Here is a 72,089-nt window from a genome sequence, read left to right on the forward strand (position 1 = left end):
CTAATTCAATAAACTATGAAAATTGAGTGATTGAAATTTATTCATATTCAGATATATTAAAGGAAAAACAATTAGTTACAAAACAAGACAAACCTGAGCTCTCAAGCTTACGTAACAGTCGAGAAAAGGACACTTGAATATGATGAACGATTATACATTCGCGTACTCCTTGACGCTGGGAAACCCTTGAAGGAAATTTCCAAGCAGTTGGGCGTCTTTAGGACGAGCGTCTACGACGTAAGCAAGTCCGAATCGTTGGAGAGAAAGAAGGGTTCTATCAAAAAGGTCAAACTGGATCCAATTGAGTTAAAGAAAACATACCAAGCCAATCCCTTCATGTCCATGAGGGTCCATGCAAGAGATCTCGGGGTTTCACACCATACTTTCCAGAGAGCTATCAAAAAAGTGGATGGAGGGTGAGGATGGAGAGGCCACTTTTGATATAAGGAATAAAAGAACACCATCGCCTCAATTGCAAGTCTTTTGAGTTCTTTGAATTCTTTTTTTGACACTATTGGGGAAGTCCTGCATCCAAACACCAAGGCCCTCAAAGCCATTTTCACCCAGAACTAAAGACGCCGTGATGAAGGACTACATTTGCAGCAGGTACTAGGCCTTCCACCACCTGGAAGGCATTATTGCCGCTAAGGGTGGCTACATTAATGATTTAGAAAGCTCAGACACGCATTTATTTGTAGTATCAATTTTGCTGAAATTCGATTGTTAATTAATAAATTATATCTTGTTTAAGTTTAAAATTCATAGTGTGTTCAGATTTTAATGAAACACCCAGTAATGTCTCATTATCTTACAACTTGTACTTTTTGAGAAACTTGATAAAGTTTGAGCTAGGGGAAATTAGTTCAAGATGATTCACGGTGACAAATTATATTGCATGTTTTTAAAAGGCCCTTTTTTAAAAAAATAACTACCAAAATAAAATCAAAAACTCCATGTGACATCCTATTTTTTTCTTTTTTTTCACTATTCTGATACTCTATATTGGGGCCTCTACCCCACCACCGGCACAACGGTCCTTCTTGCAGAACATAGGTAGATTAATTTGTTATTTTTGTTGAGTGGATTGCCCTTATAGATATTTTTCAAACATATAATTAAATATAAAATTTTATCATTGATACAACAGCATTAGATATAGATATTAGTTTATATATATATATATTTATTTTCAAACATAACATATGATCACAAAAAAAAAAAAATTAAGCTCATCTACAATATATTAACATAAATAAAGTTATAAATAAATCACACAAAGTTGTAACAATTTTTAATCCATTTTAAATCAGTCCAAGGGTGAATTATCCTCTGAAATTCTTCAAAAATTGTGTTAGAGGAGACTTCATGCAAATTATATTTGCTCTTGATAATTAGTTGATTGCATTGTTTTTTTTTGGATAAACAGTAATAACAAAAGGTTTCTTCTCAGGTTCATATTCGGTGGAAGGTTTAGAAAGGGTTATCTTGTTTTCATTAATTGAGACTCTAATTCTTCATTGATATGATTCTCATCGATTTCCTCTTGAAAGGACGGAGACTCGAACACAGAGTATGAATTCCTTTTCCACAAGTTGATCAATAAGTTATTAAACTTGTTATAAGTTTTCACAGAGTATTTCTTTAAGCTTTGGGTCTCCATTATATATTTAATAAGAGATTTTGTATTAACTTGCACAAATAACGCAGACAGACTGATTTGAAAAAGATGAAGAATTGGATTTATATATATTCATATCTCTTGAGCGCGCCCAAAATGAACCTGTCAGGATTTGAAATGGCGTCAATGACTATTGAGTACTTGATAAAGAGGGAGGGATGAGTAAAAAAAGACTCAGAAAATAACGATGGGGATTATATTTGAAAAGTTGAAATAATCTATTTATACTAAAATTTTTAGAACTAATGATGAAGATTTAAGTCATTATTTTCTATGGTTGTTTTATAAATAACCAAGAACGTCATGTTCAAACAGTGAATTATTATTATGTATGTTGAAGGATTTCCAAAAAATTAGATTTGTAAGATAAATTTAACTTTAATTGATGTAGTTTATTCCTTAGATTACAGTGATGCCAATACTTTTAATACCGGGTGGTCCTTTGATATCTGAATACATACTAATTCAGATATCAATTAAGGCGGAGTGATTGAAATTAATTCATATTTCGATATATTAAATAATAAACAATTACTTAGCAAACAAAACAATCCTGAGCTCTGTAGCTTACGTACAAGTCGAGAAAATGACATTTGAATGTGATCGACGAGTTTCTTTTCGAGCACTCTAAGAAATTCGGTGTCACCAGGATCACCGTCTACGCTGTCCAAAACGTTAGAAAGGATGAAGGGCTCTGTCAAAAAGTTAAAAAGAAACAGCCCAGGCCAATCCCCTCAAGTCCATGATGACCCATGCAAAAGATCTCGGGGTTTCACACGAAACTGTCCAGAGAGCAATAAAAAAGTGTGTGGAAAGAGCCATGTGAGGAATGAGAGGCCACTTTTGAGACCAGCAAGTAAAGAAACCAATCTCCTCCGTTGTAAGACTCTTTTTAATGATTTTTTTGACTTCTTTTTCAAGCCAGCAATGAAATAAGCCCATTTCCTCCGTTGCAAGAGTTCTTTTGAACTCTTTTTTGATACTTTTGCCCCCCCCCCTACAACTCTGATGCCAGTACCCTTTACTACACCCTTTGGGTGCATGTCGAAGGGAAGGCCTGCCGTGTCCGTCATCCAAATACCGAGGCCCTCTAAGCCACTGTCAGCCAGTACTGGAACACCATGACAGAGGACTACATCCGCAGCGGATCACAGGCCTTCCACCCCCGCCTGGAAGCCCTCATTGCGACTAAATAATGACTAAGGGCGGGTACATTAATGATTAAGAGAGCTCATACACACATGGTATTACTTTTCTTGAAATTCTATTGTTAATTAATAAATTATATCTTATGGAAGTTTAAATAAAGTGTTCAGACTTTAATGGACCACTCTGTATTGATGCGAGACAAATGGAGTTCTATGAATTTTTCGCTATAAAAATCCAACCCCCTTCTCTAAAAATTTATAAATTTATCTGAAGCAATTTCGTAAATATGGTTAATGTCATCTTCATTAAATTATCATGTCTTTTGAAAACAAAAAAGACTCCAAGTACTACTTCAAAAATTATTTGTAATGACAAAAGTGACTATTGCTATGACCCTAAAAATCTATGAATTTATGTGAAGCAATTGTGCAAATATGATTAATGCCAGACTTATGACATTCTGTCAGGTGTTCCATGAATTATAGTTTTAAGTATTATATAAACCCTTTTATAAATCTATTTTCTAGATACATTCTGTGATTCCACTTAGTATTTTATAATATCCCTTGATTTCGCCCTAAAAATCCTAAGAATCAACACCGAAATCCCAAGAAAAAATAATAATTAATGACAGAATATCAATAAAATTTGACACTCCTTGAGTCAATTATAAATCATATCATTCATCCCCTTCAATAATATCATCTGTAAAATGTATAGAATCATTTTCTATATACTTTTTTAAGCCTATTTTTGTATCATTGATGAACATTCCCCTGTTCAACTTTCGTTAATAAGACAATAGGAGTCTACAAGTTTGAACATGTTCCCCGATTCTTTCTAATATATTCTTTAGCTGTACTTAAAATCAGACAAAACGAGAGCGAGTTTTGAAAATAATTAAAAACGATTAAACGATTGATTAATAAACTCTTAACGCTTTAGATAATCAACGTTTAATCAAGATATACATATACTATTAATACATGGTTGATCTTATCTAGTGGGACAAATTTTTTTTTGTCAAGAGTAAAATTTAAAGAAGAGGTTTTGTGAGGGCATTTATTTAACAAAATCATCTCCCAAAACTGCTTGGCACAACTCTTATTAAATATGTGAGTCCTCATCTCTAATAATAGCTTCAATACGAGGCCTAAGTCCCTTGCAGACCTTGACTATGTAGTCAAACTCGAGATGGGTCCACTCTATCTTAATAGAAGCCTTCTAGAGACGGGACACTCCTTTGAGGAGTAGCACACACACTCTCCTCCAGACCCACCTAGACAGAGTAGTGCAAAGGGTTCGTGTCTGGAGAGGAGGGCTTCATGTTGAAGTCCGGAAAGTTGTACCTCAGGAAGGGTGGGTCTTAGTGGTGTGATGACACGGAGCTACGTCTTGAGTGAAAAAAAAGTTGTCCACGAACTTATCTCTTGCACAAGGTAGCACTTTCTTATCCAAAAGTTCGATGTAAGCATCTGCATGTAGCTGCTCATTCCTCTCCACAAAAATGGGAGTGTGGACTTCACCTGTTCCGGCCACCATGATCAAGAGCATGGTGGGGGTGGTGAATAAGTTATTTGCACGATAAACCTTCGTACGGGTGCACCCTAGCTCCTTCCATATGGCTAAAGGGGATAAGCCGCGTGAGAAAAGCTTTAAGATTTCACACCTGTATTGCTCCATTTTACTTGTTCTCCTTAGTTTTGTTTTTAATTGAGTAGAAACTTTAAATAAGGAATCTTGAGTCGCAAAAAGTCTATTGAAGAATAAACTTCCAATCTATTAAAATTTTAATTAAGTGTACCACTAGATAAAATCAACCCTGTATAATCCAAAAGTAATAAATTATTGTAGGATCTATAAAATCCCAAGATTTTAATTAAGAATCATCTCTAACGTAACGTCAATGTCCCGAGATCTTGGGTTAAATCCCAAGGAATGGTATTTGTATACAAATGGGTTCTTATTAAAGATATTTTGGAAAACAAAACAACCTCATCTGAACCATTCCATATTAAGGACCAATATAACTTCTTCTTTTAACATATTATGCCATATTTAATCCATTAAAGTATCAATAGATATTTTTGAGAAAAACTATCAAACGTTTAGTGTGACACATAAATTATAATACTCTCAAATAATAAATTTTTGACTCCAAACACTTTGTTCTATTTATTAATACACATATAATTCCATACGGCTCTAGAATAGGAAATAGCAAATCTTTCGTGTAAAAGGTTTTCTACTCTCACAGCAAAATATTATTATATTTATTAAGATTTGTATCCCATCATTTGAGATGAACCTACATATAATAAACATCCATTAAAAAACCCTCCTAAACTTGTAGAGTTACAATTATTTTCGCACATTTAACTATATGAGATTCATGTTTTAGAGGGTAGATGTTAACTTAATCATAAAAGAGATTAATTTGAACACAAACGAATCCTTGAAGATTTTTTTAACGTGGGATGGTCATTATTATTATTATGTTTTATGATTTCTGATCTTTTGTTGTAAATACATATATTCAGACAACTTTATTGATGGAGTTAGTGATATATTTTACTCCGAACTATTCATAGCTGATGAATGGCATCCTTGTGTGATAAGTTTCAAATATATATCAATTTCAATGTAACGGCAGGGAACAGGTTATAGCAAAATTATCAGGAATTAAACTTAGATATCAATAACTAGTTATGAAAATCGTTGTATTTTGGATATGTCAAAAAAATTAAAACGAAAATCCACATGACCACCCTAAAAATTAGAAGAATGTTTTGACGGACATTGGATCAACTTCAATCAGCTGTGACGAGGGAGGAGGGGAGAAGGAAACAAACAAGGACATTGGCAAGAATTATTCCGAAGTCGATCATCAATTATACTCTGAGTCCAACAAGGACTTACAATTATACTCCGCAAGAAATCCTCAACTAGTGTTGTGACAATCCTTATTTATTCGGTCTAGTCCAATCTTAAGACCAGTCCTTTCTGGTCTTAGGACTGTCGGTACATCGGACCAGTCCTTAACTGTGGGTCCCTTTCCCTAAAAATTGTTTATAAAAACAAATAAGACATATGAGATAAGATACACGGGTTGAAGTAGTTAGAAACGAGCAGTTGCTGTCGAATATAAATAAGGCCAAAAAATGGTTTGACATAATTTTTATTCAATTAAACAAATTCTAATTTAACTCTTGTGCGATTTATGAAAATTAGTTAATAACTTCAATTATGATAGAGAGATTAATTAAATTGGTACCATCAGATGCAATGTTTTATAAGAATTCTAAATTGGGACAATTTGTTCAAATCGGGTAATTGGAGTATGATTTATTTCTGGAAAACCTCAATACTTATAAGACCTTTACAATATCGCCAATAACTAATTATCTAATCAACTAAAACATAACAATATTTTTGATTAAATTTTGCATATTTTCAATAAAATAATTATCTCTCTAAAATATATAAGTGAAAATTTATTCAAAGAGAAAAAAAATAAAATGGATAAATCACTGGGTATCAAAATAACAAAGTTCGGCGTATGGACAATGGAGGACCTCACCTATCTGATGAGGTCCTTCAAAACTGTGTAAAACAAGACTTTCAATTGGTACTATCATTGCGAAATGAAAATAAAACTTGTCAAATAAATTAAACTTGTTTGATTACCTTTTAGAAAAGGTTTTTTGCTGCATCTTGGGTTGTATCGATCTTTATTTAGCAATGAAGACTGGAGTCCGGTCACTTTCCTGCATATCAATCCTAAAACTTATAAAGTTTGGTACTGAATTATATCAATCAACTTTATTTCTTAGTTTTTTAATCAGTTCTAGTACTGAGAGTCTGAAAGAACAACGGTCTTAAATATCGGCCCAAGAACTCATAAGAGGGCTTTAAGATTGGAATGGACTGGACCGAAAAAATAAAGACTGACACAACACTAGCCTTATTATATTTTGTGGTCCCCATTAAAATCTGCACACTTTGAATTATAAACTTCAACAAGATGTAATTTATTAATTAACGATATAACTTCAACCAAATTAATTATATTAATAGATGTGTGTCTGAGCTTCCTTAATCATTAATGTAACCACCCTTAGCAACAATGATGGGTTCCCAAGGGGTGGTTAAAGTCTTGGGATTCGCAATCCTGGCTGACAGTGGCTTTGAGGGTCTTTTTACTACTTTGCTCAAGGGTTATGTTGTAATGACCAATATTATAATAATTATATAAACTCTTCTTTAGTGGTCAAATAGGACTTTTTCTAATAAATAAACAAACGTGTTCATATTAAATGTACTATGATATTGTATCTAGTTCGTTATTGAAAAATAATAGAATTTGTTGATCAAGTTAGGCGCCGTTTAAATACTAGTTGTACAATTAGGATAAACTACCTGTTGTATTCATAGAACAATAACATTCCAAGAGTCACATAATATTGGTAAAAATAATTGGACAGTGTGTCCCTGGGAATAACTTTAACAAGATTTTCAAAAGTATAAGACAATGAGGCTTTATATATTGATTTTACTTTATATAAACAATTAAATTTCAATGTGAGGAAACACACTGTCTTTTAGCATAGCAATGTAGGTCTTCTTTAGGTATTCTTCCGACATGTCCGCAGGATTATATTTTGGAAGGGGCTTGGATTTTGGATTTTTTTAAAATCCAAAACTGAAAACTTTTTGAGAAAATATTTGAAAAATTACATTTCAAATATGAAATTTTTACCATTTTTTTTTCAAAAAACCACAGCTATTCACAAAAAAACAATCAATTAATTAGAAAAAGATTTCAAAATCCATTGCTAATGTCAAAAATCCGGAGCTGTTCACCACAAATCAATTTTTCGGAAAAAAATTTCCAAAAATTTAACTTCAAATATTTTGGAATTTTAATTAAAAAAACTCAATAATCCACAACTATTAAAAAAATTTAATATAAAATTTTTTTGAAAAAAAAATTCATAGCTACTCTCAAAAAATTTCAAAATTAAATTTCAAATATAATAAAACTACTTGGAGCTGCTGTAGGATATCTTGTCATAACTCATGAAGAAAAATTTCAAAAAACATGGCCATCAAAAAATTTGAATAATTTAATTTAATTTTTATGGAAAAAAAATTCAAAAATCAAATTACATTTCATATATTAAATTTTATGGAAAAAAAATCCAAATATTAAATTTTTTAGTAAAAAGACAAAATTCTTTAATTTGGGGAGCCTACAGCCCCTCCAACCCACCCATGCGTACGCTGTGTAATGTATTCTTAATTTGTGAAGGACTCCTACTTATTAAAAGTTGTTCCTAGGTATAAAAACAATATTTACTCCTCCGACCAACTACAAATGAGAGTTTGGCGACAAGTTACAACAAGTTAAGATGGTTTACCGTGCAAATAAAAACGTACCTACACATTGTATTGTTCATGACTCCCTAGTGAGTCCTGTCTATTCACGTTATTTTAAAATTATTTTAGAGGTAGATAATGAGAAAAAAATAGTATATTTCTTCAACACAAAAATAGATTTTTCATTCTTACAGGTAATATAAGATTAGATTTCTATTGATGACAATTAAGTAAACATAATGATTATAGTAATAAGTAATTTATATATGGAGGGATGTGGGCCAAATTGTCATGGCTCAAAAATTACAAATATTAGTGGTATTGCCTAAAGAAGGGATTCTCAACATTTTTTGGGTGATTTACAACTTGTAAAATATTTATTAAATCCAAGTACCCCTAACCATAACAAAGCATTTTTAGCTTCAATGACTGGGGGTCAACATGATTATATTTTGGATTAGATCTTCGTCTTTGGATTATTTTATAAGTAATCCAAGAATAAAATAAAATATTAGGAAAAAAATTTGAAAATCCATAGCTATGCTCAAAACGAAAATATCATTTTTGGATTTTTTTTTCAAAAATCCTTAGCTATTCACAAAAAGTTAAATTTTTTGAAAAAAAATTTAAAAATCCATATCTATTCCTAATAAAATTAAGTTTTTGTGGAAAAAAAAGTTCAAAATCCACAGCTATACTGTCTGTAGTTACAGCTCACCCAGGGAGTGATTTAGTCTCTAAACTAAATATGTTTCTAGTTTATCAGTAGAATTGACATGTTTTAATGAAAAAACTACCTTTAAAAATTAGGAAAGGAAAAATGATTGTTGAGTCAGCTCTTTTTTCTTATTTGTTTATTATTTAATAGGTCGTTGATATGTTAATTTTTCCCTCTGAAGTAAGTATTCTCATCTATTTTGGGTGGAAATTATTTTTAAATATACAATATTCTCCTCTTTATAGCAGTAAATAATTTTCTCCACCAAAATCATACTACAATCAGCTGATATTAACAGTCCCATCACATGTCTCGCACCCGTCTTTCCCTCGTACTCTTTTTTTTTTATTACATAAATGTCAACTCTACTCATCACATCATGTTCAAAAATATCTCAACTTTTATTATTATTGTGGAGAGAACATCTAGGGATTGAGTAACTATGTGTCCGCATAAAAAGGCGGAGAGCAATCCTGAGGATTTCTTATGGAGTTATTTTCCAAGTTATTTAAGCAAAGTGTGTCTGTTCGTCGACGCATTATTACTCTAGAGAATGCAGGGTACTCTAGTAGTTTGATAAATGATTGTGAATATATATTAAATTATATTATAATGATAGAATATTTATCATTGTGAAAAATCATCTATTTTTAAGGGAGTTAACAACAAGAATACGACGCCTTTTCTTTTGTTGACTAAGAATCTATTTTTAATTTTTGTGTTAATTAAAATATGGAATACTTTAAGACAGTAGTTGATTTTTGAAGGTGTGGAAAAAACAAATTTATTTTGCAAATAATTGTTCACAAGAAATCAAAACGAGGCATCAGTTCCATTATTGTGTTTAACATTTTGTTAGATACTCATTTCAGGAAATTTTGTATCCCATATCACTCTTTATGAGTTGTAGATATAGACTAGTGATGAAAAGAGTTTATATAATGGGCATGTTTAAAAAAAAAAGACGAAAATCAACATAGTAACTCTGGCAATTTGAAGAATGTTTTGGAAGAGAGCAGCTACAATCAGCTGATGGAAGGAGGAGGGGAAAAGGAAATAAAGAAGGACAATGGTAAAAATTACTCCGATGACGATCCTCGGTTCTACTCCCAGTCGAACAAAGTCTTACAATTATAACTCCACAACAAATCCTCAGGTTACTCTCTGTCTTCTATGAGCACACAAGAACGTTCAATCAGGTTTTGAATCTATTTAGGAAAGGATGTTCACTACTCAGAAATTATATAATAATGACAAATACTAAGGAAAAGAAAATTCATTCTTCAGAGTAGTACCTATTCCAAAAAACAACGAGCCAGCTAAAAAATACATACGATTAACATCATTAACATAGACTATATAATAGGTACAGGTATTATCTCTATAGGGGGTTGATGAGTTTAAAGATAACTCCTTAAAAATAGGTATTATGAACTATAAATAGTTAAAATCAATCCACCACATTTAATTTGTTTTCTTTTTATTTAAATTAATGTTTTAAATCCTATAACTAACCCACTGAGTTTCGTTAAGTGGATCCTAACGAGTATACTTCAGAGGAGATGCATATAATTAGTGCAAACACTTTTGATCTGTTTGCCTGTGATTTCCTAAAAAAAAAGTTAAATATATATATGAGTTAAAGAAAGGGTTTTGACTAGAATTGTTATTTTGAATCTTGGTGGATGACTTACCAAATTGTTGAAGGATAAGAAACTCGACTTGGGTGACGAAATCAATGACTTATAACCATATATTCAAGGAAGTCCCCCCAAAAATCAAAATTTCCAAAAAATTTAACTTTCTGTAAATAGCTATAGATTTTTTGTATTTTTTTCAAAAAACTTCAATATTCTTTTTTTTTTTTTTAAGAAATTTAATATTTATAATTTAATTTTTGAAATTTGTTTTCAAACTCCAACGTTGTCAAGCACTTCTCAATAGCTAGATAAGCGCAAAGGCTGGTTGCACCATCACCTTCTGGCCGCATTGTGAGGCCAAGATTTGCTGGACAAGGGCATCGAATCTCCAGGCACTCAAGGTATGTTGAGGAGTATTGGAACTCCATAAGCTCCAGAGCTTCCGACGGCGTATCGATGACATTATCAAAGTTGATTCTGGCTACATTGAAGATTAGATATGGTACCACATCTGTACAAAGTTTAGTAATGTAGTTGCCTAAATTTTCGCAATAAAACTTGTTAAAATTCCAGATCCAAAGTTAATTGTTAAGTCTAACACGGAAATAACACAGAAATAAAATTGTAAAACGATGTAATAACATATTTGGAATATATTTTAGAGTCATATATATATTAAAACGTGACATTAGAGGGATAAAAATTTTATAGGCTCTAAGTTTGAAATCCTTTAATTTGTGGGTCCCATTTTGACACTCAATAGTCTACCATTTTCTTTTATATGAATGATCAAAGGGTTTTCATTGCTATAAAACTGGGATGTTTAGGCCTTTAAAATATCCGACATCAATAATGATGACGTCACGTGAAAATGCTCAGTGCAAGATATGTTTACAAAATGACATCATCATAACATTTTCCGTATAATATAGACCACACATTATAATTTTTGCTTCTTCAAGAGTTACAAACATATCTTAATGTTTACTATAAAAAAAGTAATAATGTATCTAATTTTATTCAAAGAGTGTGGTCATTCAATGTACTCAAATACATTTTCCAAATTCTTTTTGGCGCCCATCACAAATTAAAGAAGCGAATAAAAAAATTCCTTAGAGCAGATGTTTTTATTAGTACAGTCATAAGTATGTATTTAAAGTTATTTAACATTCTTTGGTCAGATTTCTAAACAATCGTAAGAACAGTTTCTACATATTTTCACCATAAGTAATTTCTGATGTTTAGCTAATTATGATTGGAGAAATATTGTTTTCAAATAAAGAATGACTTTCTCTATTTTATGTAATAATTAATAGTAAGAAACATTTATTAATGTTGCTAATCGTAGGAAAGTATATAGCTTTAAAATTGAAACCTCTGAATCCCTTTACAAATAGAGAACGTCGTTAAAAAAGATAGGTATATGGGATATACAATGTTGTGCCCTTATCGGTCTAGTGGTTCAAACAGTTCCAGTTCTTGAACCACTAGAAAGTCGAACTAAGACCCGAACCAAGACCGTCATATATTGCTTATCCGTCTTGTGTTTTTGTTCCTATATAGACTATATAAAGAAAATATAATATATATTACAAAACATAAATTCGCTTTCATCAATAAGTTAATTTTCTGAGTTTTATTGTTCAAATACAGCATTTTTCAATGACTGTTTTACTTCACGAAGGTGATACATTTGTATCTGAGTTCCAAATAGCTTGTGGCTTCTTATGGATCTGGAAAAATGCATAAAAGAGGAAAGGGGCTGGGTAGATTATGCATTTAGGTTCTCTACTAAGCTTGTAGCCCTTTCAATATCATCACTTTAATATTTCTTACGTCAGGGTTTCCCAACTTTACTATGCCAGAGCCCCCTACACTATTACATTTTCAGTTGAGGGTCCCCTTATACGAAACATGTTTACTAGGTATGTGTAGAAAGAAAGCAATTATCCATCTTCCTTCAACACCACCCCTCCTGCTGGAACTTGGGCACTATGCAGTCTGTGTATAAGATAGCTGCAGCCCTGATTGTATATAAAAATCATTTCCTAAGCACAAATTTTCACGCAAAGCCCCTTGTTTTAAGTGTCTGTTACCAAACTGAGCAGTATAATAAAGAACCGAGACTTTTAAAGCTGAACCGAGACTATGACCAAAACCGAGACAGATAGAACCCCTGAACCTGAACCAGGCACAATCTTCTCAACGTTTCTATTTTAGAGTGATGAGCCTTTATGCTCAAATATTCAAAAGATTTTCACCTCTCATTTCTAAGATTATATATACGGTATTAATATTAGATTTATACAAGAGTATATCCTAATTAGTCAATGATATGTATCAGTTATTTATGATTCTTTTTGTACTGGTCATAAAGTGTTGAGCTAGTCTTACATGAGATACTATAACATATTCATTTCTCAGGGACTTTGTCTTAGTGATTTTAAGAATTTATTGCAGTGATTTATTGGGTTTCAAGAATTATTATCATGGTATAATAAGGATTATCTTAAACTATTTATTGATTGTAATCTCAAAGGGTACATACAGTGATTTTCAACCACTGCGTGGAGCTCCTACTCATAGGAGTATTTTATGGTGGTTGCTCGAATATTTCATATAAATTGTTTTGATTTTTTTTTAAATACAATTTTTATAAGAATGAAACCCCTGGATTGGAGGTCAAAATGGGACCAACAAATAAAAGTACTTAAACCTTGCTTTTTATCCAAAATAAATCCCTTTATTCCTTAATTTTATTATATATCTGACCTAATATCTATTAAAAATATGTTATTACCAAAGTTTTGCCATTATTGGTCTAGCGATTCTAGCGGTTTCGGTTCTTAAACCGCTGGAACTGGAACCGACAAAGTCGAACCAAGACCAGAAACAAGAAGAACACAATATATTGTTTATCGATCTCGGCCCCTGTGCTTATTTTCGTTCGTTGTATTTTTGGCATATTTATAACTTTTTAATATTATTTCTAGATAATTTTATGTAAATGAAACACGTCGTTGCTTTTATTGTATCGCGCAACCTTTCCTCCAAAAAGAAACAGAAAAAATTCAGGTCCGTTACTTAGTTTCTCGGGCCCTATAATATTGCCAAGGCTCCCTTACATTTTTAGCTGAGGGCCTCTTTATACGAAAGAAAGAAAATAATCCTCAATTATCTCTCTTCCTCCGATGCCCCCCCCCTCCTAAACATTCCCCCACGGCCCCACTTTGAAAATCATTTGTATTAGGCAAACTTAATTTCCAGCGCCTCTGTTGTAACTTGGTGCACTAGGAACTCTGAGTATCAGGTAGCTGCGGCTCTGTTTGTATCTAATATCCTTTCCTGGGCCCGAATTTTCTAGCGAGGCCCCTTGTTTTAAGTGGCTGTTATCAAAATGAGCCTGTATAAAAAAGAACCGAGACCTAAGACCGGAACAGAGACTTAAACCGTTCTAATGAAAGAACCGAAAGCGGGACCAATACAACTGCTGAACCTGAACCATAAATCCATATCCATTCACATTTCAAAAATTTTAAAAATTTAATTTTTTAGAGACAAATTTCCAAAATAAAATTTCAAAAATTTAATTTAATGAATTTTTTCTTATAAAATCGACAGCTATACACAAAAATTTCAAAAATCCATTGCTATAGACAAAAAATTAATTTTCTTTAGAAAAAAAATTTAAAATATTACATTTTTGCTATGAATTACGAAAGAATTATTCCTTAATTTAGGGGCTACAGCCCGTCCATCCCATTCCTTGCGGACACCCCTGATATTTAGAGTGATAAAGAAAAAAAAAATTATCAAAATATTGTAATGAATATAATTTTTCTCACAGTGGAACAAAATCTATTTTTACGGAGAAAAACAACCACAATAGAATATATGTTCATGGATATCATCGCCCTTACTTTTCGTTGACGAAGAATCTATTTTTAACTTTTGTTTACCAAAAATAAAGAAAACATTTTATTTTAAGGACAGGAAAAAACAGATTTCTTAATAAACTAATTGTCCTTTGATCCAAAATATAAAAAATCAAAATGGCACATCAGTTATTTAGATATGGATGTAAGACAATTTTTGAATACTTCATATCCAAGAACTCCATAAAAAAGCTTATTCATCACTAGACTTAGGATTTTTGAGGAATTTTTTGGACCAAAATCAGCAAAAAAACACCCTTAAACTTTTGAAAAAATATTAAAATTGAGCAGTTCTTATTTTAAGAAAAATACAATTTAATAAGAATAATTTAGAGTAATAATTGTTTGTTTTTTTATATTTTCAAAAAATTACCGCTAGATTACAACCGATGTCTACCCCCCCCATTTTGTGGAAAGGAAGGAGCAGCTAAATGCAGATGCTTACATCAAACTTCTACATAAGAAAGTGCTACCTAGGGCCAGAAAAAATTTCGGGAACAACTTCTTTGTTTTCACTCAAGACGGAGCTTTGTGTCACCCAGCCCGGCCTGAGAGACAACTTTCCCGCCTTTTGAAAATCAAACATGTGTCTGCCCTCCTCTCCAGACGCAAATCCCTTGAACTACTCTATGTAGGTAGTCTGGAGGAGAGGGTGTGTGCTACTTCTTACAGGAGTACCCAGCCTCTAGAGGCTTCTATCAAGAAGGAGTGGACAAGCTCGTGTCTCACTACTTAGTAAAGGTCTGCAAGGGATTTAGGATTCGCATTGAGGCCTAACATATTGAATAAAAGTTGTGACAAACAGTATTTTCAGATGATTTTGTTTAATAAATGTCCCACCAAAATCTATTGTTTAATTTTAATCTTGAAAAATTATAAATAATAAAATGTGTAGAAGATCAATGTTGTATAATCCATCTATATCTAATCATTTCATAGTGGCAATGAATTTGGGATATTTGAATTTCAATTTGTTCATAGAAATATACGAAAATTTGTCGTGTGTACAGGATCAATGTTGTATAATCCATCTATATCTAATCATTTCATAGTGTTAATGTTTTTGTGATATTTGAAGTTCAATTTGTTCATAGAAATATACGAGAATTTGTCGCCGAATATTGTGAGTTAAGAGCCAAACTGCTCAATATTTCCACTCAAATATTTACTTTACAGAATTAAGCCTGGAAACTCCATTCTTTCATCATGAATAATGATGTTTTCCAATTTTTAGAATCAAAAGGATCTGAGAAAATCATTTCAATAATCTGAATGTATCTATTTTTAAGTATTAAAATTACATAATATACTTCTAGGATGACATATAGACATCCTAGATTAATACTTCTAATTTTTGAGTTACACATATTTGACTCTAAACTCGCTATTTGTTATATTGACTCCATTTTGAGAAAAAAATATTCTAGCTTGTTCTTGTGTTGACAGAACACATAGGTTAAACTGATTGTGTGACTAAACAATATGTATTCTCTGATAGGGTTAATGACGGCTCAACTCAGACAAAAAATATTTCTAATTTATTTTTAGAAACTATTTTAAGAAGAAATATAGAAACGAAAATAGATTAATCATTATGACTAGTTCGTCAATTTAATCAAAAGGGATAAAGAGTCAACAGCTTTCTGGTTTTGTCTACTTTTTTTTCCACAGAATACTAATGAATTGTCATAGTGCATATTTTAGGACCAATGATTGATCAAAGATAATATTTTATTAATAAAATCAAATTTAAAACTTTTTAGTTATCCTAATTCCATTTTTATTATTTCGATATTTTGTTTTTAGGCCCGAGGTATGATTTTGACATGGATATTTGACATTAGATAATGTGTACTCCCAAAAAAATCGTAATCATACTTAAAGCAAGTCCATTCAAAAGCTTTAAATACCTGAAAAATGGTAAGATAACTATGAAAATTAGATGAAGGTTTGGGGGCAAATCAGCTAGGCTATCATGACGTCATATTAGATTTGCTGGAAAAATTATCACCCTTACTCATAGACTATGAGATGAAGGAAATAAACAGACTGTTATACCGGGTGGTCCATTGAAATCTCACCATTTACGAATTCAATCATTAATTAAGGTTGAGTGATTGAAAATAATTCATACTTCGATATATTAATGTAGGAACAATTAGTTACAAAACAAAATAAACCTGAGCTCTCTTGCTTACACACTTGAACATGATGCACAAATTTCCATTCGCGGACTCCAAGCAGTTGGGCGTCTACAAGACCACAGTCTAGTTGAAACGTTGGAAAGGAAGAAGAGATCTATCAAAAAGGCCAAACTGGACCTGGAGGAGTTAAAGAAAACAGCACATGTTAATCCCCCAGTCCATGGGGGCCCATGATAGAGATCAAGGATTTTCACATCAGACTGTCGAGAGAGCTATCAAAAAAAGTGGATGAAAAGATCCTTGTGAGGGTGGAGAGGCCACTTTTGATACCAACAATGAAAGAAACCACTCTCCTCCTTTGCAAGACTCTTTTGAATGAGTCTTTTGAGCTCTTTTAAGACTTTTGCCCTTCCTACAGCCTTGATGCCAACACCCTTGACTATAATTTTTGAGTGAATGTTGAGGGAAAGACCTACAATCTCCTTCATCCAAGCAATGAGGCCCTCGAAGTCAACGTCAGCTAGCACTGTGACGCCATGACGGAAGACTATATCTACAGCAGGTTACAGGCCTTTCGGCGCCGCCTATAAGCCCTCGTTGCCACTAAAGGGGGCTACGTTAATGATCAAGAGAGCTCAGACACACATCTATTTATAGTATTAATGTTTTTGAAATTCGATTGTTAACTAATAAATTATATCTTGTTGAAGTTAAAAATTCAAACTGTTAAGATTTTAATGTACCACTCAGTCTAGACAATTTATTTCGAAAAACTTTTCATATTATAATCTTCAATTCTCAACAACTTTCCCTTTCAAAATGGAGAGTTGTTGTGCTTTAAAATCTGCCTCGTTTGTAAGAGTGAAACTCTCATGATAAATGAAATTTTGGAAAGACGAAAATAGCTAATGTGGCATTTTCTCTCCCCAAACAAGGAGCATCTTAAATCACCAAATCTCTTTATTTTGCCAGGAAAAGTTATTTATGTTTGAAGATTATATTACTCAGAGTTCTTAGAAAATCAATTGTGTGAACACGTATGACAGTTGCATGAACTCACTTTTAGTCTCCTTTTAAAAGTGTACACTAAATTTATCACAGTTTCCACGTAGAAGGAGTATCTTAGAACTATCCTCTTGGAACTCAGCCAAATTGGACATTCTGATAGAACTATCCTCTTGGAACTCAGCCAAACTGGACATTCTGATAGAACAATCCTCAAACTGAATGGGTTCAGCCAAGGCACAATCTATGACATAATAAAAAGGTACAAAATAACTGAAAGTATCCAAAGGGTAGAATATTATGTCTGATCAGATAAGAAATTACCACCAAGATTCTTAGCTAGACTTAATAAGTCTATCATCTCCAATATCAGCCTTCCTATGTCGTCCCTAGCCAAGAAGTGAGAGTCAGCTCCACTGCCATCTCCAGGACCGTCAATAAGAACTTGGTACTCTATAGATATGTCTGTCCCAACAGGGACTTTCTCAAAGCCAAGTAGATGGTTATTCAAGGTCCAAAGAAGTATTGAATTATTTGACTAAAGAATGTGTCAGTTTTGAATCCCTGTGATTTTTACTTGGTGGGCAAAGTTGAGAAGTTGGCCGGCCCTATGCCTCACAACAACATAAAAGATTTCTAGACCTCTATCCCCCAAACTATGAGGTACTTATTTTGAGGGGTGGCGACCTCCTCTAAGATTATTTGTACCAGGGCAGAGGCTATATTCGAGCATCCGGAGGCCGCATAAAGTAAAAATTGACCTTGATATTTTATTTAGTCATAAATTAATTAGTTGATTGTAAACAAAATATATTAACAAATCATTTATTAAAGATTGATATGTCCAGATATATCTTAAACTTGAACTGTTCTCAATTTCTAAATGCCAGAAGAGCTGGAGGTGGTATTGCAGGGTTCATAGGCTTATTTGGAGTCAACGTATGCGTCACTGTTTTGTTCATTCACCGATAAACTCCCCCACATTCGTGAAGTCTTCATACTCATCATAAATCTACCCTCAACACATGTTTTTCGGAGAAAAATTTAAAAAAACATTAATTAATCTCAAAAATTAAACTTTTTGCCTTTGGATTTCAAAAATCCAAAAAATGGAAGATTTTTCCATTCGAGTACACGATGAATGTGTTTCACAAAGGCGTTGAAAAACTTTGGCTTTTAGTTTAACAAATAACTCCAAGCATATCCCCCATTACCAATTTGTAGAAGAAGCATAAGTTTTTTGCAAATTTTTTTTTTTTTTTTTAGTTAAATCTTTGAAATTAGCAATTCGAAGTGGTGATCAAAGTAAAAAAGTTAAAATCTTGCCTAAAAAATGTTAGCCGTCAAAATTTTCTAAAAATATAAAACAATTATATAATTAACTAAAAATAAAATCTGTCCATATTATATTGCAATATAATGAAAAAATAACAGGTATAAGGAGGAGAGTAGCTTAGCTGTCAAGTCGTTTCATTATATCAGCTATAATCAGCTGTGACAAGGGAAGTAGGAGGAAATGATAAAACTAGGACATTAGTTAGAATTACTCCGATGTTGATCCCCAATTCTACTCTGAGTCCAACAAGGACTTACAATTATAACTCTGCAACAAATCCTCAGGGCTACACTCCACTCCGTCTTTTACAAGCACACACGAACGATCAATCAGGTTTTGAATATAATTGAATCTATTTTGGAAAGGATGTTCACTACTCAGAAATGAAATAATAATGACAACTACTAAGGAAAATAAAATGCATTCTTTATATTACCAATTCAAAAAAAAAAACGCCGCCCAGCTAAAAATACACACGATTTACATCACTAGTCATAAGTAGAGTAGACAACTATGTAATAAAAAACTACTTTGAGAAAGTAGAAAAGGAAAAACGGTTGATGCGTGTGCTCTTTCTTCTTGTTTGTTTATTATGTAATAAGTCGTTTGTGAGTTAACATCTCCCCCTCTAAAAAAAGAATTATTGTCTATCTTTGGTGTAAATTGATTTAAAAATGTATAATAAAATAAACATTTATAAATATAATTATTTTTATTTTTCTGCCAATAAGGTTATTTTAAATGTGGAAGGTTCTCCTCTTTATAGGAGTAATTCATTTTCTTCCATCAAAGCCATATAACCGGCAGCTGTTATTAACCCTGGTCTTAATTTAGTAATTACATATGTATCTCTTGTGCCTTCTCGTTGTTCTCTTACACGATTCCCATCTCTAGTCATACGACATAACGTTGATAGTTGACAGCTCTAATCTGGAGTCTTGATATTATTTGTCGTACATCAATATATTCATTTTTTTTACTTCATAAATACATACGGTCTCATATTTCATAGTCAACTATAGTCTTTGTATTCAAATTTGTGGGATGAGTTAATCCTTTAACGTCCTCACTAATAAAAAAATCATTGGAAAACATTTTTCTAATCATTTTTTATTTCACTCATGCAATAACAAGAACAACGAATGTAGAATGTAGGAAAACTCCATTAAAGTTCAAACTATTGTAGAAATAAACTTGCTAGACTTGCTCAAATGTCAGGTGGTGCAACTGCATAATTTTTTTTGGGTTACTAGATCCACTTCACTTCATGTGGTATGCTACAAAGCATTACTGGTTTGCATTCAAACATCGGAAAATCATGCATTTTTGACACTTTGGACAGAGGTTGCACCGTACCCGCTTGTCATAGTGAAGTTGCAAATTCCCACAGTTATCATGCCGAACATCCGATTGGAGTTGTGAGGGTCTTGGGGCATATATTTTCTTCTGAGGTACATTTGATGGGGAAGAGGTGTATGGTCGACCAACTTTGCATACTGGCTTGTTGGCTTTTCTCAAATTGTGGGTGACTGGCAGTTGGAACCTTTTGAGGGGCATTGGTTTCTCATCCAGTAGGCCATAATCCCTCTTATAAAGCAATCAGGAATTTGAGAACAACAGGTCAAGGATGTATCCGAAGAGGGAATGTACCAGCACCTTGAATTTACTGGAGTCTTTTACAAGTGAACTAGAATGTCAGCCAGATCAATGCCTTTCATATGCTCATTGTAAACAGGAATAAGTGATGGGTAAGATACATTTATCTTTGCGTGTGCCTCTTTGCTCCACCGTTTGACAGTTCAATGAGGTTTGATCGGACATGCATTGCTGAATGTGGATTCCCCTTGATACAGCAGAAGGTCATGGATGATGCAACATGAACTGGCCCGGCAGAAAAACATAAAGCTCCAATTGTCTGGCTTGTTGCCAATATACTGACGGTGAGTACCAGACCGTGTGCCTTTATATGCCACCATAACCTCATCCACACTTTGCTTGTAATTGGTTGGTAATATGATGCACTGCTCTAAAAGAATCTCTAAAAGATGGCAGATTGTGTAGAATCTGTCTGTGAACCGGCGTAACAACTGAAATCTCTTCCACTATAATATGTTGGACACACTTAGCTTACCTTCGAAAATTTGATCAAAAAGAGTGTTCATGTGAGTAGTGATTTCTTTGTACCTATCTTTAAAGGGTTATTATGCCCGAGTGTTTTAGCTATAGTTTACAACATTTATTTGATTTAAAATACTTATATTGTACCTAATATGGCTCCTTTTCAGGGGCGTCCGCATGGGGTGGACTGGAGGGCCTGTAGAACACCTAAAAATTAAAGAATTTTACTTTTACTAGAAAATTTTATATATGAAATATTCTCCGGAAAGTTTAACTTTCTGTGAACAGCTGTGGATTTCTTGATTTTTTTTCCAAAAAATGTAATATTCGAAACTTAATTTTTATTGTTTGGAGAATGGCTATGTATTTTGAAATTTTTAGTAAACAGCAGGGAATTTTTGATATTTAATTCCAAAAACTTAATTTTTTTTCCGAAAAATTCCAAAAAACCAAGCAATTACTCCTTTTTTTTTTTATTGTGTTGATGAATTTTGGATACTTAAAGTGCAATTTACCGCGTCTTCAATGTGTTAATAAGAATAATTATTTGTTGATATAAATTGACGATAATTCGCCAAAGAATAAAAATTTAATCAGCACTCTATTTAAAAAAAAAAATCATTTTAGCTTGTTTTCATGTTGACGTGTCACATATATAAAGAAAATTGGTTTTTTCGAGCGTACCTAACCTCATTCAATTGGTTCAAAAATAGGAATGAAAGAAAATTCAAAGAATAACTAAATTATATAAAATTTGAGATTCAGTGTCACATTGAATAATGAGTATCATTGATCGTGAATTCATCTCACCGACTCAAAATTTTGTCAGTATAAACATAATATAAAGTACAGGAGATCCCCGCATAACGTGATTTCAAACACAGCAAATTTTACATAACGCGGTATTTGAAATTTTTCTGACTCCCCGTATAATGCGGTTTTTCCCCTCATATTGTATTTTATATATATATATACAGGGTTGATCTTATCTAGAGGTACAGTTATTATTATTTTCAATTAATTAAAAATAAAATTTAAGCGAGAGGTTTTGTGGGAACATTTATTTAATTTATGTTTTTAATTGAGTCGAAGCTTTACATAAGGAATCTTAAGTCACAAAACCTATCTTTCACCGAGCTTGAAGACGGGGGGATAAGATCAACCCTGAATATATAATTGTTTTATCTTCAGTGAAACATGTTTTCAGAACAAAAAATCCAGCCGAAACCATTGTCTTGGACGTTGTTGCCAGCACAGGCGAAGTCTGCCTTCCCATTTTTGTGAAGAGGAAGGAATGGCTCAATACAGATGCTTACATTGAACTTCTAGATAAGAAAGTGCTACCTTGGGCCAGATAAAAGTTCGGGGACAACTTGTGGCTGCCCCCCTCCAGACGCGAAACCCTTGTACTACTGTATCTATGTGTGTCTCGAGAAGAGGGTGTGTGCTACTCCTCACAGGAGTGTCCAGTCTCTAGAAGATTCCATCAGGAAGGAGTGGACCAAGTTTGAGTCTGACTACTTTGTCCAGGCCTGAAAGAGATTTAGGCCTCGTATTAAGGTAAATATTAGACCTGAGGGCTCATATAGTGAATAAAAGTTGTACCAAGCACTATTGAAGCACTTGAAAAATTGAAAATGATAAAATGTGTACCACTAGATAAGATTAACCCTGTATATTATGATAAAAAACTATATATTGAGGTAAGCAATAATTTTTGTAGTTGTTGATGACATAGTTCTTATTATGCGTATGTATTCATACAATAGAATTGTATAATTTTTCATAGAGGGGAGTGTCCCATAAGTATGTAAATGATTTGATACCTAGCAAGGTTTTTAGTTAACTTATTATACAAACATGCCATTAAAAAAGTTGCTCAAGAAATATGGATTAAATTCCGATGATTTAAATTTTACAGTATTAAAATCACCGGATTAAAAATCAAGTAAATACCCGATCAATATTAAATTTTGCAATTATTTTACAAGTATCTTGTCCGACATACATTATTTTAAATAATTTATGATGAATATAATGTCTTTATTCCCCTAACCATACTAAAAAAATCAAAGGAGAAATAGTAAAAAATGAATTTTGAAAAATCATTTCTACCCTTTTACGGATTTTATTACTAAAAAAAGTCCCGGTAAAATGAGGATTTGTCTTGTTCCCAAAAACTGCGATAATTAGGGATTTCTTTTAGGCTGTATAGTGCCTTTTTTTAATATAGGAGTCTGACTGTTCAATGGAGGTCTATGTATAACAATTTTATAAACCTCCGGTAGTAATATATCAATTTTAATACAGGTGAAATTGTATACTTTAAAAAATAAACAAACTGTTAATTTAATATCATATACCAACAGATGATGTGCTATTTCTTAATGTGCTTATCAACATTTTTAGGTAATATATATTTCCCAAATACAGCAGTTAGAATAACATTTTCACTCTACTTTCTACAGTGTCTACTCATAGTTGTGCTATTTGGATTCAGGAGTACAAACCCTTCTTCGGTCAACTCCACTGCTATGAACTATTGAACTCTGAAGTCGTTCAGTCTCTCTGTAACTGTCCTTTGTCGTATGCTGAAACTTGCAATTTTCATTTTACGTGTGAAAAGACGATTACGAATTGTCAAAATAATTATACGCTTTGTAATTGCTGCACAAGAACAAAATGTATACATCATTAAAACTAATTAGATATAACTGTTGGAATCCTTTAATTGACAATATATTGTCCTACTAAAAATATGTTGAACTCATTGATTGGAAAATTCTATTATTTGTACAAATTAGAAGACGTAATACAAACGAATTAGATTCAAAGACAGTTTCTTTGTCTTTAGGATGACACCTTAATGAGCATTTGGAAGTAAAAAGTACATTTGGCAATCTCAAATGGGGGATATGATGTTTCAAATACGTATATTCTTAATATTATAAGTTTTTTGATTGAAGTAAACTTAATGAGACGAATGAAATTTAAATTCATTACCTATTTTATACTATTGAAATGATGTCTGTGTAAATTTAATTGTATAGCTTAGATGTTTAATTAAAATTGTGGTTTGCGATTATGCCTAGTACTAGATAATATTACCTCTGCGACTTTGAAATAAAATGTAACTGATACACCTTAAAATAGTCCACGCAACCTCACATAAAAATGTTACGAAATATTGTAATGAGTAGTGTTATGCTAATCCGTCTTTATTCGGTCCAGTCCAATCCAGTCTTAGGACGGGTCCTATCACATGGTGTTACCTCCCTAAATACAAAAATATACTGCGTATTTAGTTATCAACTGTCAATACATCTGTTTCTTTTCTCGTAATTATTGTTCTAAACGTAGATTCGTTGAATTACAATGGGTTATTTTTAAGCAATCAACAATTCTCAATAATGATTGAATAATATTTTCATAGTTGAGAAGAATAGCCTGATTACTAACTGATTTTGGGTCTTTTTCTATTTCTTTTTGGGGAAAGGTTACGTAATGTAATGCACGTAACGAGGGGATCAGTCCTTTGGACCAGTCTTTGGGACTGTCAGTGCCAGAACCGGTTAAGGCTTTCTTTAGAACCGATAAAAGAAGAAGAAATAAGGTTGAGTGACGTCATCAGAACTTTATTAGTTTTAGGACTGAAATGGAACGGTCTCAAAGGGAACTGAACGGGATTGCAATCTTCAGTCATAAATAAGGACCGATGTAACACTATTATGGACGGTTAATCAGATCATTTGTATTTCCCAAAGTGGGGGTCGCGGGACACAACGGAGGAATACACATTGAATTGACATTACTTTCAGTGTCATCAAAACTTTTATAATGATGAATGTACATATTAATTATAAGTATCTTTTGTATCATTTAAAAAAGTATTTCCCGGAACATAATTGGATACACCCTTTACCGCCACAGCTAATCATCTGTCCTCTGATATGAAAGATGCGCTTATTGAACTTTCATGAGACCGATCAAATAAATACAGATTTTAATTGTTACACACTAAAAGAATTCTGAATTTATGTGATGAATGGGTATCCACTGCTCGCTAAAGAAGCTTTAGATTTACCTATACTATTTGGCTTAACTTATTAATGTGAGAGAAATATTTCCATATTAACATATATTACAAATAAAAATAGATTGCGACTTAACGTGGAGGATGATCTTCTACTTTATGGATGCAAAATTAAAGCAAGAACTACTTTTCTCGATGCACATCCGTCAAATTAAGATCTTGATTCCTTTATAAACCTATTTACACATCCACATCCTGTAATGTTATTTATTTGTGAGTCTCAATTTTGACATTATTTAGCACAAAAAAAGAGAATTGATAGTGTATAAATGATTCCAAGTAGTACATGGTACATCGCTGATTTTATATTTACAATATATTGGGTTAATTTGGCATTGTATTTCATATGTTTCAAGATACGTAGAATTAAAATCTTTATTTTTGATCAATATATAATCCTTGATGACATAATTAATAACTTATATTATTTGCCTCTGGGTTGAACTTTATAGGGTTGATATAACCTTTAATTCATATATTTGTATAAAAAGCATTCCAAATTTTATATTCATATCTCAATGAGAGGTGTAGGGGTCGCAAATTGTCTAACAATATATTTTAAGGGTCAAACTCAAAAAAGTTTGGGAACCACTGAGTTAGAGGAACAAAATTCTCAATACTTTTGAAATTCTTTTATGAAGCTCATAAGTTGTAATGCTTATAAGTCTACATAGTGGCATTTGTTGATATAAAAGTAATGAATACATTTTTTCAAGATGGATGTAGCTGTATTTAGAAATTCATACCTGTATCTTGGACTATCCCTACATACAGGGGGGTCCAGTGAAATCTGAGCACTTACTAATTCAATAATTAATTAAGGTTCCGGGATTGCAATTAATTCATATTTCGATATATAAAAGCATAAACAAATAGTTACAAAACCCAAACAAACCTGAGCTCTCTATCTTAAGTACAACTCGAGAAAATTACACATGTGATGACGAATTTCCATAGGCGCGCTCTAAGCATATGGGCGTATCCATGACCGCCATCAGCAAGTCCGAAACGTTTGAGAGGAAGAAGGGCTTTATCAAAAAGGACAAACTAGATCCGGTTGAGTTAAAGAAAACAGCCCAGGCCAATCCCCTCAAGTCCATGAAGGGCCATCCAAGAGATCTTGGGGTTTCACACTAGAGAGCTATCAAAAAAGTGGTTGAAAGATCCATGTAAGAGTGGAAAGGCCACTTTTGACAGCACCAATGAAAAAAAAAACCATTTCCTTCGTTGCAAGACTTTTTAGAATAAGTCTTTTGAGTTCTTTTCGACTCTTTTTTTTACATTTCCCCCCTCTACAGCCCTGATGCCAACCCCCTTAACTACACTTTTTGGGTGTATGTCGAAAGGAACCCACTGTCAGGCAGCACTGGGACGCGACGACGGGAGACTACATCGGCAGCAGGTCCCAGGCCTTTTGGCGCCGCCTGGAAGCCATCATTGCCACTAAGGACGGCTATAGTAATGATTAAGAATGATAAATGAATCTATTTATAGTATATTAATGTTGTTGAAATTCTATTGTTAACTAACAAGTAATAAATTATACCTTGTAGAAGTTAAAGAAATTAAATTTAAAGGGAGCACTCTGTAGAAGAAATTACAGAATTTCAATATGTGAGGTTTTGTTGAGGGTTTTTTTAATGTTCTTTTATATTATTGCTGTTGCAGCTGAATGTGAAATCCTCGTTCCTCTTCTTCTCTAAGTGTCAGTCTTCTCAAAATACTTTCTGGTCTATTACATTTTTGAAATAGTTGTTAGATTGGAGAAGGAGTTTCGATGGATATTGAGAAGTTGGAAGAGGAGACGAAGAAGAAAGCTGCCAAGAAAGTGGCTAATATGCTCTATGCTCCTGACAAGTTGGAAAAGGTAATCTGAAACAAAGATCCTCATCTGTAGCTATTAAGTATGTCGCATCATCTCATCATGGAGACGATCAAGGAGGAGGATCCCATTCACCTCTCCCATCATTCTATTCCTCCGCCACATCCTCCCCCCAAACCCAAGAAATTTTGGCCCGAGAAGCCTTCAACCGAGAAAATAAAGGCCAACACAGTACTCACAAATCTGCAAAGAGGGAACATCCCAACCATGCAAACGATTGTAGAGCCAGAATCCATCCGAAATTTGCATCAAAGAGCGGGACAAGGAGAGCTCACAGCCACTGACATCCTTTCCAATGATCCAAATCTCCTTGATGCCTCTGGAAAAAGCCTTTTGATGTGGGCATCCTCCTATGGACAAACACCCACCGTCTCTCTCCTCCTTCGACACGGAGCAGACTCTCAATTAAGGGCTCGGGAAAACGAAACAGCTCTTCATCTAGCAGCATCCCATGGGCACCATGATACAGTCAAAGTCCTTCTTGCTCATGGAGCACAAGTAGATGCACTTGATGAAAATGCATGTACGCCCCTCATGTTTGCAGCTCTCATGAATCATCCGCATTCCGTCAATGAACTCATTCTCTATCATGCGGATATTACTCTCACAAATATCAACGGGGATACGGCCTATTCCCTTGCCTCTCTTCGTAAATCGGATCTTGCTCGGGCTGTCATTGAGAATAGTTTAATTTCACTTCTGAAAAGAAGTAAAAATTAATTCATTATATATACATAAAAAAATTAAAAATATGTTGTGTATGAGAAGATGGAAATTAAATTTGACTTTGATTTGTAATTTAAATTAAATGTACAGTTGGATTTTCATATATGTATGCAGTACATACTATATAAACACGGTTTTGCTAACTCATTCGGCCTTGTGTTTCATTTCTTATACAATTAAATAATTATCCACTACGTTCCAAAAGTAATACATACCACATATTCCATAGGTCTCTCAATACAAAGTAAATGTGTCTCGTAAGAAGGCCTCCGTGGAGGCCATGCTTAAAACAGCAATGCAGTCGCAACTTGATGGAGTCAAAACAGGACTTGAGCAATTACAGTCCGCCCTTGCTGACATGCAACAAGTAACGGAGAGGTATTGAGACACTAGTTGTACATGTAGTTATTGTTTTGTTTTTCTTAAATCCACATTTATCTTTGAAATTTTGTAGTGTTGCTGAGATTGAGGAGACCTTAAAGGAACTGCCACTTCTTCAAGATAAACTCTACGATATAAAAATTGAGACTCAGAAGCATTCTCAACTTTTAACGGCGAAGGAAAACTTGAAGCATCTTTTTACAGTACCTGAGACGGTTCAACAGACAGAGACCTGGATTATGGAGGGGAAACTATTAGAAGCCCATAAAGTAAATCCATCATTATCTAAATATTTGCATATTAGAATAATATATTGTTTGTTAGGCCATGGTGGATTTAGAGAACTCCAGAGATGATCTTTTATTTGAGTTACACAAGCTTCCTCATCAATCCTCCAATGATCGTGAGGTTCTAAAGGAGTACTTTGAGCCCCTCACTTCATTGTCGTATAAAATGGAGAAACAAATAAAATTTGCTCTACAACGCTCCTTGAATACTGTAAGGAAGGATCCGAAAGTTGTTGTTACTGCTCTAAGAATAATTGAGAGAGAAGAAAAGTCGGATGAAGAGTGTTTTCAAAGACAAAAAAGCACGGGCTTCATTCCACCAGGCCGACCTAAGAATTGGAGGGAAAAGGGTACTCTGACAAAATTAAAATCTTAATTTATCATTTCAATTCAAATAACTAGCAATGGATGCTCTCAAAACTCACGTTATGGAGAGACTAGAAGGGAATCAATTGGAGATTAGGAGTGAAAATAAAATGTGGCTGGTTAGACATCTGGAAGTTATTCGTATGATAGCCTGTGAAGATTTGAGAATTGTCAAATCTCTTTTTCAACCTATATTCCCTCCAAGATATAAGATAATGGATCATTTCATACAATTATATCAACAAGCCTTGTCTAATAGGGTACTATACCCCTCCCCCCCTCTAAATGTATATATTTAATATCGATATTTCCAGCTTTTAGAAATAATTGATGCTGGGCTTGAAGGCCAAGAATATGTTTCAATTTTATCTTGGATTCTTCAAACCTATCCAGGAAAGGAAATGATGAGAAACATTAATTTGCAAATCTCATCTGATAAAATCCTGCCCCTGTTGAATACTGCCACAATGGAAAAGCTTCAAAAGGAATATTTGAATGTAGGTCTTTGAGAGTCTTTTTTTTTTTTTTGTAATAACGTTTTCATTTAGAATATAGAAGATAATTATAAGAATTGGATGAGAAATAGTTTAGCCCAAGAGGTTCAAGATTGGAAACGAAGAGAGGATCCGGATCTTGATATTGATCAATGTTACCACACTTCTGCACCAATCATTATTTATCAGGTAATAGCTGCAATGATGAAAATTATTATTTATTTCTAATTCCAACTTGTTGAGTAGATGATAGATGAACATTTGCAAGTGGCTGCAACCATTTCTCCAGAGTTAATCAACAAAGTTATGGTTCTGAGTATGACGGAAATTACAAATTATGGAGATATGTATCAAGTAGAGATTCAAAACTACAAAAACACGTACTTCAATGACAGACGAACCGTAAGATGATTTCTTTTTTACATGTACTCATAAACGAATGAAATTATGTTTTTGGAACCCCTACAGATTCATCTATTTACAAGATACATGATGGCCATAGTAAATAACTGTGATCGTTTCGAAGAGTTGGCTCAGGATTTAAAAGAGCGTTGGTGGAAACCTGGATATCACGATAACGAAGCTGTATCCAAATTTGAAACTCTTATCCACACTTTTCAAATTCTGAGAGATGAAAGTATTGGCTATCTCCTTGATGAAGCATTTATGGATATCCTTGTTCACTTTCAAGATATTTTAACTCCCAAATGGTTGATGAGCTCAAATCAAATTGATACGATTTGTTTGACACTTGGAGACTTTTTTAATGACTACACTTTTTTGAAACAAAAAAACTTTGAGAGAGTTATGTCAAAGGCTCAAGATCGATTTGCTGTTGAATATATCACGTCCATGTTCCAGCCATCCCTCCTTGGATTTATCAAAGGAACTTTTAGTCAAGATGAAAGTTTTGATAGGCGAGGGTCTGCTGATAAAGTATAGAGATTTAAATTACGAATTCTTGGGTTTACTTTTAGAAAAACAAAACATTTTCCCCATTAGATAATTGATGAGGCTAAAAAAGCGAAGGATCTGTTTAATAATGTGGCTGAAGACATTGCAAATTATGACTCTCCGTTTGATGCGCTTGCATTACTAGCCGAAGTTTTCAAGTGCGACTCTGAGCTTTTGTCGCTTGAACTTGGAACGTTTGTTAAAAAGTATCCAGATATTACATTTGAGCAGGTCATTGTCAACTACGATTCATTACATATTTTAATATATACCTAATAAAAATGCCCCTCTTTTATTTAGTTATACTGTTTGTTGCATTTGAGAGGAGATTTGTCTAAAAGCGACGCACGGATCATGGCTCAAGAAGTACTTCCTGGTGGGCTCAATAACAAGACCTCTACCACTTTACATGCTCGTTCTATTTTTTTCACAAATCAATTTAAATAGCTCTGGTTCTTTAAAGGGACAATTGTACCAAAAAATCATGATGTCTGATTAGATTTTGTTAAATTATGTATTTTTCTATTTATAAATATTTTCAATTTGTTTTTAATCGATTACTCATCAAATGAATATTATAAAGTGCTATGCACATATCGTATTATATTATTTTGATACAAAGCTATTTAAGTGTGATAGTATAAACAAACTTCTCTAATTAGCTAGATGCAGGATGAGTGTGTAGCACATAGTAATGTGCAGCAGTGTTTAGTTCTACTTTTGAAATATGCGGCTAGACAATGTGTGACCCTTACTCCTTCATTTGAGAGATAAACATAAGATTTGGATTGTATTTTTTACAAATAGATGACTTAAAGGCCATATCAACACCATACAGCTAAACCCTGATGCAAATAATATAAGTTATTTGACTATATTGATCAAAAATAAGGATTTTAATTCTACATATATTGAAAAATAAAAGAAAAAAATAAGAATTACAAACACGAAATAATGGAATATATTTTAAATATAAAATCAGTAGTGATATAAGCAAGGTTGTGCCCTTGTCGGTATATTGGTTCGAGTGTGTCCGGTTCTTAAACTTATTTTCATTTGTTGCATTTTTTTGGTATATTTATAACCTTTTCATTTTCCATCTATATAATTTTATGTAAATAAAACACCTTCTTTTCATTCAAAAAGAAACAAAAAAGGCCCAAAATCATCTGGTAGCTAGCCAAATTAGTCAATCATACCAACTGATATTTTTCTTTAAAGTACTACGAGACTATTATTGTAATATTAATTCTTTACAATTTTTAAAAAGAATTAAGAATTACTCTATTCATAATATTAAAATCTTATATAGTATCTTAGCCGATATTCTATAATAATATTTTATTAAATGCATAGCTATAGTCCCCTTTATACGGAACGTTTGTACTATGTATGTGTAGAAAGAAAGTAATTCTCCATCTTCTTTCGCCACCCCGTGCCCCCCCACTGTGAAAATTATTGTATTAAACAACCTTAGTTATCGGATCTCCTGCTGGAACGTGGCCGCCCACTACGCACTCTGTGTATAAGAGAGCTGTGGTCCTATTTATATCAAATATTATTTCCTTGTTTAAGAGCTTGATACCAGAACTGAGGCTGTATAAAAAAGAACCGAGACCGATAAAGCTGAACGGAGACCAAAACCGTGGAAATGAAAGAACCAGGACTGATAAAGTCGCTGAACCTGACCCGTCACACCCATTTTATTAATTTGTGAGTTTTTGTAAGAATAAAAAAATGAATTCCTAATAATAACTTTAAAAAAACCAATTTTGAACGGGAAAAAACGTGTTTCTTTATTAAATCCGGACTTTTCAGCTTGAGTTATATTTATACGGTGAGTTATTATTTGTGTGAGGAAAAAAAGAGCGCGAGGTGAAAGCAAGAGCGAAACATATGGTACAGCTGAATTAAGATCTTTTTTACTATCAGCTGCCTGTTATATGATTTTGAAGGGAGAAAATGAATTACTGCTATTACGAGGAGAACCTTCTACATTTAAAATAGCTTTAGTGCAGGGAAAATATTGTAATTATACTTAAATTCATATGTATTTATTCGGTTATGCATTTTTAAAACAGTTTACACCAATTATAATCAGTGATGAAAATCGTCTATATTTTGGGCTGGTTAAAAGAAATATGGTACCCCTGACAATTAGAAGAATGTTTTAGGGGGAAAGCAGCGTAACTGTCTTGACGTTTCAATAGATAAACTCTAACAAGGGAGGAGGGGTGAAGGAAATAAACAAGGACATTGGGAAGAATAACTCAACGACGATCCTCAATTCTACTACAAATCCAGCAAGGACTCACAATGATAACTCTGCTACAAATCCTCAAGGTTACTCTTCATCTTTTTTTAGCACACTTTGTTCAATCAGGTTTTGAATATAGTTGAATGTAGCAGGAAAGGAGTTAAATAATAATCACGACAGCTGAGGAAAATTAAACTCATTCTTCAGATTACCAATTCTAAAAAAACGGGAGAACTAAGTAAATATACACGATTTACATCACTAGTAATCATGCTATCTTCTCTGACGGAGAAGTTAACACCACGACGACCTATTAAATAATGAACAAAAAGATGAGAGTGCTCACGCAACAATGGGGTTTTTTCCCCTTTTATTTTCACCAAACTAAAATTTTTCTTTACACAGATCCCTTCTCTAGGTTGGATGCTTCGTTCATAGTAAAAGGGCTTATAATATATCTTAATGGAAATACTAAAAATATTATTTAAAAAGAAGTACTTAACTATTCTGTATTTACAATTCTTTTAGGATTTTATATTAAATAGCTTTTGGATCTTCTTAAAAATTATTTCCATTTTTGAATAAATGTTTGAATTTAAAATCGGGCATAATTATTCATTGATTTAAAGTGATATTTTCAAATTGGTCATACAATGAATGTGGGTAAGAGAGGCGTAGAAACACTTTGTGTTATTGCACGTCGTAACTTATATTTACCAGGCAACCTTTCATCTGAAAAGAAAGATAAATAAAGCCGAAAATTAGATGGTTGTGAGCCAATTCTTCCAAACTATGGAATTATTATTCAATAATTGTTCACACCTTAACAAAATCTTATTTTAATTTAGCTAATCAACGTTCAGAACGCTGATTCAGAGAGAAAAGAAAAACAGAATCAATGACAGTTCACATCAAAATACAAGCTACATTTTTGTATTAGCGAGGTAAAACTGTGATTGCCATTCATGAAAATAATCAGAAGTTAAAGAAATATGAAATATTAAGATTGCACTCTTTTGTAATTTGTTACTAGGCGTTGACAAACATATAATTTTTGATTTAATAATATAAAACTCACAGAGACGTCTGCAGAATTATATATATATATTTTTGGATTTTTTGTAAAATTACATTTCTTGAATTTTTTTTTTAATCCACAGCTATTTATTTCAAATGAATAACTTTAAGACCTCACATGAAACTAAAATAAATCATTTAGAAGAGATAAAATATGTAGAAACCATTATTCTGCAACTATCAAAATATGGAATAGTAAATTGTAAGGCATTCGGCAAATTGTCCTAAAACCCTTAATTCAGTAGTACTATATGTCTCGTCCCTCCATTCTCATCGTGCTCTTTTTTTCCTCACAAAATGTCATATTAATTAATTTTTCTCCAGCTATTATGATTATTCTTAAGGAGGAAACATGTATCTATTAAGTAACTACGTGTCAAGGTTAATAGAAACCCAAGTTTATACCAATACGCTTCTCCGACTGATGTTTAATTTGAACAAGGATTTTTAATAGTGACGTCAAAGAGTATACATTTTTACTGTTAATCATATTATTTCTAGTATTATATGTAGTCATGAAAATCCTGTTTACAAAGGGCATGTACCGAAAATCAATATGGTAACCCTGACAATTTGAAGAATGTTTTGAAGGAGAGAAAGAATATACATGACGTTTCACTAGATTAGCTACAAGTGACATGTGACAAGGACGAAAGGATATAAATAAGGACATTTGCTATAATTACTCCGATGCCGATCCCCAATTCTACTCTGAGTCCAACAAGGACTATCAATTATAACTTCACAACAAATTCTCGGGGTTGTCTTTATTGAGCACACACGAATGTTGGATCAGATATTGAATATAATTGAATCCATTTAGGAAAGGATGTTCACTAGACAGGAGCTAAATAATAAGGACAACTGCTAAGGAAAATAAAATTCATTCTTCAGAGTACCAATTTCAAAATACGGATCACATAAAAAATCCACCGGATTTACATCACTGACTATATACTGTTAGTATACCGTAGTATAATTCTACGACCTTAAAATCCGTCTGTCTTGCCCAGCTGTCCGTAGAGTATACATCAAATTGAAAATTCTAGCAAGCCCAATTAAATGATGGTATAACCTTATATAAACCTTTCTACGTGTAGCACTGAGGATTTCTTGTTTAGTTATCTTCTATATTTTTAAGTAAAGTGTGTCTGTTTGATGACACCTAATAACCACGGCAATGCAGAGTACTACCGTTAGAAATTAATAAGAGCGCTGATACCTTGCTGCTTAACAACATTTACTTTTTTTTAAGTGTATCCTAACGGGGATTTTTACAATTATCACTACCATAGTTTTCAGTGTAAGTCTTTGTTGGACTTAGAGTAGAATTGAAAATCGATATTCGTGTCATTCCTGTCTATATTTCCCTTCTACCGGGTGTGGCGAAAAAATCTTTACACTTTCAATCTAGAACTTTATCAAGATGTATTTCTGCAACCATTTGTAATAGAATATGTCACTAAAATTAAAATAAATAATAGGATGTCTTGGCTACCCTAATCATCGATTTATCATCCCTTGGCAGCAATGATGGCTTCCAAGCGGCCACGGAAGGCCTTGCACCCATTGCGGATGTAGTCCACAGACATAGCAACCCAGTGCTCGTTGACGGTGTCCTTGAGGTTCTTGATATTTGGGTGACGGACGGATCAGGCCTTGGACTCCTCAATATGCACCCAAAAGTGAAGTCCAATGGTTTGGCATCCGGTAAGTTGGGGCCCACATTTTCTTTGGCCAAGTTGTACTCCAACCACTTCTGGGCTTTTTTGGACGTGTGTGCAGGAGCATCATCCTTCTGTAACACCCCTTTCATGTCCGGTTAGTTGGTTTGGACCCATGATAACAACCTCTCTTCCGTTGGTTTCTTGCCAGCGTCCAAAAGTGCGCGGACCGAAATTCGTTGGTCACGTTCAGATGGCATTTTCTTGCCTTCTAAGATACTGACGAAGATCTAGTTTCTTGTTTTTAAGTGTTTGATCAGAGCAATTTTACTGTATTCACAAAAAGCCTAAACGAAGTGTAAAGATGATTTCGCTACACACGGTATATATGGAGTGGGAACTTTTGTTTAAACTTCCTTTCACGGCTGCTTGTCTAATTTAACTAGATATGAGATGTGTGTAAGAGCGTGAGGCAGAGGCCGGAGCAAAGTATATGGTATTACTGAATTAAGATCATTGTTAATATCAGCTGCCTGCTATATGGTTTAGTAATTGTAATAACATTATTGCTATAAAAACATTATAATTATATTTATAAAATGTTTATTTTATTATGAATTTTTAAATCAATTTATACCAAAGATAGGCAATAATTCTTCTTTTAGAGGGAGATGTTAACACGCCCACGACTTATTAAATAATGAACAAAGAAAGAGCACATGCAACAACCGTTTTTCCTTTTCTGATCGCTATACTTAGTTTTTTCTTTACACAGACACTTCTATAAATATAATGATATGAGGTCAGAGTAGAATTGAGGATCGGCATTAGAGTAATTCTTGCCTATATCCTTGTTTACTACCTTTTCCCCTGGTCACATCTGCTTGTAGCTGACCAAGAGCGAGCGTCAGTAGGATTATATTGGGGGTGGGGAGCGAGGGCTTGGTTTTTTGGTTTTTGGTTTCAAACGAAACAATGTTCTAACTTCGAGAAATTAAATTTTTCTGAAAAAAAATTTGAAAAAGTAAATTTTTCTGGGGAAAAAAAATTCGAAAAAATTTTAAATATTAAATTTTGAATAAAAATATCAAATATATAAAGAAATATTTTTTTTTTTTTCTAATTTCAAAAATCCACAGCTATTCATAAAAAATTAAATTTTTTGGGGACAAAATTTTAAATATCAAACTTTTTTCAATTTTTTTTTTCAAATATTTAATTTTTGGAGAAAAAATCTAAAAATCCACAACTATTTGCAATAAATTATATTTTTTTCCTTCAAAAATTAAATTAAATTTTTTTTTTAATATTAAATTTTTCGGGGAAAAATTTCAAAAATCCACAGTTACTGACAAAAAATTAATTATATTGGTAAAAAATTAGAAAAATTGAATTAAATTTAATAATTAATTTTTATAAAAAAAAAATCAAATATTAAATTTTCTAGTAAAAAGCCAAAACTCCTTAGGGGGCTATCGCCCCTCCAGCCCCCCATGGACGTCCCAGTTGATCTAATAAAATCTCATGCCAGTTAAGCTGTTCTCCTCTAAAACATTCTTCAAATTGTCAGGAGCACTGCATAATTGGGAATTTATTATTCTCAATTAAGAGTTGGCTAACGATAATTTTATCACGTAATTATCTAGTTACCGGTGATTTAATTAATGAGTTAGATAATAATGAACCTTGGCTTTTAATCAAACTAATATATTTTATTTTATGAAACATTATTAAAGGAATTTTCCATATTTGATACCTTATGGCAGGGGTCGGCAACCTGTGGCATGTGTGCTCCTCACTGGCACGTGCAAATAAGAACCTATTCCCGTAGTTTGTGTGTTTTTAAACATTATTGTAAATAGGTGCACACCCATTGATTAGAAATGTTAAAGTTGACACTCCATGTCTCAAAAGTTGCCAATCCCTGTCTAATTGTATATTCATTTCCTTAGAGACCTGATGGAATTTCCTACATATTTTATTATTAAAAAAATTATGAAGCATTGAAGAGTGCACTTACTACTAAGAGCAGGATTACTGATAAGTGATATTGATTCCTGATAACCTTCTTCTTTAGGACTTTGTATTACGCAATAGATAGTTATATGATTATGTATGTAGTACATTCTGTTTGTTCGTTTTTTTCTAAAACAATGGACGGCTAGCTAGAGAGAAGATGTGAACGAACTTTTAGCAACGAACATGTCGTTTTAGAATTGTTATACAATTTACATCAAAAATACAATATGATATATTGTATCTATACATGATTAAGCTATTGATTCTTAACTTTAATTTTTTTTTTGTCAATGCAAGGGCGTTCGCAGACGTATATTTCTTGGGGGAAGGGGGATTCGTTTTGGAATTAATAAAACAATAGCTATTCACAAAAAATTAAATTTTTTGAAATGAATTTCAAAAACTTACAGCTATCCACACAAAAAAAAAATAAGGGAAAAAATTTGAAAAATTACATTTTAAATATTAATTTTCTTGGGGATATAAATTGAATCATTCAATTATTTGGTAAACAAATTCAAATATTCAATTATAAATAAAAAAATTTAATAATCCATGATATTACACAGAAAATAAAAATTTTGAGAAAAAAAGTTTTTAAAATTGAATTTCAACTATTAAATTTTTGGGAATTTTTTTTTTCAAAAATCTATAATTACTCATAAAAAATTAAGTCTTTCGAAAAAAAATTCAAAATCCATAACTGTTCACAAAAATAAAATATATTGTAAAAAAAATTTGATAAATTAAATTTTGAAAAATATTTTTTCTTCCAAAAATTTTCAAAAATCCATGATTTAAAAAACTAAAACTAAAATGGACATGTTAGCCCTAACCCTAACAATGTGAAGAATGTTTTGGAGTCGAGAAAGAAAAATGCCTATAACGTTTCACTAGATCAGCTACAATCAGCTGTGGCTATAAACGAAAGGAGAAAAGGATATAAACAAGGACATTTGTGGTAATTACTCCGATATGGATCTTCAATTCCCCTGTAAGTATAACCCGGACTTACAATTATAACTCCGCAATAAATCCTCAGGCCTAGGCTCCGTATTTTATGAGCACACACAAACGTTCAAACAGGTTTTGAATGTTATTGTAGGAAAGGATGTTCACTACTCAGGAATTAAATAATAATGACAACGGCTAAGGAAAAGAAAATTTCTTTTTTTATACTACAGATTACAAATTAACGGGCCAGCTAAAAAACAAACCAGATATACATGTATGTTTATATGTGTATTCAATCCTCAAGAATAAAAAATAATGTAAAAGTCGGTTCACTGATGGGTGCATCGATTTTTGGGCCTCTCCTCTTTTTATTGTGGTCAATTTTTCTCTGGTTGATTTTTGTGTATATTTAACGCAACCTTTCAATTTGTATGAATTAGGTCAAAGAATTGGGTTAAAAAAACTAACAGACAAACAGAAGCAAAAACATAACCCCGCTTCAACTTCGTTACGGAGGTAACAAGAATGGGCACTCGGAAGAGAGTAAATCTCCACCTATGGGGATTTTTCATAAATTGGATTTTCTCCTGTATGAAGCATAGGTATTAAATATACATAGGGACAGCAATTTGAGCTCTGCTCCTATATATGTTCCAGAGTTATAGTCGATTATGCCTTTTTCACGTTCTGTACTACTTTGACTTAGAACTTGAACTCTTTAAATTTAATAGCCTCTTACAGTGACCATATATAAGCTTTGTACTAAGTTTTGATCAAAATCGATCTGTACCTTTTGCCATAATCCTGTTGACTAACAAACAATCAGAGGACAAAAAAAAAAAAAACTTCGTTGGCCGAAGAAATAAACAGAAATCAAAATTTATTAATGTACATTACCCCTCATACTAGGATATATATTTTCCAATTAATTCATATTTCGATATATGAAAGCATAAACAATTAGCTACAAATCAAACAATCTATAAATTTCCATGCGCGTAGTCCAAGCTGTTGGGCTTCTTCAGGACCACCATTTACGCCGGGAGCAAGTCCGAAACACTCGAGAGGAAGAAGGGCTCTATTAAAAAGGCCAAACTGGATCCGGAGGAGTTAAAGAAAACAGCCCAGACTATTCCCCTCAAGTCCATATGGACCCATGAAAGAGATCTCGGGATTTCACACCAGACTGTCCAGAGTGCTATCAAAAAAGGGGATGGAAAGAGCCTTGTGAGGGTGAAGAGGCCACTTTTGATACCAGCAATGAAATAAGCCCATCTCCTCCGTTGCAATACTCTTTTGGATCCCTACAGTCCTGATGCTAACACCCTTGACTAAACCTTTTGGCTACATGCCGAGCGGAAGGCCTGTAGTACTAGCACTGGTACGCCCATGATAGAGGACTACAGCGGCACCAGGCCTTCTACTGACGCCTGGAAGTCCTCATGACCACTAACGGCGCTGCTATATTAATGATTAAGGGAGCTCATCTATTGATCGTATTTATTTTGTTGAAGTTCCATAATTAATTTATAAATTATGTCTTGTTGAAGTTTAAAATTCAAAATGGTCAAATTTTAGCGGAGCACTTGGTATATAATAAAGTCTACATTTCAAGTATATTTAAATAGTGAGGTCACGAGAGAGCGATTTTACATTCTGTAATGAACAACAAGGGGCACTGGACTGGACCGCAGTCCTAAATAAGAACAGACACGACACTAGTTGTTGTGTTGGTCTGTATTTAGGACTGATGACTGTAGTCCATCCAGTTCAATCTCATTCAAATCCAGTTCAGTCTCGTTCAAATCCAGTTCAGTCTCGTTCAAATCCAGTTCAGTACTGCATAACGGTCCTAAAAATTTATTAAGTTTAGTCGTTGATGACATCATTCAAGTTTATTTCTTCTTTTTCTAAATATATTTTCTATTACCAACAGTCTGAAAGATCAACGGTCCGGTCCTGAAGACTGATAGGACAGACCCTAAGACTAAACTGGACCGAATAAATAGGGACTGACTCAACACTAGTCTAATAGATCCGCCAATCCAAGTCTCTTAATTTATTTTTGACATGTTCTTACAACAACATGATATAAATTATGCACAAAAAATTAAATACACCGATGTACTCAATTAATTACATAAAGCATAATTAGAAATAAATGGATATTTGCAGAGTTAAACAGTTGTTTTCACTACGATGTTCTATTTCAATTTATAGGTAATTTTATACAAATAAAATGACGTAAAGTTATTTAATACGTGTTATGTAGCTCACATATCACAATTATTAATTCAGAGTCCTTTATTGCTATAATTAAGTCGTTTCATAAGGAGTTGTACTTATCCAGGATAAATACTTGATTTTCAAAACATTAATTCATATTATGCATCCTCCAGCAAAGTTTGATGTATTACAATCAAACGGGCTTAAGAGAACTTGGTCCTGATAGCGATAAACATCCATAGGAATAGGATTGATTTTTTTTTAGTTTTTGTAATTTTATTAAGAAAAAATTCTAAAATTAAAATTTTTTGAAAAAAAAATCAGAAATCCGTCGCTAATCACCAAAAATTTCAAATATTAAATTTTTTAAAAAAAAATCTAAAATCTACATCTATTCACTAAAAATTAATGTTTTTTTTTCCAAAAATCCATACCTATTTACAAAAAGTTTTAAAATTGTTGTTCACTAAAATAATACTTTCTTGGAAAGAAATTTCAAAAATCTATAGTTATTCCCAGAAAATTAAATTTTTTGAAAAAAATTTTAAATATTAAATTTTTTGGAAATTTTTTTCAAAAATCCATAGTTATACATAGAAAATTTAATGTTTTGGGAAAAAAAAATTCTAAAATTCACATTATTTTTACTACACATTAAATATTTTGGAAAATAAAATCAAAAATTCAAAGTTATTGGCAAAAAAATTTCAAATATTAAATTTTTTGAAGAAATTTTCAAAAATCTATGGCTGTTCACAGAAAATAAAATTTTTTGGAAAAAAATTTCAAATATTAAATTTTTTGGAATTTTTTTCAAAATCCATAGCTACCAAAATAATCTTTATTGAATAGCAAAAATTTCATAATTTAGGGGGGCTACGGTCCCTCCAGCCCACACCCTGTGGACGCTTCTGATATTGCACTTTGAATTATTGAAGTGCTTGGAATTCAAAAATTATTTCCTCTAACTGTATTTTAAACTCTTTGATAATCTTGTTGCTAACAAGGAATAAGCCATTTAGTACTTTTTATCATTATAACTTAATAGCAGCAAAGTTTGAAGTGGAGAAGGGGGGGGGATTTGAATCCTTTTACTAGCTAATTTATTATTATGACTGCTCTACTAAATGTAAACTAATTATGCAATGGAAAATATTACGCATCAAGCTTTTTTGTTATTATAAAAATAGTTGAAATCTTACAAAAACAAAACAAAAAAAGAAAGACTACTTTACATAACATTGATCACATCATCCCTCCCACACACTTTCATGGCCTTTTGGCACTAAAAAATTACGTCTACATTTGTACGTATAAGCGAAGGGGCTGTATGTGAAGGATCTGTCATCCCACCGTCTAGCAAGCTACAGAATAGGGCTGGAAATTTATATAGTATTTATACATATATATAACATTTAAGAGCAAATTCCAATATTTCATCCAGCTTTACTCTCTTACTCCTTTGATCAATGCTCACCTTCCCTTCCTCAAAAGAGACAAAAGAAGGAGTGAAATAGGAATGAGACTCAATTTGGGAATAAGGGAATGACGTCATCTCTAATGACGCCTCCCTTTCTTTTTCTTCTTTCCTCCTCTGCTTCACTTTCTTTCTCTATTTCTGTGTGATACTAGTACTCAAATATTATATTATATATAGTAAATATAAGGAAATCGTGTCAGTTCTCGCTATATTCACAAGTGGAAACGTTGTTAAGGTAGAATTGCTCTGGAATTTGAGGCCACTTTTTCCCTAATTCTTTTTAATATTATATTACTTTCTTATTACTTAATAGGTTATAGCCTTTCATTATTTTTATATGATGTCAGAGTCTTTGCAATCGTAGATAGGTGGACGCTTCTTCGCAGGCGGTAACCTTCATATTCATTCGTCTTAGGTTGTCACTTGTCTGCCCCTTCTTTGTTTGTCAATTCTCTGGCTTTCCTTCATCTTCCTTAGATTTTAGGCTTTCATCCTCAATCTAGATTCGCAATTAAGCTTCATTTTCATTCATTTCCCTCTTTTGACAAATTCATTTTCTATTTCTTAGTTAGAACATTTTCTCTTGCATTGATATACTACTAGTCTGTTCAAACTTCTTCATGGATCTTATTCATAATATATCCGAGCATTATCATCAAGGGTACTACTACCCATCAAATTAATTCCCCACGTCTCACTTGTTGTTTTAAATATGTAATATAATGTAACTAATCCTATTATTTTTTTACTCCTTTATTGCAGATTATTTTCCGGAAGGAATTGTCTATTTCGCTGTTCGACTCGTTTGAAAAGGATCAAAGCTGCTAAAAAAGTGATCAAAATGAATAAAAAGAATAAACAATCTATATTAATATCGGATTTAAATGATTCAATATCCGAGCTCATCTCGGGAGCAACTGCCTCCCCTGATAGCCCCACCAACTCTCCTCACTCCGCTCGCCAAGTGAACATCACGCTCGGTACCGGGCCTAGGCGGCACTCCTGATGTCGCCCACTCCAGTTGGGATATCCCAGAGGTACACATGTACTTAGTTGATGTGATAATAATTGCCTTTGTATAATATTATATATTGTGTAACTTCAAACTGGTATAAGCAGATTGATCAAGTTACAATTTGTAGCTCTCATAATGTTTTATTTCATGAAAACAGGGAGTCTGTTTAATTACCAACTATTATACATACATTGATGTTCTATTTTCTATTCCTTATATATTTAAAAGTATTATAAATGTGGGGGGAGGGGCTAATTAATTAGTAATATTCTTCAAAATAATTGGTAATCACATCATTTATGTATCAAACATAGTATTATCTTAGTCGAAAGTCTACTTAAAGTTCTTCATTTTATTATTTGGTTGCAACTTGTACAGTTTTCCTATTCAAGACATTTTCAAGTTCCCAGCGCTACATTTAATCATGTATCCATTAATACATGCATAAGTAGACACACGCAAAAAAAGAAACTGTTGCGTTCCTATGTGTTGAGCAATGATTGCGGGATTGACCGTTTAATTAATTATGTACTGAGAAGTACTGGGAGTATTTCTTTTTATATATTTAGTATGTACTTAGTGTGTTACATAGGATAATTTTTTTTTTTTTTTTACAAATTTAGGGCACTGGAGTGGGGGAATGTCGGAATCCCTCTGACCCCGTCAGCCAAGGATTGAGAGTCTTGGACGATGGTCAGGTTAAGAAAATCCAACATACTCTCCGATTGTCTTTTCGAATTTACACCAATAAACTAGGAGACGTCAATTATAATGATTCTGATGAACTTCCCGGATGGGAAGCCGTGCTCTGGAAAGGTAATTTGTACATTTCCGCCTCGGCTAAACAAATTCGCGAAGGATCCAAGGTATTTTTTCCCTTTTAGTTGCTATCTGCTTTCCCCTCACGCTTTGATTAACTTTTATTTATTTCGTTCGTTTAGGAAGCATTTGTTCGAATTATCGAATATGCCGAGGAGTCACTAGGTGCTTCTCATGTGGTCATCTGCATAGATCGTCATACAATTGGAGAGAAAGAAGAGTTAAGATCTATTCTTCGCTGCTTTTTGTTCATGGGTTTTCAACCTCTGGCTGCGGGGCATGAACTTCTTCCGCCAAACCCCAATTGGGTCTGTTTAGCTTCTGCAATTTAAACCTTTGCAGCAATTCTCGAGTCATTTTTATGATACTCTTTATGAAATTACTCCGTTCGAGTTGATGGATTTGCGTTTTGAAAATTTGACTTTGTTTTTTTCTGAGGCGTAAAGATTACTCGGGGATTGAAGATTTGCAACTATCATCAATAATTTTTATGCGAATACATCAGGCCCTTTTAATGTATATTCCAGTACATATTTAAATCCCAAGAATAATTAATTACTTACATATATATTATTATTTAAAAAAAATTACAAATAGATTTTAAAAAAAATACTTTTTAAAAATCACTAAAAAAAATACAAAAAAAAAGAAAATACAAAAAAAAAATATAAAAGAATACTGTAAATTATTTTTTTCCCCTTAAACATCGTGTATAAAAATTACACCCAAGACTCTATTTTTGAAGAAAAAAACAACACATTTAATTTTAACCACGAATCTAATTTTCATAAATTACCTATATGTTAACTTGAGTTTTGAATGAGCCTGATCATTTCTGTAAATTAATTATTATTATCGTTTTTTGAAATTTTTATTTATAAATACACTATATTTTATTATTCTTACTTTTATTCTGTATCACAACCACAAAATTAGTTTTTTTTTTAAATAATTAGTTTATTATCAATCTCTTTTAATTAATTAGGCCTAATTTGTAGCGTTACTCATGTATATTTTACGTTTTGATTTATCGAAAAAATAAATTAATTACACACTATCCGTCGTCCTTGATTGTTTTATATTAGAAATGATACATAAATTAATCATTGTTCAACTTTCGTTTTTTAGCTCTTGGACTCAATAGGACTGCCTCAATCATTCTGAATGAGGCTCTATACATGTCTTTATTTCGAGAAACACTACGAACAAAAGACACTGTGATTTCTTCCGTTCTAATTTCTTCTATAACACACTTGATTCGATGTCTCACATCCTCTGTCCGATCCTCTGCACTGGAGAAACAGTATACGTGAACGTTTAATTCCTCAGGAAAACTCTTTAATTCACCTTCTTCAGATAAGAGTGAGGCAAAGGCGTCCAGGAACTCAATAGCGATTGCAGGAAGATTCATGACTACATGTACTTTTCTCTGAGTGTCGAGGGCGTGAAGCTCCTTCTTGACGATTCTCTTGAGGAAATCGCGTCCATCAAGATTAAAAGTCTTAAAATTCCCTTTGATCTTGTTTAGTTCCTTGTTGATGTTAAGATATTTGAAAGAGGCTGGGTTCAAGTCATTGGCTAGTATGAGATGGGGTTTTTTCTTGACACCAATGGGAACAACAAAGGGTCCTACTCCAGCAAAGACATCAACAACAACATCCGAGGATTGTATCATTTCCGTTATCCTATCGTGTTCAGTAGAAAGTCGCGGATTCCAATATACATTAGAGAAGTCAAACTTGAATTTGACGCCAGACTCTTTGACTAGCACTTCAAAATTATCCTTCTCCCCTCCAATGACCTCCATGGAGAAATTACGGTACGTGTTTTCAATGGCATCGATTTTTCGTACAACTGTCCGAATGTGTTTGTGGCGTAGAATGACTTCCCCAATGAGTTCTTTGTAGGGTAAGAGATGATCCCTAAGGTTGACGTGAGCAATGTGCCCTATAGTCGAGAAGGAGGACAGCCCTTCTTCACCAGAGGGTAAAATGGCCCCAAGTATTTCATCAGGACGCCAGTTGTCCGCCTCTAATTTCACTTCCTCATCTTTCCATTCCACTTTGTCTAGTTTGAGAGAGACTAGAGCCTCTTTGGCCTTTAAGAGATGCTCTGGGTCGATGTAGATTGTTCGTAGGTCGTTTTGAGAGGTAATGGGTTTGAAATTGGGTCTTTTGAGTAGCATAGACTTGATGTCCTTGATGACTTCAGGTACTTGGGTGGCTGGAATGGTAAATGAAGGGATGTGGAATATAAAACTAAGAAGATCCGGATTCCATCGCTTCAGTCCTCTAATAGAAGAAGGTAATTTGACTGACATCTTTGACCAAGAGTAATCAATCCTTGAGTTTAATTAGTATCTCACTATTCTCATTTTAATATTATTATTTAGTATTTATTTACTCTACAACGTGAAAAAATAAAATAGGGGCATCCCTATAACATGGACTCTTAGCCCAAACATAGAATGTAATATACTAATATTTAGATTAATAGAGAATTTTCACAAACGTCATAAATTGCATCATAATTCAAGGAGACGCCATCTTGGGTGCTCAAAGCTCATATTTTGACTACGTAAAGTGAACAAATTTCCAAAAAATCTAGATGTTACTCCATCAAATGGCTTTAAAAATAAAAAAAGGACTCAATACTTCGATTAAAATCTACTTGATGCCAATGATAAAACACTGATAGTTGAATGTAATCAAAGTAATATGTACTAAAAATCCCTATGAACAACTATTATTCTTTTTTCATGGATTAGGGACGAGAAAAGTAGGATAATTAGTGGAAAATATCTTATTATTTCCATTAGTTAATTTGTATCTACAACATTCTTTACTATAAAACTTTATTATTTAGGCCCCCTAAAACGGCCGGCATCAAGAATACTCTATAGATTTCCCATTTAAGCCCAAAGCACTGAAAATAGAGCAAATTACATTTGAAACTACTAGGTTGCGAGGGAATATGTATCACTGGTCTTTGAAGCTCTAGTCCCTTGCCTTCTTTTTCAAATCTTATTATTTTAATTTTTATCATCCGGAGTTGTATCAGACAAAATTGAAAATATATCAATGTAAGGTTCGAAATGGACAATTTATGATCCAGGATTAGTTCCGACGACGTCGATAAAACATGTCTGACTCACGTACGGCCTTTGGAGAGAATCAATTTACAGAGCAAGAGCATGCAGCTATCGATAAAGCTCTTAAAAAGAGATTAGGCCCTGGCTACATTTCCTCTCGCGCTGCATTTGGAGGTCAAAGAGTGGCTTACATTGAGGGATACAAATTGGTACAGTTGGCAAATCAAATATTTGGCTTTAACGGATGGAGCCACTCTGTGACAAATTCTAGTATTGACTTTGTGGACCATATAAATGGGAAGTTCTATGTTGGTGTATCCGCCTTTGTTCGGGTGCAGTTGAAAGATGGATCTTTTCATGAGGATGTGGGCTACGGAGTTAGTGAGGGAATGTAGGGTGATTTAGTCTTTTTAAATAGTAAACACTACTCAATGGAATGATGACCACCTTTGTACTTTTCATTCATAGGCGATCCAAAGCACTCAGTCTAGAGAAAGCTCGAAAAGAATCAGTCACAGATGGGTTGAAGCGTGCTCTTAAAAGCTACGGAAATGCACTTGGGAATTGTCTCAGTGATAAAGACTATGTTCGTTTAGTAGATAAGAAACCTAAAGAGACACTAGACTATGACCTTGACGATTCTATGTATCTCAACGCCTCACATAAAAGACCCCTTCCCTCAGAGGTAAAGAAGGAACCCGAGTCCTCTCTTAAAGAAGATTCTGCAACTCCGAGCAATATAGCCGCAAATGGGGCGGAAAGTGATGCTCTTCGTGTGGAACGTATACGGAAAGCTAAATTAAAACAAAAAGAGTTTGAAGAGAGTGTAAAGAAAAAACAACGTGTGGAAGAGCCATCCGACAAACAAATATCTCCCTCTAAGGAACTACTCCTTATTCAGGACGACTTGGAATTTTGGAACGTGATGTCGCAAATAGAATCTCCTGCTGGAAAAGAGTCCAGTAATTGTAATGGACATAAAACGACTCTTAGTAATGGATTTTCTAAGAATTTGAGTAAGTGAGAAATGGGATGGTTATTGCAATTTATCATGATTCTTTTTTGGGGGGTTTCATTTCTCAATTTGAAAAATGTAACAACTTCTTTTCCCATATTTTATTTTATCTTTTATTATTTAACAACAAATAAGTCATGTAACGGATCATATATATAAATATATGACAAAAAAAAAAATTATAAAAAGACTTGAGACAAAAGGCTCCATTTATTTTAAGACTATGAAAATAATAGTAGTAATTAGAAAAATCGAATTGTATGTAATAAAAAAAATATCTTATACAATGGAATAATTATTATAATCAGAAAGTTCAACAAATTTATAAACATATAAAGATATTTAAAAACAAATAATACTAGGTAAAAACAGGCGAAAAATAATGTTTTATTTTTGTATTTTAAAAAAATGCTCCCAAGATGAAATTGGATGATAATTATGTACATCATTACTTGACTTTAGTATACAAGTAATAATAGTAAAGAAGAGGAAAAGATAGGACATCATTACCCAAATATTATATTAAAATTAATTACTCAGTAACATGAGATTCTCTAAGAAAACATTCCTTTAAAAAATAAGAAATATTGATTTTACTTTTTGATTTCATCAAAATGACTTGATCTCAATATTATGTAGGTATTTACTTTTTGTGTCAATTCAAGAGAAATGAACTGAATAATAAATATCAATTAGATATTTAAAAAAAAAAAGACAGAGATTCTGCAAATAAATATATATAAAAAAATTGTGCTAAAATAGTACTGATAAAAATAAATTTAGCTATTTTTTTTTCTCTACTATTTTTGATGAAAGTAGAGTTTGGTCCGGTATGTTTTAAATGATATAAAGGCTCAGCACGTCATTCTCTCGTGTATTGTACATCATGATTCCATAAAACGTGGCGTAGGAGCAAGGGGGAAGGCCAATACACACTATGAACTAAGAAGAAAGAATAGAATAATAGTTATCTATCTATGGACTAAATCTGAGAGTCTTGGCGTGATCCCTATGAAGAAAAGGGGCATCAAGAAGTATTTGACATCTATTGGATGGTTCATTCTTTGGTTTGTGGAGAGTTTATCTAGTCGATAGATGGATCGATACATAAAAGGAGGGGAATGGGGCGGGTAGGAATGAAGGAGTGGTAACTGAATTCCCTGCTTCATTTACTTCTTGATGGATGTTGTTGGACTTTTAACACAACTAGCTTCGTTATTAGCAGGTTGGAAGACGGAAGAGGCTGCCATGAGGTTCTCAATGTACTGCCCCAGGACTTGGTTCTCTGATCGGAGCCTAAGATTCTCTTCTTTGACATTATCAACGCGACAAGAAAGATCATCGAGTGTATTTTGAAGCTCAAGGACCTGTGCGATGAGACGAGCCTTTTCTTCTTGCTCCTCAGAATCATTTTCTTCATCCACGGCGACTTGAGGATCAGACATTAGACTTGTTACACCCTCGTCTGCCATTGGGATCTCGTCCAAATCGCTATTACTATTGTCCGATGACATTTTGTGGAATCAGATATTCTTGGGTTATATATAAATTTATATAAAATATTATTCTTCCAACCAAAGAGAGGTACAGAAAGACAGAGAAAAGATAAGAGAGAGAGAAAAGGAAAGGATTTTCACGCACTAGCTTGCATGGATCCTACACATCACCAATCAAAATTACACACACACCCCTCTTTCAGCATCTCATGCCTTCACACCCTCCCACCTGATACAACTTCATTCTCACACCAGCCACATATAGATTTTGTACAAAATCCACACTCTTTGTACAAATTGGAATTAGTGATAATATAATGATACTCTAATCTCATTAATACTATTAATCATTAAGTATAGAGATCCAGATTGCTATAATCCAAGTAATATACCCTAGGAAATAATTAATAAGACTTGAAGCGATTTTCCTCAGTATTAATCGAATTGCCATAAAAATATAAGTTATGAATAACTGTTCAAGGTTTTTCCTACAAATAAATAAAATGGGCATGACTTTATATTGAATCAGCGGGTTTTTTTACGTAAACCGGTAAGAATCTAAGGTGACAAACGAGCGTAGGTGTCATTATTATGACTCATTTCATTTGATGTCCGTCAACACAAAAACAATCTAGAATAATTTGCTCCAAATCGAGTTTAAATTATGTTTGGGATTCTCCTTTGGAAACGCCGCAAATTCCAAATTAAAGTAGCAAATATTCATCGTCACAGTAAAATAATTAGAAATTGAACTTTGTGTATTTGAAAGGGTCCATAATATCGGTGGTAAATTAAGTTTTCTAAAACTCAGCATAATAGTTAGCATTCGTGGGTATCTCAACTCATACCAGAAATTTGAATTACAAGTCTATAAGTAAGCGAAATATGTGGATGAAATATTGGAGTAAAGGTATTTATGAGGTAAAAAAATTAATTGGACATATTTTCTTGATTTTTCTTAAAGATTGTTATTGTTTGATTAAATTCACACCATAATATTATATAAGTACCTTGTTTTACTCTTTCAAAATTACAATCTGCACATTATTATATGATAAAAAGACATTTATTTATCGCTTCCATTAAATCAAGTAACTGAAAATGCAAATAAGCGAAAAAGTAGTCCATTTTTGTTAGCTTTCATCATTATTATTCATTAGAAAAGTCGATGGCATTTGAATGAAAGATGTATGAAGGAAATTTCCGGTAGTTAATAATCATATGCTTGTAAACAAGAGCCCAAAAGCATGGATTTGTCCATGGTATGTATTAATATTACTAAGTAAAAAATAATTATTCTATACTCTCATAGAATATGAAAGAAGGAAGGAAGGAGTAGGTCGTAGGCTGGGCGCAGGCGTGTACTAGTACTAGACGAAACAAGTAGGGGGAGGAGAGGGAGAGGTTTCGTGATACATTTTCTGCGTAGTGTGTGAAATTTGAAATCCCTCAACCTCGTCCCGGCTCCCTAAGTTTCTAGACCTTTCCACGCTATTCTCGACACATTCATAATATTCTCAGGATGCAGCCCATGATTTTGGTCCTCAAGGATGGCACGGAAACGGCCCAAGGAAAGTCACAAATCATCTCGAATATCAATGCCTGTGAGGCCGTCTCAAATGCGGTTCGATCCACTCTCGGACCTCGCGGAATGGACAAGCTCATCGTGAATGATCGTGGGATTGCCACCATTTCCAACGATGGAGCAACTGTTCTTCGACTTCTCAACGTGGTTCATCCCGCTGGAAAGACTCTTGTGGAAATCGCCAGGTCCCAAGGTAAGAATCCAGGTGAATCTTAGGGATTGCCCTTTGACCCGTGTCTTTGTTATTTGCAGACTCTGAAGTAGGAGACGGAACCACCTCCGTCGTGATCCTCGCAGGGGAGTTTATGAAGTGCTGCAAGTCCTTCATTGAGGAAGGCGTTCATCCCCGCCTCATTATCAAGAGCGTTCGCCAAGCAACCACGCTCTCCATTGAGAAAATCAAGGAGCTCTCCGTCTCTATCCCCGATGGAAAGCGGGATCTCTTAGAAAAATGCGCTGCCACTGCTCTTAGCTCCAAACTCATCCATCAACAAAAGGGATTCTTTGCGAAAATGGTCGTAGATGCCGTCGAAACCCTGGATCCTCTCATGCCCCTCAACATGATTGGCATTAAGAAAGTGCAAGGAGGATCCCTCGAAGATTCATCCCTAGGTAATGTCGCATACACTTAATTCAATTTATCAGACTCACATTCTCTTATCTACATAGTTCCTGGCGTCGCCTTTAAAAAGACCTTTTCCTATGCCGGATTCGAAATGCAGTCCAAACATTTTAAAAATCCAAAGATCGCTTTACTCAATGTTGAATTAGAATTAAAGGCTGAGAAGGATAACGCAGAGGTCAGAGTTGACAACGTGGAAGAGTATCAAAAGATTGTTGATGCCGAATGGGCAATCCTCTTTGATAAATTGGATGCATTGGTTAAATGTGGAGCTAACGTTGTTTTATCCAAATTACCCATTGGAGATGTCGCGACACAGTATTTTGCTGATCATAGTATGTTCTGTGCTGGACGTGTCACGGAAGAGGATCTTAATAGAACCATGAAGGCCTGTGGAGGAACCATTCAGACGACCGTCAATGGCTTGTGTGATGAAAACCTTGGTAGATGTGAATTGTTTGAGGAGAATCAGGTTGGTGGAGAGAGATTCAACTTCTTCACAGGTTGCACAAAGAGCCGGACTTGTACATTGTTGCTGAGAGGTGGCGTTGAGCAATTCATGGAAGAAACAGAAAGATCTCTTCACGATGCTATTATGATTGTCAGGCGTGCAATGAAGAACGATCGTGTCGTTGCTGGTGGCGGTGCCATTGAAATGGAATTGTCCAAATACCTCAGAGATTACTCAAAAACCATTAAAGGAAAAGAGCAACTCATCATCGGAGCTATTGCAAAGGCTTATGAAATCATTCCTCGTCAGCTTTGTGATAATGCTGGATTTGACGCCACAAATATTCTCACCAAACTCAGACAAAAACACTCTCAGGTGAGGCTAATTTAGTTTATATTTTTACATATTTGCATGATTTGTCATTTCCACAATTGTAATAGAGTTTAAATCGTCGTTCTGAAGGAGGAATTGTAAGTTAAAATGAGTTGTCTTTAACCTTCCTTTGTTGATGATTATTTGTCAAATCTTTTATTTATACATATGAGACGGACTGTCTCTTAGGATTATTTAGTTTCTGTTTGAACAATCAAATGATAATGGAATATCTGTTCCCTTTTTCTTTTCGTAATTAGATTTTTTTACAGTGCATTTGAAATGTATCCTTTATTTTATTTTTACTTTTTCACTTGAATTGATTAATTAATTTCTTTCTCTCTATATGCTATAGGGACACAATTGGTATGGTGTTGACATTTTAACAGAAGACATCGCAGACAACTTTGCTGCCTGTGTTTGGGAACCATCTATCGTCAAAATCAATGCCATCACTGCTGCATCAGAAGCAACTTGTCTAGTTCTGAGTGTCGACGAAACGGTTAAAAATCCCAGAGCAGCTCAAGGAGATCAAGGTATGGGAGGAGGAATGCCTGGAATGGGGCGTGGTCGTGGAAGACCCATGATGTAAATCTTATAAACAAAACGAACTCGCGTTATAATACTTCCATACTTTATATTAAAATAAGAATTGAGAATTCTCATTTATTGTGTAACCAAGCTCTACTTATTTAAGCACTTCTTTCAAGGATCTCGTTGCGAAGGCTTGTTTTATTAATAACACACTCTTAACGTTGAATTAATCAACTAACTTGATAATAAAAAATTCAATATCCAAATTCCCAGTCTTCTGTTTTCTTTTATGTGTTTTCAGTCTTTGAACGTTCTCAGCCCTTAGTTGCATTCAAAATATCAAATGTCTGAAGGATGACGTTAATTCCGTTATAGATGGCATTTGTTCAAACAAAAAAATAACCAAGATCTTGAATAAATCCAATGAAGAAAATGTTTAATGTATGGATTGTGGTTAATTTAACTTGAATCCTTCTACCTAGATTTGAGTTCTTATGTATTAGAAAAAATTGTTAAAAAAGCGTTTCAGTTAACGAAGCATCTATTTTCAATATCATTTTTTTTCTTCCTTGTTTCTTTAAAAATATTGATTCACCTCCAAGTAGCTTATTAATATATCAGCTAATTTTTAACTAGCGGTAGTACCCGACAAATCCCGGATTAAGTAGGTGTAGGCTAAAAGAAATTTTTTGCTTTAATAATACGGAAGATAACTTCCCATCCAATCCTCAATGTTACTCTCCATTTTTCATGAGCGCACTCACACGTAACTACTCAACACTTAAATCAACTCATATGAGTTCTTTCGTCAAAATATTTTTTCTTAGCCTTTGTTTGGATTTCATATATTTTCAAACTTTAAACAAAAAAAAAACCCGAATATGACAGAAATATGCAAATTCTATAATAAACAAATCCATCATCCCTATGGGATTATGATCTCAAGAAAAAGTACTAGGTATTAAAGATATTTTTAAACATTCGTGTACAGCTTTACAATGTTTAAAACTCCTCCAGTGTCTTTCCTTGACCTTCGGGCGTAGAAAATATGACGTGCCTTATTAAAGACAGCATTAATTTTTGACTGTCCGCCGAAAAAAGTTAAAAAGCCACTAGTTTGGAGCTTGCACCCGAATAGGTTATGTAAAACCGAAAGAACGTCTCTATATAGTATATTTAAAGAGGATATTCCCACAAGAAATGATAAGTGATCTCCATTATACAGAAAAAGAGACATTCTTCACGTTTGTCTTTATAAAATTGACTTCCAAGTTTCCTTGGTACCGGATAATTTACGATAAGTAAACCATTTTTTTGCCGAAGTTAGAAGTTTACTACTAAAAGCTCAGATAACTTCGTGTATGTTTCGTTGATTTTTCTTCGTTTAAGATGTTCTATAAAAGGGTTCAGTTTAGGGGGTTGAGTACACTTTCTCAAGAATGATACTGAAATCGTAGCTAACCTCAATCTGAATTGCACGATTAATCGCTGGACTTCAATGTTCTTAGAAAATATAGAAAAATAGTGTCGCAATGCTATTTCGTTTACCAAAGATGGGTATATAGGAGCGTCAGCAACGATATACATATCCTGGGTGCTAACCTCTATTGGATATAAACATTCCTTCACCGGCATCTCCCATTCTAAAGATAGTTTATAACACTCCATAATTTATTTTGAGCCTCGTCAGAATCCCTATAGTATCGAAGAGTAAGTGGAGACTGGAGATCGTTTTTGAAATTTTGGACACTCCATTGCAAGGATTACTGTTATAATTTTGGCCTTGTTTCATAAGAAACTTCTTGATATGAATACTCCATAAATGATCGTTATGCCAAAGTTGAACGGTCCAATAGAGGTTCAAGGACCTTCATAGAGTTCTCTCCTCAAGAATGGAAGAATAATAATATGAGTTTGAGAAAAAAAATATTAATATGATGTGATTACTGAGGAGCTAGGGAGTACTTTTGTCTCTAGAGCGCTCACTAAAAAAAATCTCTGTATATATACTCAGTGCTACATGCACACGCCTGCAATATTTCATTAATACGTCTACATTATTACTTTTTATTTCAAAAATACATGTATACCAGCTCGGTGCTATATGCTAAACGACTGCGAGAGCTACATTGCTATGTCTTAGATCATAAATGCCTTCGTTTGGTTCAAAAATTCATACATGCATACACATAAACTTTTCTTTATTAATATAGATGTTCATATTGGATTTTTTTTAAATTAATTCTAATCGAATGCAATTTATACAAACTAATGATAAATATTTTTTTTCATACGAAATGTAAGCCAATCTTTTGAAGAAATCTGCAAAATATCTATATATTTTATAAGTATTTGTTTTTTTAGATTGATCTTTGAAGATAGATTTAATATGAATAATAAAAAGCTTTAAAAAAAATCATAATAAAATAATAAGAGTCCTTGATAAGTTATGACTCTGTGATAACTATGTGGTAATCCACCTTTATAATTATCTGTATATACATTATACATATATAATAAATGTTTTGGGAGTTTTATGCCCACTCTCTTGTACCTAGGAGGCTCAAACATGACATTGGTGCCTCATTTGAACCTGATCAGGCTAAGACGAGGGTGGTGATTTTTTTTTTTTTTGGGGGTGTCATGTAAGGGGGCTTATTCTATACCCAAAAGTTATGGACAAAAAAATAAATCGGTGAAAATTGCAGTTTTTTTTTTCCAAGCCCCCCCCCCCCCTCCAAAAGAAAAGGATTTCATTGGAATATTGGATTCGTAGATGGAATAAAGTTTGTAGAAATCTGTTTGGAGATTCGTTTAGTTACAAATTTGATACATGAATATGATATTTAACGGAAATATCTGACATTTTCTGAATAATTTTTCCATTTTTTTCTCTTTTTTTCATCAAACGTCAATTGTCAATTTTTAAGAAGAGATGCCGCAAAACGATGGATTTTGGGCAAAGAAAAGTTAACTTCTAACAGATTCAAATAGTATTTTCAATTTACAAAACATTTTATTAGATAATTTTTGTAATATTTGCAAAAATGAACCAGTTATCAGGGATTATTTTTTCGACGACTTTATTCTCCATAACTTTTTTTTTTACAAATACGAAAAAAAAAAAAATATTGGTATATTTTTGTTCCTCATTAAAGTACCAATGAATGCTTTTAAAAAATTTTGTAAATAAAAATTAGAAAGAAATTTGCAATGAATAGTGTGGATTTAAAATCTCCTCTTCAGTGTCTTCACTTTTCTCCCTAGTATCGTCATCTTCGTCAACATGCACTTAATGAAAAAACACAAAAACAATAGAACTTCATTAAGGTCATTTTCTAAGCAATGCTATCCATTTACCAGTTTTTAAATGGAGATAAAATGTAATTTTGATATATATGGCATTAGAAGGGAATTTAGTAGGACAACATTCAGGCATGATAATTTCCAGTTTTTAAACTGAATTCACCCTTTTATACAATATATGAACAGTTTCGTTTATTTTAGCCATTTATTGGGTGGGGATTTTGCACACTTTTTCAGTTTCTAACACTTTTAGTTTTTCTGGAAATTTTTTGTACCTGCTATTTTTTTTGTCAGTCTTGGTATTTTATGATGTCCTGACATGTCCATACATTGGTGCAAGTTTTGCCGATGTAACTTATGGTTAAAAAAATGGCCCAGAGGGTATTTTCATAGGGGTCTGGAGGCTAGACCCAACTGAAAAAAAAAAAAAAATCAATGATCTATATGACATAAGTAATTTCAGGGGGGTCAAACCTTCTGTACCTTCCAGGGGGAAATTTCCGTGACTGGCTCTCGGACTATTAGAAGAGCCAATAGTAATAGTATTTGGGGGATGAGATTTTGTAAGTTTACCTTACTGAACGCGTTGATTTAGTGGGATTAGTAAAATAATTATAATTATCAGGATCTTTCTCGACAACAACGAAACATTTATATTATTATTAGTATGTATCATACATATAGAAGGATTTTCTCAATAATTTTGACCATTGTCAATGTGTTTTCTCTCTCCTCTCTACTTGGCCCAAGAAACACCAACACCTGGTAACCCTTTGTTAGTACATACATATATATTATACAGGCGGCGTATTATTTTACAAGTTTTGGTTTTAAATAAAGTCAAAGCATTATTGCCCGCCGCTCACAATTCTTTGGCGGGAGCGAGCTCATTGTTTTGTAAAACGAGCAAGAGCGATAAAATTGCTTGAATTTTTGTTCATTTATTACTTGTTCCGTTTCTTCATCTTATGAGATAGCATCAAAAAATTTGAGAGTTAAAGAATTTTACAATTTTACAGATTGCAAGAAAAGAAGGTTGAAGATATGTCGCATGATGAGTTAGTTCATTATACTAATATGTCTTCGGTTTACGAGTTTGCCTCACATGTAGCTGGTCACTCTTAGAAGACTCGGACATCAGTTCCCTCTGAGACAACGCCAGCTCCTTCATGTGTGGAGATTAGTTTGGAGGATAATTTTTCTTTCTTGTAATCGAATTTTCTCAGCTGAAATACGATTTTCGTATTTTTTTTTTTGTGGTAAATTGACATAAGATCTCAAAATCTCGAGGAAGCATATCTTCAAAAACTTGAGAACCCTGTGTTCAACCTCAAACTAACTGTCAAGATTAACTGCATGATAGCGCACGAAACCTTTTAATAATATGTCCCCTAAGACGGTGGTTCCCAAACTTTTTGTGCATAAGGCTCACCAAAAAATTAATAAAAATTTGTTTACATACCTATTTCAATTAAACAAATTATTTGAATTATTATAAACTACTGCAAATAATGTATGGTTTCACAAATCCTGCGGGACACTTGAACTTCCATCAAGACACATTGTAAGGGAACCACTTTCCATTAGCACTGAATATTATCTGATTTGCATGTGGCAATGTGAATTCTATCAATTTAATAATTGTTATTTAAAATATTTGGCAGAATTGCCGTTAGATCTAGTCAAGCACAAATGTTACCGGCTCATTTATCCCACCGCTGTTATCAGCTACCATTGAGAGAGTATTTTCTTAAGGTGGTCTATTATTTAAGGATATATGCCAGAGTTTAAAAAGATGAAAATTTTTAAGAAATAAAAAAATAAACTTTGTTAATGAATCAAATATTTAATATTTAAAACATTAGACTAATCATTTTATGGATTTTTAAAATTTTTTAAATCTTTTTATTCTTGCCATTTAATCATCATTTACATCGTTTTACCTCCAAAAAAGAGAGCTTAAAGAAGCAGGATTTTTGCGAGTGGATTTTCCCTTGAAAATATTATTCAAGAAGCATCAAAAACTGTTGTGTAATCTAGCTAAAATCCAAATTTTCTCTATTTATTTCATACTAGTTTACAAGAATGAGCAATTTTCACACAAAAAGTGCAAAATCAACCATTTTCCCCAAAAAGTCAAGTGAGCAATGTTTTGAGCGATAGCATTATTGCTCACAAATCTTAATTCTAATTATTACTTATCTTAAGTGTAAATTGTTTTGAAAACATATAATACAAGAAATATATATGAACTTACATATAATAAACCTTCTTTCTTGCCAAAAGAGAACGAAACAGGCTGCATTACGTAGTTATTTAAAGGACTCGAATTCTCAAAGTGGTTTATCTAGGACTTTGAATTCATACTTCCAATGCATCAAGCCAAGTATGAGAACCATAGAAAGTGACTTATAGACTCTTTCAACGAATTTTTAAGTGTATTTTTCTAGTATGATGCAATGATATTTGAATATTTCACTACGTTTGTAATACATAATAATGGCATTCAGTGATATTCATCAAAGAATATGAATATTATTACTCTATATATTCATCCATTTCAATTTAGAATGAGAATCCAGCTTCAACTTCATTAACTTATAAATTTCTTTGTCAATGTTTAATTCCATCAGTTAATTTATTTATTGAATAAATGTAAATATATATTTTATGACGATGAAAAGGCTCTAAAATAAATTCGACACTCATGTAATTATCTAATTTGGTTAATTTAGGCACGTAAGGTTGGAGCCAACTCCATGGGAAGGGTTCAAGCTCTCAAAGATTTCAGGTGCCTTATATTTCTCTTAACTATATTGTATTTTAAAAGTTTGGCATTTGTTAAACTGCTGTGTCTATTAAACTTTGGTTTACCTTTCAATTACAGAAAAGTACAATCTTTTTTATATCATTTGATCATGGTGGGTATTATTCCACTTCTGGTGATCATAAATACACTTATATTTTTTCAAAGACCCTTAAAAAGTTCGTTTTATGAATAAAATATATATTAACAAATTACTAATTTCAATCGTTATTTTCGGCTTATGGATATTTAAAAAATGCGTAACTTTCAAGTAATTTAGATCTTATTCCTTGGAAAAAAATCAATAAAAAAATCATAAAAATGACATCTATCAATTTGTGATAGAATAAATATGTTAACGAAGGATTATCACAGCATGAAGATGATATATTAGTTATTATTTTAATGTTGAAACATATCCAACATAATACATACAAACAATTGGATAAATGAAGCGACACATTTTTAATTTAGAAGTATTTTTCATATGCTTAGATTGATTTTCAATAATTAAAGACAGAAATACTTCCATGTTCTCTAAGAATACTACGAAAGAAGGGATTTAAGATACTTTATCTGCAACAGGAGATGCTTGAATTTCAACTTCTAAGGGAATGATGGTAGACTGATACTTTATCCGAACAAGAAAACCAAACCACGCTAAGCCTCAAAAGAGAAGAGTCGACTCCTTCATTGGGTGGAGAATCTTATCAATCCATATATAACAATTGAATAGATTCAAGAATTGAAACTATGAAGGGATGTTTAAGAAGAGCTTAGAATTTAAATATTTCAAATATAGGATTATTTATTACGGGGTCATTATATGATATTGAAATCGTATACAATAAGATAATTTTGATATGTGTTTGCTTGTACAGTCTCATAAAATATAAGATCACTCAAGAAATAAAAAATCAAAACAAAAATCTTTAAAGATGCATATTTTTTTAATAAGGTTTTAAAAAAAAAAAAAAATATGGAATAATTTTCTTTGATATTCCTTATCATAGATGATGAATAAATTCAAAAAGCCTTAAGAAAAGAGTGTCGTTATTCATCATTCTTCACCCAAAAATAAGACAATATCTCGAGTTCAATACAAGATCAATGAAACCACTTTATTTATAAACAAAATACACTTGAACATACACTTAATTAATTGTAATTTTATTCGTAAAATTTTAAAGAAATTCTTCCCTTGTTTTAGACATCAAATCGGATATTGTAACCAGCACCTGATAGGAACTGGGATATAGTCTTATGCCCTGCCACATAGTTTTCGCATAAGTTTTTAAGCCTTTGCTGTTGCTCAATGTATATCCTTTTGCGCTTTTTTTAGGAAGTTAACCAATCGCTTCTTGAACAAGGGTTGTGGAAACTGTCGATTCTTCCTTCTGAAATGCCTGTATGCATTTCCAAATGGATGGGTGGTGGTGTCCAACGTGAAAAAAGAAACGGCAGTTCCATCCTTCATACTGGTTGTTAGTCCTCGGGCAGTCAGTGATCGTGGCACGATGGACGTTCCTGAGTGCGGAAGGAAAGCGCGGAGGAATATGCCCCAATACACCTCTGACATCATTCGGAGCGGGGTAACGAGCAAAGCGATTTATTTCCTCCCTCACTCTGGAACGTCCATCATGCCACTATCACTGACTGCCCTAGAACTAACAACCAGTGTGAAGGATGGAACTGTAGTTTCGTTCTCTTCGGACAAGAAAAAAAGGTTAATGAAGAGACGAAACCCATCGTTCTATTGCAATTTCAGATTGCTCCAACTGTACTGCGCTTTACAGTTTTCCTCGAACTCTCCAACGACTTGACCTTTAACTACCTGCCCGAGTCCTCTTAGTGGTTTGTCGCTCCACAGCCAACCACCTCTTCTTCTGACACATCCTGGATCATAACGAAGTGGAAATCGCTGCTCTTGCCTAGTATTTTGCAAATGCTTGTCCGTCAATCCAAGAGTCTTGTCCAAAATAAATAGTACATCATGTCTAATGATATTGTAATTAATAACAGAGAATTAAGGGATTAACACTCCTTCCATTGGAACCACTGTCGTGTTTGTTAATTTTTCTTTTTCTTATTATATATTATATTGGTGATAGATATTATATCAGTTTAAAAGAATCTTGCCAATTTTTCCAATGAGACACTTTTCTTTTTTTTTATCTTGCCATTTTTTCCTTCACATTTTTTCCGTTGCCATTTTTTCCTGACACTGTTTTCTTCAACTCCTCCAGGTCCAGTTTGGCCTTTTTGACAGATAAAGTATTCCTCACTAACGTATCGTACTTGCTCACGGCGTAGACGGTGGTCCTGGAGACGCTGAACTACTGTGAGTACGCTAATGGAATTTCGTCGATCACGTTCAAGTGTCATTTTCTTGACTTGTACGTTAGATAGAGAGCTCAGTTTTTTTTGTGTTTTCCACCTAATTGTGTATGCTTTAATACATCGAAATATGACTTCATTTCAATCACTCAAACTTAATTAGGTATTGAATTAGTAAGTGTTTAGATTTCGATGGACCTCCCGGTAAAAGACAGATGATATTATAAAGGGTCTTAATTCACTAGTACCACATGTCTCGCTCCCGCCTTCTCCTCGCGCTCTTTTTTTCTTTACGAAAATATCAAATCGAATCATCAGTCATCCCTTGTGTTGTATCGATCCTTACTTGTTCGGTCTACTCCAGTTCAGTCTTAGGACTGGTCCTTACGACCGTTGGTGTTTAAGACTATCAGTACTAGAACTGATTAAAATAGTAAAAATAAAGTTTAGTGACGTCTCAAGGACTTAACTTTATAAGTTGTTAGGACTTATTTGCTGTAAAGAGACTATCTTTTTTATCTCTTTTATATGCAGGACTGAACTGGACGGGACTCCAGTCTTCATTTCTAAATGAGGACAAACACAACATTAGTCATTACTAGACTGATTTAAGCCAAGGCGACTGCTTTTAATTAACTTTTTTAAAGCTCCTTCATGTAAAAAATAATAATAATTCTAGAAATGTTATTTTTGTTTAAAAAGTTGAATAAGGTAAATGACCTTATTCAGTTATTATTCATATATCAAAATAAACCTTAATTGTACTATAATGAAATGGCCCCTTATACAAAAGTATGACGGAATGTAAGTAGAAAAGAATGGACCGACAAAATATTTCTTAACACAGTTATCCATCAGTATTTTGTAAAGATAAAAGTACGCAAAAAAGATATTTTATAACTAATTAACAAATGAATAAATATCATTTGAAATTTGAGTGGACAAAATTTAACTAAGGCCGGGTCAGGTGAAAAAACTAAAAGAAGAGAAAGCCACATTTTAATTCTAGAAAGGTTGAATCTACATATTAGACACCTACATACATTTTTCAAGGATTTTTCTTTAAAATATTTCCTCACAGATTCTAATCTAAATAAGGTTCAGTTACTTGTGACAAATGTCAAATATCCTCTTTTCCCTTAGGGGACATGACAAATTCTTTGATAAGGTGTTTGTTTCTGTCACCGTTTTATTTCACTAATGAAAAAAAAAATACAATGTATTTTCTTGTCAGATTCTTTATTTTTATGCTTCCCCCTATTAGTGCTATGAAGGTTGACTAGTTGAATTCGAATGAGATCTTGCAAAGCTGTGGACAATTTCCTGAAAATTGCTAAATAATAATTGTATAGTTTGGGAAATATACTGGCTATCTACTAGCAACTGAATTTGGCCCTGTTTTCTATTTCTTTTTTAAGGAAAGTATAGTTCGAAAGCTTGGAATCGATTCTGAATCCGTGAAATAACAAAGTGTTCAAGTTACATATCTCTGTTTTTTTGGAGGTGAATACGTTTTTGCAATATTAGAAGGCTATCTAAAGTCATGTTCTCTACCTTGTAAGAACTGGTGTTGGAGGATGGAGAACATTACAAAAGGCAGTAAGCTCACATAAGTCTATATATTGGTGCCATCTAGCTCCTTAATGAGGATTGAGGGCTCTACAATCTTTGGCGGAGTCAAATACTCTGGAATTTAATGCTTAATATTTAATACAACATGGTATAAAAGTTTAGAGTTTTCGTATAGTGTTACATACATATCTGTAATGGAAAGAAAAATGGTTGCACTTAATATTTATAAAGGGAAAATGGACTGTAGAAACCTCGATAGCATTGGCGGTTAGATGGATAGGATACATGGGGGTGGGGAAACTAAAAGACCTTGTTTTGGAGGGGTAAACTTAGAGAGTCTGTAATCAGGGCAGCTTCTATAGAACGATTGCACTAATACACATTTTCTACCAAAAAATGCAAATAAAGGCCGAATCTTATTTACATAATTTGGACATCACTAGTGTGATCAGCAGTGATGTAAGAAATATGTTGTTAGTTGATTAAAGGAAGTCTCCTCGAGAACAACAGCTCTTCTCTTGATATATATTTTACTGTCCAATATAAATTGCGTGTACACGCACTATAGATGTAGCAACCCGCCTATCAAATACAATTAGGAAAATCAAGGTAAGAATGGACATGTTAAAAAAAAAGAAGAAGCTGAAAATCAACATGGTAACCCTGACAATTTGAAGAATGTTTAGGAGGAGAGAAAAAATAATGTTCATGACGTTTCATTAGATCAACTACAATCAGCTGTGACAAGGGAGGAAGGAAAAAAGGATATAAACAAGGACATTTGTTAGAATAACTCCGATGTCGATCCTCAATTTTACTCTGAGTACAACAAGGACTTACAATTAAAACTCCGCAACAAATCCTCAGGGTTACACTTCGTCTTTATTGAGCACAAACGAATGTTCAATCAGGTTTTGAATAGAATTGAATCTATTTAGGAAAGAATTTTCACTACACAGGAATGTAAAAATAACGACAACTGCCAAGGAAAAGAAAATGTCTTCTTTATACTATCAATTACAAATAACGGCCAGCTAAATAACACACTGGATTTACATGATTGATGATGAAGCTTCCTTCTTTCTGTTTGGTCAGTACTAATTCACGGTTCACAAACCGGTTCTTTTACGTATTAAAAACAAAAAACAGTTCGTGGGTAACCTCCTTTCTTTCAGTTTACCTGTTCACGAATTGGTTCGAATCTGCCATCCATGTCTTGACTATTAATTACATATCATATTAAATATATTTATTGAGATTATGTAATGTCGAATATTTATCTTTATTTTAGCTGGTCCGTTAATTTATAAGTGAAATTAAATTAATTTTCACCTTTGATTATATATATATGTTTATATTATACCGGAACCATATTATTATAAGACTTGCCCGCACCGAAAGGGTCTAAAAATTAAAAAGAAATCACATTGACCATTGTCAATGTGATTTCTCGCTCCCTCCTTGTCCAGAGCAACCCCGGATAACCCTTAGCTAGTAAGTTATAAATAGCTTCATTGTTACTCTCGTTCCTTCATGAGACAACGCACTAGTTATTACTAAATATTTAGAGGTTCTCTTTTCAAGAATGAAATCATAACGATAACAGATATTTACTATTTACTAATTGTACTTAACCACAATTCATATTATATTATATTTTTATAAAAGTTGTACATACAATCAGTTCTTGTTCTTTTTTCTCCTTTTTATGTCTAGTAGATCCATACGAAATAAATCTTTGATTGAATTATGCGATGGCAGCGCCCTCAAGCAATCGATACCTATCTATATTTTGATGACACACGCCTCACACTTTAAAATTGCTGCTGGGAAAGAAGAAATTATTTTATTCTTTGATTTTTCCTTTTTTAAATATCCCAAAGAGAAAAGAAGTTTTCAATCTTACATTTATTAATTTATTATTACTATAATAATCAATATTAATAGAGCAAAGTCAATCACTTTGTATATACAGGGTGCTTCAGATGAATGTGGGAAATCTTTAAAGGCTCATCCCGAACGAATTAGACAGAGTAAACGAATAAGTGTATTATCATTTGAAAGCTGCATTTAAGGGCATTCAATTGGTTATATTGAGATCCGACTTTCTTGTAAACCTCAACCACACGGACCCGGAACATTGGGAGGCCTGAGGAACTCTTGAAGGCCACTGATCAGGGTAATAATATTGTCAAACAAAAATTCCCTAAAGCAATAGTTTGTGAACAGCAACTCTTATCAGTGCGCCATCTAGCGCAAAAATAAATTTGCATATTCCTCCTCTTTCTTTCTTCAACTCCTTTATCTTCTCTTCAGTTCGTTGTATCTCTGCTCCAGGCCCCCCTCCTTGCGGACGACCATGAAAATGTTTTGTTAATATGTGAAATCGAGATAATTTATCAATGTAGAATACTCCAAAATATCCTGTAGCCCCTCCCTCCCCTCATCCTACAAAAATCTTTAAGTCGGTACCCCCACCCCCTCAAATGGATGTCATAAATGTATGAGCTCCTAGCGGGACCATTTAGGAATCACATATATTAAAGGAAATTAAAGTGTATTTTTACATTTATTTTAATAATGTAGATTTATCTCCCAGGCCATACCAAACCTCCAGGTGGGACTGATCCGGGCTCGTCCGTATTTTTAACACACCTGGTCTAAAGCCTAATAAATCTCAAAGTTAATATATTAACTTATCAATTCATAGTACATTCAAGGGAGTAAATATTAATATTAAATTGAAGAAAGGAAAGTTATACGACTATTGTATAATACGCAGAAAAATATTTTTTTCGTTTCTTATCACATCCTTCTCTTGTGTAATCCATTTGACGTGCTCCACACATAGAAATTTAAATTTAATTGATCAAAAAAACTTTAAGGAAAGTCTACAACTCTTAATCAATAAAATAGTATTAGAAGCTCTTACCGGGTAAAGAAACTTTATAAATATGATTCATATTAAGGGTCTATTTGGAAAAAAAGTTTTTCATATATGTTTACAATATCTATTCATAACAATTATCTGCTTATGAAATTGTTACATTTCTACAATTAACTTGACTTTGAATCTTTTGAATAAAGTATAATATTGCCTTCACTAGGAACTACCGAGACGCGAACCTTTACACATTGAGTTCAAAAGAATAATTCCTTAGTAGCACGTTGTTCATTGAGCTACGTCGTTTTGTATTTACAATTTTTTTATTGAAAAAACAAATTTAAAAAAATGAACCCATTTGAGTATTGTTCATTTCAAATCGTATAAAAGACAATCAATTTTAAGGACAAAAACTACGTCCTTTTGACAAATTTGGGAACAACATTTTAGGCTGGCCAGAAGGGGGTGTTGTTCTATTAAATATGAAATTTGTAGATTGCGTAATTACTACCTGACAATAATTATTAATTTACTAAAGCTGTCATAATTATTCGTTGATTCTTGAAGAGAGAACAAGTTAAGTATAAAAGAATCACTAGAAGTGTAAAAGACAAAGAGTAGCTCTGAAGATTTGTTGTGGAGTTATAAGACTCGGAGTTGAATTACGGATCCACATAGTTGTAATTCCTGCCTATATCATTGATAGATACGGAGTGGAGTTTATGCTTATTTCTTTCCTACCACAGCTGCTTGGAGCTAATTTAATGAATCATCATGACAGCTAAGCTGCTCTCCTCCAAAATATTCTTCCAATTGTCAGGGTGACCACGTTAATTTAAAGTTTTTTTTAAAACATTAATCCTGAATCCTTCTTAGTTATTATTAGAATGAGGATTTTTGAGCTCTTTTATTTTGGCCAAAATGAGCAAAAAAAAAGAACGCTACGATTTTGAAAATCTTGAGCACCCAAAATATTAAAATTGAGCAATTTGTATTTAAAGAAAAATATAGTTTTGTAAGGATTATTTAATGTAATTCGAGTTATTTTGTATTTAACATAATTTATTAATACATTTTCCTAAATTATATCCATAAATGAAGATTCTAGAATGATTTTCTTTCCTTAATTTTTGCCTTCGATCTGTATTAACGGGTTTAAACATACTAAATGAATGTTGAACGTCCAGATTATAAGTTTGAGCAACATTTTCAAGAGTCTTGTTAGATGGAGCACCACACCTGATCACAAAATTTTGTATAAATGGGAGATGAGGATTTCGCAATTTGGCAGAAATTCTCCTTCCTCCAATTAGAAAGTTGTTCGAATCTGGCTCTCTCACATATCTGCATATGTAATCATAACGATTTCATCACATACATATTTTTATCTCCAAAAAGAGAGCTTAATAGAAGAGAGTTTTTGAAAGTGAATTTTCCCTCGAAAAATATCATGAAAGAATCATTCAAAACTGATGTGCAATCTAACTAGAACACAAAATTTCTTTATTTATTTCATATCAGTTTCGAAAAATGAGCATTTTTCACGAAAATAAGGTCAAAATAAGCAATTTTTTGAGCGACTAAGCGATTGCTCATAAATCCTAAGTCTACTTATTTTGTTTGCCAGTCCTATTATAAGTTCTAAATAACTGCCAATATAATTCACTATTTTCCTATATCAAGAAAAAACAAGTGTTTAAAGTTAGAAATCGTTTGTTCATTCCTCCACCAATATGGCAGATATTTGACGATGATATATATATTTTTTTACAAAACATATCTATTATATATTGAAACAAACAGATCATCAAAAAGTGTTTGTGAATTTGTAGACACTGCCTGGAGACTATACAATAATAAGATATTAGGTTTGGGGTAAAAGTAATTTCTTAGTTCAAAGCCAAGTATGCCCCTTTCTGTTCAATAACTTGTTGCCCGTGAGAATCCGACTTTATAATGCCCTTTTCGTAGAAGCCCTTGTTTCTACAATCAATTTTCACAGGTCTCTATTTAGGCCAAATTTGTACCTTCAAACACGTTGCCTATAGACAGGAACAGGTGGTAGTCACTTGGTGGATGCATAAGAACTTCCCAACGGAGCTCCTGGAGCTTCTGGTGCACCCTCAAAGATGAGCTCGCCCTGGGGGTGTCTTGATGATACATGATTCCTCTCTTATTCGCTTTTCTTTTTGTATCCAGTCTTCTGTAGATGGTTCAAAATGGTTTTATGATCAATATTCAGCTCCCGGCCGATGCTAAAACTGCCAACATAACGCCCTATTTAGATATTTTCCATGATTTCATCGACATTTTGAACGACAGGCCTCCAAGTGCGTGGCGCAGCATACACCTCCACTATATCAGAACGAAATAGCTCAAACCATTGTTGTGCAATACGAACCGAAAGAGTATAAGCCCTTATTATAAGTTATTCCTTGGAGACCTATATATTTGACGCACGATAACTCACAACTGAAGAGCCCAAGCGCAATATTGGACTGAAATCGTTTGTAGTATACACTCTCACATTGCCATATTGTATGATCCGATGGGAACAATAATGAATAAAGTAAACTTAGTTTAAGAAAAAAGGCCAGGAAGATATTTTAAGATAACAAATGGAGAAAAAAAAAGAAGATTCCTTTAGAAAAAAATTATTTATTTACACAAAATTGTATTTGTATTAAAGCCTTTCTTGAAATACATATGACATAATATAATCAATTAACCAGGAATGATGTAATAGATATTTTTAAGCCTTATTTTATTCCACTTTAAAAAAAAAATGAGAATATCATTTATGAATCTGACATTAAACCCCTTCTTTGTGAGGATATGAAAGCATCATTTTCTGTGTTTGAAAGTTACATTTTATATATATCACATCGTTCAATAAGTCCCGAGGCAAACTAAGTAAAACTCCATATTTTTGTGAAATTCTATTTTAATCATCAACATAGTCTCCTTCAAACATGACACAATTTTTTAATAATTTTTTTGTCCATTGTGTCATACCGAAGCAAGAACTCCGGTTTATTGTAGCGAAACATCTCCAAGTCCTCGAAACGTTGCAGTTTTTGGTAGACTGTGAGAAAACGTAGACCCCACTTTGAGAATACCATTTGCCATCCTATATTTGAGGATAGAAAGGAGTGGTTCAATGCAGATGCTTACATTGAACTATTGAAAAAAAAAGTGCAACCTTGGGCCTGAGAAACATTCGAGGACAACTTTGTTTTCGCTCAAGCTGGAGCTCTGTCTCATAGTCCCTAAGATACAGGCTTTCCCGGGAGACACATTTCTAGACTTTTGGGACTGACAGCCTGAGGTCTCCCTCCTCTCCAGACGCCAACCCCTTAGACTACTTTTCCTAAGGGTGTCTGGAGGAGATGGTGTTTGCTACTCTTCACAGGAGTGGTGTCCTGTCTCTAGAGGCTTTCATCAAGAAGGAGCGGACCAAGCTCGAGTCTGACTACATATTCAAGACCTAAAAGGGATTTAAGCCTCATATTGAGGCAATTATTAGAGCTGAGATCTCACATAGTGAATAAAAGTTGTGCCAATCACTTTTTTCAGATTATTTTCTACCTCTCCTTTAAATTTTACTCTTGAAAAATTGAAAGTAATAAATTGTATTCCACTATATAAGAACGTCCATGTATTTATGTTTGAAAGACAAACGGTCTAATCTAGATCTAAGAAGTAACAATGGTGTCATATTAATGAAATTTCGCTGACCTTTTGCATGTAGCATCGTGTGGGTGTAACTAAAGTAGTGCTATATACATTAAAATACTCCCTATTATTATTCTTTCATTGTTGAGGAGAGAACATCTATGTATTCAGTAACTACATCGCAAATTTTAATGGTCGCTTTCCACGAGTTTATGTGGAATTTCTTCGTTTGAGACCTCCATACTCGACGCACGATAATTCAAAACTGAAACAGACAAGCACAGTACTTGTCAATAAGCATTTGTAGTATATACTCACACCTTTACAACACATTAGCCTATGATCCAATGTGACCAATAATGAACAAGATATACGTCTTTTTTAAAAAAAAGGCGGGAAATACGAAATTACTTTTCCCCCAACCTATTATTAGCTATCGTGATAAGAAATATAATATATTTTCTGATTGTCATTACCTCAAGGCAAAAAAATATAGTTATAGGAATATGTTGATAATAAAACCATTGCAGATTAAGCAGATTGAATATATTAACTAATGAATGGAGAAGAAAGGCCAAGCTTTCTACCTTATGAAAACATTCACAAATACTTTATTTGATAATGTAAAAAGCTATCCGATTAATATATATTTTGTAGTAGGAAAAAACAAATTATTTGACTTCATTTACAACTTTGATTAATTTCATTCTTTCATCTTTTTAAAAGAATAAAATTAAGACTACTTTTTTTAGGAAAAGAGGCAGAAACTTTCCCTTTCTTTTTTAAGAAAAGGTAAAAGGTAAGACTTGCATACAACATCATGAAGTCAATTACAGCCCCAGACAGCCAACATGAATCAAAACGTATGTAGCAAAAATATGTTTAACTTGTGGCCTGCCTCTTTATGGTCCTCCTCCAGCTCTGACCTTAAACCCCTGGACTATGCAGTTTGGGGCGTGTAGGAGAAGAATGTCTACCGCATCTCTCATCCAAATTTGGATTCACTCTGAGCCACCATCATGACAGTGTGGTACTCCATAAAAACTGTCTTCGCCGTCAAGAATCCGTATTTTTTGATAAAAAAATACAATTCACAAAATTTGAACAAATTTTATCAATATTTAGAGATAGCTCAACGCCCCTAAAGTTTTGAAATTTTACACACTTTTGGAAAAAAAACAACATGATTTTGTTTTAATATCATCAGTATACTACACATTACAGCTTGTTGGTTAAATTAACGGATTTAGTTAAGTTAAATTTCTATCAAAAGTTGTTTAAATATTTATAATAAATCATTCTTTACGTGTCCAAAAGAACGATATTTTTAAAATGAAATATAGCCTCAATGCATATCAATCTGTTTATCTGCGTATCATACCCAATGAGCCCTCCTGATATCTACAAAATTTGATACAAATACTTAGATTGACAAAAAAAGTGCAAATTTTGATGACCATTTTGTGAGGAAAAACATCTATATATCCAACTTTTATAGAATAAATACAAAAATTTTGTCTCATAAAAAATATTCAAATGAAAATTTAGGAGGAGCTAATTTATCAAAAAAATAACCTCCAAACTCATTTGAAGCCCAGAGAAAGGACGTGCAATGTTTCAAAAATTAGGATATCTTATCATTTTTCAAAACGGTTCAAAATTTGTCTATTATTTTTTATAACAAAAACAATATTTTAATCTAACACACTAACCATTCGATAGTTTAATATAGCAATACCCTTAGAATACATAATTAATTTATGAATAATGCGTAGTATTGAAATACTATGCAGTATATTGCTAATCTAAACAAAGGAACAAAAAAAGTGCAAGGCACTATTTTATTAAACCATTTTTATTTTTTTATAGAAACAAAAGCATTTACGTGATAAGTAAATGTATATTATTTAAATTGTAACTATGGCAACGTCAACAAGATCTCAAAATAAATTGAATCCGATAGGTGAATCTGTAACATAGATAAAAGCGAACAAATTGCCTTCAATACATATGGCTTTAGGCATTGCTTCTACATTACCATTTGATCGAAAGAAGACAATCCAAAAATCATCTCGTTTTATAATAAATGAAGTATCTCATTTTGGGATAAAAATAGCATTCGTATTAAGGCCGATCAAGACTGTCTATATAAGCTTGAATTGTTTTTTGAAGAATGGAGACTCATTAAAAAGAAGTCAAAAATATTTAGCCTTTGCACTGACTAGGATATCGCTAGAAGATAAAGGCTTCCTCTTAGCCCAGCGAGGAAAAGGATGAAGAGGGCCCATGACTGGATTTGATAGAGTCCCTGAGGCTTAGGAAGAAAGAGTATTTCAAAGAAAGGAGCTAGAGAAAGCAGTCGTCGTCATCTATTACTGAGCGAATTTCGTCTTTAAATCACTGTAATATACACACACCTGTAATATTTTTTTATACACTAAACTGTTATTTTTTAGATCAAAATATGTCTGATATATATCAAGTAGCACTATATACACTGCATCAGCTGATTTGTTTCATATATACATACATTCTGATATTCAGACA

General features: G+C 33.2%; 6 protein-coding genes across 15 annotated transcripts; 4 read left to right on the top strand and 2 right to left on the bottom strand.

Annotated features, from left to right (window-relative positions):
• The first annotated feature begins 26,837 nt into the window (after nt 1-26,837).
• On the top strand, nt 26,838-30,877 carry Sec6 (Exocyst complex component Sec6). Its single transcript, XM_040717573.2, has 11 exons — nt 26,838-27,062; nt 28,033-28,181; nt 28,258-28,453; nt 28,509-28,821; nt 28,874-29,097; nt 29,152-29,334; nt 29,386-29,520; nt 29,578-29,733; nt 29,800-30,267; nt 30,334-30,516; nt 30,586-30,877. Exons 1-11 carry the CDS (start codon nt 26,973-26,975, stop codon nt 30,730-30,732), a joined length of 2,244 nt encoding a protein of 747 aa, XP_040573507.1. The 5' UTR covers nt 26,838-26,972; the 3' UTR covers nt 30,733-30,877.
• On the top strand, nt 27,061-27,950 carry LOC121122551 (uncharacterized). The gene has a single exon (XM_040717574.1). The coding sequence runs from the start codon at nt 27,102-27,104 to the stop codon at nt 27,795-27,797; it is 696 nt and encodes a 231-aa protein (XP_040573508.1). The 5' UTR covers nt 27,061-27,101; the 3' UTR covers nt 27,798-27,950.
• Nucleotides 30,878-44,218: 13,341 nt separating the features above from the next.
• Nucleotides 44,219-46,223, bottom strand: LOC121122456 (tRNA (guanine(37)-N(1))-methyltransferase). Its single transcript, XM_040717445.2, has one exon. The coding sequence runs from the start codon at nt 46,114-46,116 to the stop codon at nt 44,896-44,898; it is 1,221 nt and encodes a 406-aa protein (XP_040573379.1). The 5' UTR covers nt 46,117-46,223; the 3' UTR covers nt 44,219-44,895.
• Nucleotides 46,224-46,799: 576 nt separating this feature from the next.
• On the top strand, nt 46,800-48,189 carry LOC121123710 (DNA repair protein RAD52 homolog). The gene is made up of 2 exons (XM_040718834.2): nt 46,800-47,278; nt 47,356-48,189. The coding sequence occupies exons 1-2, from the start codon at nt 46,938-46,940 to the stop codon at nt 47,909-47,911; spliced, it is 897 nt and encodes a 298-aa protein (XP_040574768.1). The 5' UTR covers nt 46,800-46,937; the 3' UTR covers nt 47,912-48,189.
• Nucleotides 48,094-49,499, bottom strand: LOC121123711 (short coiled-coil protein B). Its single transcript, XM_040718835.2, has 2 exons — nt 48,704-49,499; nt 48,094-48,358 (listed from the first exon to the last, which is right to left on the bottom strand). The coding sequence occupies exon 1, from the start codon at nt 49,414-49,416 to the stop codon at nt 49,072-49,074; it is 345 nt and encodes a 114-aa protein (XP_040574769.1). The 5' UTR covers nt 49,417-49,499; the 3' UTR covers nt 48,094-48,358; nt 48,704-49,071.
• Nucleotides 49,500-50,046: 547 nt separating this feature from the next.
• Nucleotides 50,047-53,228, top strand: CCT7 (chaperonin containing TCP1 subunit 7). Of its 10 annotated transcripts, XM_071890433.1 has the most exons (7): nt 50,160-50,272; nt 50,559-50,660; nt 50,711-51,176; nt 51,236-51,595; nt 51,653-52,431; nt 52,497-52,526; nt 52,784-53,228. In XM_071890433.1, exons 3-7 carry the CDS (start codon nt 50,921-50,923, stop codon nt 53,018-53,020), a joined length of 1,662 nt encoding a protein of 553 aa, XP_071746534.1. In that variant the 5' UTR covers nt 50,160-50,272; nt 50,559-50,660; nt 50,711-50,920; the 3' UTR covers nt 53,021-53,228. The 10 variants fall into 10 exon arrangements, with proteins under 10 accessions (XP_071746540.1, XP_071746539.1, XP_071746535.1 ...); XM_071890435.1 differs by lacking the exon at nt 52,497-52,526 and having other exon boundaries at nt 50,155-50,308; XM_071890437.1 differs by lacking the exon at nt 52,497-52,526.
• The last annotated feature ends 18,861 nt before the right edge of the window (nt 53,229-72,089 follow it).

The sequence above is a fragment of the Lepeophtheirus salmonis genome, chromosome 8, assembly GCF_016086655.4.
Source record: "Lepeophtheirus salmonis chromosome 8, UVic_Lsal_1.4, whole genome shotgun sequence".
In the NCBI taxonomy this organism is placed as follows: domain Eukaryota; kingdom Metazoa; phylum Arthropoda; class Copepoda; order Siphonostomatoida; family Caligidae; genus Lepeophtheirus; species Lepeophtheirus salmonis.

What these genes read in the sequence shown, in the direction of transcription:
- LOC121123710 (XM_040718834.2), top strand. Translation starts at nt 46,938, where the DNA reads ATGTCTGACTCACGTACGGCCTTTGGAGAGAATCAATTTACAGAGCAA. An exon ending in TACGGAGTTAGTGAGGGAAT is followed by an intron (nt 47,279 to 47,355) that starts GTAGGGTGATTT and finishes TTTCATTCATAG; the next exon opens with GCGATCCAAAGCACTCAGTC.
- CCT7 (XM_071890433.1), top strand. Translation starts at nt 50,921, where the DNA reads ATGCAGCCCATGATTTTGGTCCTCAAGGATGGCACGGAAACGGCCCAA. An exon ending in GGAAATCGCCAGGTCCCAAG is followed by an intron (nt 51,177 to 51,235) that starts GTAAGAATCCAG and finishes TGTTATTTGCAG; the next exon opens with ACTCTGAAGTAGGAGACGGA. An exon ending in CCTCGAAGATTCATCCCTAG is followed by an intron (nt 51,596 to 51,652) that starts GTAATGTCGCAT and finishes TTATCTACATAG; the next exon opens with TTCCTGGCGTCGCCTTTAAA.
- LOC121123711 (XM_040718835.2), bottom strand. Translation starts at nt 49,416, where the DNA reads ATGTCATCGGACAATAGTAATAGCGATTTGGACGAGATCCCAATGGCA.
- LOC121122551 (XM_040717574.1), top strand. Translation starts at nt 27,102, where the DNA reads ATGTCGCATCATCTCATCATGGAGACGATCAAGGAGGAGGATCCCATT.
- Sec6 (XM_040717573.2), top strand. Translation starts at nt 26,973, where the DNA reads ATGGATATTGAGAAGTTGGAAGAGGAGACGAAGAAGAAAGCTGCCAAG. An exon ending in ATGCAACAAGTAACGGAGAG is followed by an intron (nt 28,182 to 28,257) that starts GTATTGAGACAC and finishes GAAATTTTGTAG; the next exon opens with TGTTGCTGAGATTGAGGAGA. An exon ending in TAAGAATTGGAGGGAAAAGG is followed by an intron (nt 28,822 to 28,873) that starts GTACTCTGACAA and finishes TCAAATAACTAG; the next exon opens with CAATGGATGCTCTCAAAACT.
- LOC121122456 (XM_040717445.2), bottom strand. Translation starts at nt 46,116, where the DNA reads ATGTCAGTCAAATTACCTTCTTCTATTAGAGGACTGAAGCGATGGAAT.